At 41.9% G+C, this 70,294-nt stretch overlaps 2 protein-coding genes and 1 long non-coding RNA gene across 5 annotated transcripts; all 3 read right to left on the bottom strand.

Annotated features, from left to right (window-relative positions):
- Positions 1-12,815: 12,815 nt before the first annotated feature.
- On the bottom strand, positions 12,816-20,940 carry LOC148342111 (uncharacterized). The gene is made up of 4 exons (XM_088288063.1): positions 20,936-20,940; positions 19,245-20,061; positions 14,640-14,708; positions 12,816-12,914 (listed from the first exon to the last, which is right to left on the bottom strand). Exons 1-4 carry the CDS (start codon positions 20,938-20,940, stop codon positions 12,816-12,818), a joined length of 990 nt encoding a protein of 329 aa, XP_088144189.1.
- A 5,413-nt stretch (positions 20,941-26,353) lies between these two features.
- LOC148342110 (uncharacterized) lies at positions 26,354-30,220 on the bottom strand. 2 transcript variants are annotated; one of them, XR_015840222.1, is made up of 3 exons: positions 28,120-30,220; positions 27,905-28,034; positions 26,354-27,589 (listed from the first exon to the last, which is right to left on the bottom strand). It is a non-coding gene; the product is annotated as an uncharacterized LOC148342110 (long non-coding RNA). The 2 variants fall into 2 exon arrangements; XR_015840223.1 differs by having other exon boundaries at positions 28,148-30,220.
- Positions 30,221-32,361: 2,141 nt separating this feature from the next.
- On the bottom strand, positions 32,362-63,880 carry LOC148342109 (uncharacterized). Of its 2 annotated transcripts, XM_088286673.1 has the most exons (3): positions 63,755-63,880; positions 59,032-59,270; positions 32,362-32,450 (listed from the first exon to the last, which is right to left on the bottom strand). In XM_088286673.1, exons 1-3 carry the CDS (start codon positions 63,876-63,878, stop codon positions 32,421-32,423), a joined length of 393 nt encoding a protein of 130 aa, XP_088142799.1. In that variant the 5' UTR covers positions 63,879-63,880; the 3' UTR covers positions 32,362-32,420. The 2 variants fall into 2 exon arrangements, with proteins under 2 accessions (XP_088142799.1, XP_088142791.1); XM_088286665.1 differs by lacking the exon at positions 32,362-32,450 and having other exon boundaries at positions 58,149-59,270.
- Positions 63,881-70,294: the final 6,414 nt, after the last annotated feature.

The following is a 70,294-nucleotide window of genomic DNA, read 5'->3' as shown; positions in this document are numbered from 1 at the left end:
GAATGTGCCATCTCTGGTCCGGTGCCATTCCTGTCGCCCAGAGCTCAACCAGCACAGGGGGCGCCACCGTTACCCACTCCCAACGCACTCTTCACACCAACCCGCTGGTACCCCATTCCATGACAGGGGGCCGCGGAGCATATGTGGTGCTCTCCTCCATTCCACTGGCTGAACTGAAACATCTGAGGGCAGCTCCGAAACCTGGTTCTCCATCCTCCCGCGGTGGGTATGCCCTGTTCCTGATCCAACCTCCACCCATTCACCAATTGACCCAGTACATTGTACACTGTACATATGATCGCACACATGATTTGGTTTATCAAAATGCATTCATTCAAATTTAGTCAGGAGTTCATCTTACATTAGGATTATATATGTGTTATGTCTACCGGCGTTGCCTCGCATGCGTGCCTTGTCCCTGAGCAGCAGAAATGGTATGAATTGTTTACTTTCGCTGAGCCACAAATCACATTGACTATTGATGCGCGTCTTCATACTAAAGATCTAGGCCCCATGGTAAAGCGGTGTGTAGAGGCGGTTGGCTGGGTTCAGACGTCTATTACGGATGTTGAATACTCCGCGTCACTATCAGAATATCATATTTCAACACCCACTACAAATTCTTCGGTTTTGGGAACGTGACTTAATTTCAAAATTTCACGAGACGGGTCACTCGGGAGAGGTAGCTCTGTGTGCATCTCTGCCGGAGGGTTTGTGGACACGGGGCCCGACTGATTTTGGGCTCTGCTCCACAGCTCCCCCAATTGTTTTACTGTCTCTACACCCTCGCCCAGTTGACAGAATCAGAGTTGGCACAGCCTGGAGGTGGAGGGAGGCCTTCGGGAGACAATAGGAGGTGAAGACTGCAGCGGTCTTGGAGCTGTCTACGTCTTGGAGAGCACCTATTCTTCCCGTAAAAAATGGTTTAATTTGGTATCAGCGTAATTCTAGTTTGGGATTTTTATTTATTTATTTATTTTTTTTATCATAAATGGTTACTATTTCATTTGGTTTGCTTTGAAGATTTGCCAAAAAACTGTCAAAATTGGAGCATTAGCTCAGGGCTTAATTTATAATCTTTAAACAGTTAGATATTTGAACTCAGTGAACTACATTTTCTTTAATTCAGGAATAATTTGCCCATCTTGCAAACCCAAATTCTAACATTGTGCCATATTAGCTGGATATCATTCAGACATTATTGCGAACAAACACTGCTGGATTGTGGTGATTATCGGCACAACGAAATGTATACGTTGGAAAATTGTTTCTGGGGGCAATGCCTGTGAGGATGCCACTGTCTGGATTATATTCAAAGAAAGCTTTTACAACAGTCTGGGAATTGATATAGATATAGATATAAAATTTGGTGGGTCTACGTTAATTACAATATCTTATTCAAGTGCCTGATACAAGCTTCACAAACAAGTTTAAAAAGGTGATTGAGTGCAATTAATGGTTACCAGACGAACAAGTGTGTCTGCACATAGACGAGAATGCAAGTCAGTAAATAAAGACACACAAGCTTGAAGCATCACATTACCTGCGTGACTTCTTAGAAGACAGAACGTTACATGGTACCAGGTCGCGGGTCAAGAAAAGGACTGACGCGAGATGGACTCCGTAAGGCCACCAGAAGCGCTGAAAATGACGGTAAATGTGGACGCGAGTTCAAGCAACAATTCCTGCTCTACCTTGCCGACGTGGGAGTCGGAAACAGAGCGGACGAAAGAAAAATAGCCCTTTTGCGAACCAATGCCGGAGCCGAGGCCATCGAGGTATTCAATGAACCCGAAGATAAAGACAAGTTTGAAAAGGTCCTGTGGATTTAATTGCAGATCCACTTGCAAGGACATTTTCAAGTCGGACCTTTCAAGAGAAGCTATATCGTCCAACACTCACTCAGTGGTGCGGGAGTGTGTTTCTGGATATTATTTGTCCAGCCGTGGTGTCATAAATGATGGTATTTTAATGGGGATTTATTCAAGTAGGACGAAGTAGGACTTCTTTGAAGGCACAGGTATGAAATGCACTGAAGTAACTTAAAAAGTAAAAGTAAAAAAAATTACGATTGTTGAAGAATGTGCAAGAAAGAACTCAATCTGATCGAAATGTTGTGCTTTGACGAATGTTGATAAATAATATTTTCCAGGAGGTATTTATTTCTTTGTTGTTTATTCATTCAATTCTATACTTATTTCAATATTTGAGTATGGGTCCTTGCTGCCTTCCGGAGAGGCAGCCGAGCAAGGCTGGATTGGTGATGAAAAAGAACAAAAGAAAGAAGAAAGATTTTATTCTCGTCACATGCTGATGTCAAAAGAAGTCTCCCCAAAAACGTGCGAGCCCCCTCTCAGACATTCCCTTCTTATAGGGAATGCCCAAATAGGACATGAATATCTAATAATATCCTCTAATCTCGTTGCACACTTGAGTACAATGACAATAAAGGGATTTCTAATTTTCCCTTGTTGCATATGCATTCCCATCCCGCTCGTCTTCGGGATTTCCCTCCAAAAGTCCCCCAGAGGGAGAGCAGATGCGTCTCCCCGTTTGATACGACCAGTCTACTCGTGACCACCTTAAATTACTCTCATACCCTCAAAGGTCACTGACCTGGCGAGAGAATTGCCCCCACCATTCTCTCAGGGCAGTATCTGGTTACATCCGAACTTCAGAACCAAGACTGGTCACTTCTGTGAGCTCCAGTCCCTTCATAGTTTCATAAAGAGAATTACTTCCCATATCTATATTAGGCCATTTAAAAATACACATGAATTTTTTAAAAATGTATTTCAATGTATATTTAAGCTTGCTGATGTAATACTACAATATTTATTCAATTATTATAATATGCAACATTATATCAATATTAATTTAAACTTTTTCATTTCATTCTTGAATATTTCTTAACATATTTGTTCATTTGAATATGTATGCAATTTAAATTATTCCATCCATCCAGCCATTTTCTGCCGCTCATCCGGGGTCGGGTTCTTGAATTAATTTAATACATAAGTATTTTTTATATTTCAATATTTATTTCAATACTGGGACTCTTCTCAATGAGTTCAATATTTATGAAATGTTTCGATATTTCTTATTAATTGAATTAAGTCTGTATGTGGTTTCCAATTTTAATATTTCCCTATTTAATTATATAACTAATCCAATGTATAAAAAGCATAATATAGCATGAACAAAAATATTTGGTATATTTGACAAAATGATACGTTTTTCCAAAGTGAGATTCTGCTTAGAAGCACACCCCAAACGCTTGATAGAGCTCAACCTAGAAAGTGGTTTTAGCTAGTCAGAAATTTATTCAGAAAGCGAAATATTAAATGTATGTGAGGGGATATTTGAAGAGTTTGAGTTATGTTCAATGGACCATTCATATACGAGCCAGCCAAACACAGCGAGAAAACCAGCGCTGACTCCAGTCGCCATCAAGTTGCCAACTCCTGACATACCAAAACCTTTGAGAGAAACTGAGACTATTCGCGTTTCTCCTTCTGGCTCTTTTTATCGTTCAACTTCTCTATCTGTTTTTAACCTTTTCACACAGCGTAATGAAGGCCAGTTGAGCAAGTGGAACAAGTGATTTTATTGATGATTGTGGAAGGCACCGATTTCATAAGCACTGTTTCTTCTCACACCTTTTCCATTAGGTACGATTAAAAAGAAAACTGAAAAGCATAATGTTAACAAATGTTGTTCCAGGCAAAGGCAATTAATTTTATTTACATGTTTGATGTAAACACACAAAAAAATCATCACACAAACACATTGATAATTCTGGCTCTGACCCCATTGGCTTCGTGCCAATAAAAGAGCTTTGCAAAATTAAATTTTTCAGATTTTATTCAAAATCTAAATTTACATCTTACCACAAAGAGTCAGTTCCTTCATTTTTTTGTTGTCTTTTTTTAAGCTTCAAGGATTGCTGCAATTCTCACCAGCACAATCGTGTCTCTCAGCACTACGTTGAGTGAAGAATTTTTTTGCACAAACGCTGCAACTGAATGGCTTGTCTCCACTGTGTGCTCTTGTGTGGCGTCGTAAATGCGACTTTTGAGAGAAACTCTTGCCACAAATTGAGCAGAAAAAGGGTTTTCTCCAGTGTGTGTTCTTGTGTGACAAGTTAAATTTGACTTTACAGAGAAGCGTCTACCACAAACTGAGCAGGGAAAAGGGTTTTCTCCAGTGTGCTTTCTTGTGTGGCTTGTTAAACTTGACTTTTGTGAGAAGCATTTTCCACAAACTGAGCAAGAAAAAGGTTTTTCTCCACTGTGTGTTCTTGTGTGTTCTGTTAAACTTGACTTTTGAGAGAAGCACTTTCCACAAACTGAGCAAGAAAAAGGTTTTTCTCCACTGTGCTTTCTTGTGTGATATGTTAAATGTCCCTTTTCAGAGAATCCTTTGCCACAAACTGAGCAAGAAAAAGGTTTTTCTCCACTGTGCGTTCTTGTGTGCCTTACTAAATGAGACTTCCGAGAGAAGCTTTTGCCACAAACTGAGCAAGAAAAAGGTTTTTCTCCACTGTGCGTTCCTGTGTGCCTTACTAAATGAGACTTCCGAGAGAAGCTTTTGCCGCAAACTGAGCAAGAAAAAGGTTTTTCTCCACTGTGCGTTCTTGTGTGCCTTACTAAATGAGACTTTTGAGAGAAGCTTTTGCCACATACTGAGCAGGTAAAAGATGTTTCTCCACTGTGTGTTCTTGTGTGGATTGGTAAATGAAACTTTCGAGAGAAGCTTTTGCCACAAACCGAGCAAGAAAAAGGTTTTTCACCACTGTGAGTTTTTCCGTGCCCTTTTAAAGACAGCTTTGAAGTGAATGAGTCAGTGTGACATGCCCTTTCACCTTTGGCTTGCCCATCATCATCATCATCATCATCGTCATGAGCGTCTGATAATGTGTCCTTATTATGTACTTGTGATGGCCCCCAGTGGTCTTCATCACCTTCTGTTATCACGTGATGACTTGAGCTGCTGCTTGTAGGCTCCGCCCCTTTGTTGTCGTCACTCTCATCCTTGTTTTCATCTTCAGTCTTGATCGGGAGAACGTTCACTGGTGACTTGTTGATCTCCTCCTCCTCCTTCTTTTTGATGTGAGTCAAGTCTGGCTCCTCTTTCACAGAAAGAAAATCGTTTTCACTGACGTCTGCAGGACACAGAAAGACAAATTTGGTTTGGTCAAGTCAAACCTCATGCGTCGACTTTGTCTTATATTGTTTCTACCGTGCTACCTTTACTTGTGCCTGCCGCATACGGAGCAATGCGTGGTCCCCAACTTGGACCGGACCATGGGGGCATTTCACAAAATTACGTCCTACGATGTAAACCTCCCTTTCGCAGCACAACTGTGCTCAACGAGCATTTAAAAAGGAAGCACGTTGCAGCTGATGCCCGATTTCATTCCTGACATAGTCACAAACGTTTCTGGAATATGTATTATAATTCAACTAAGATACACCATAATATTTTAAGAGTTCACTGAATTATTTTGGAACTGCAATGATGCTTAACAGCCATAGGGTGTCAGTAATGAGTAATAAAGGAACACAAGACCTCCCACTGATACATCATCATTGACATTTGCATAAATTATCAAGAACTTTGACTTGTGGGGGAGATGCAAACCACCTGGGCCACAGGAACTTTATTACCAGGAAATAAATGTTCCTGGCCTTGTTGGTAGAAAAGGGGGTTGTGGCATACTCCCTTTTTAAGCCCATAGTAAGACAAAGATGCAGATGGATTCCTTGCAGCATGCGCTTGTTCACTGATAAGATCCGTGCAACCTTGGGTGGATGCATTCAATGTATTTTAATTGTTTGGATGAGGTGAAACTATGCACACGTGCACAGAACAGTGCAGGGCCACCCGAGGTTCATTGATCGAGCCAGTAAAAAGTTAATAAATAAATAATACCAATACGTACTTGATTTTTAAAAAAAAAACTTAATATTTTGTGTTTTATTCACTAAAATTGATCAACCGCCATTTACCTTTTCGCGGCAGTGTGCACATTTTTAGTAAGAAATTGCTTGAACAAAATATAAAAACCAGAAAATGTAAAATGTTAAATAATCAGTTCAAATTTTATACTGGGAAAAACATGGAGTTCACCCCCCACTATTGGTTATTCTTTGGCAAACGTTTTCCGCACTGATTTCATTTGGCATCAACAAATGTTCAGCAACCCGGCAAGTAAAAGGCAATATTTAAAAAAAAAAACGGCAATAACCTTGAACGATTTCCCCAAACAACTTAATGTTGTGATGCATATTTTTAACGATAGAAAGTCGTTCTTTACAAAGCAAATGACAGTAAAACGTGTACAAACCTGCTTCGTTCTCTTCTTTTATTCCACAAAGTTCCTCTTTGTCCTTGGGTGTCATTCTTTCGCACATTTTCAAATAATAATTCCAAAAAATCCGCACTTGATCTGTGCTTGGCGATGAGTCATGTGCCTCTTTTCGTCAGCGGCTAGCTAGCTAACAAGATAAGCTAAGAAGCTAAGCTAACTACGCCGAAAAGCATCAACGCGCGAAGATGAGGTTATCGGGACACAAAGACTTAATGAATTATGTCGTAGTCCTTTAGAGTAGCACTGGACATTCTGTGAGAAATTTACAGTCAGTTCTACACTAAATCAGAAGAATTTAGCGGTGGGTGTTTTTGTTTCGGTGTGGACGGGTCGGTGGATGTGGTCGAGGCCCTTTTTTTTTTTTTTTTTAACAAACTTTATTGAACATTTTGAATAGACAGTACAACAGTATCACAAGTTCACTTCAGGTATTAAACTAACATATACATTTTCATCCTTAAATAGAATTCACAACGAAGGGTAATGAATGTAGAAAAAAATGTATAATATAAAATAAAATAAAATAAAAATACACAGTAAAACAGGAACAATGTCTCTGGATATATGTAATTAAGGCTTTTAAAGGAAAAAGGCATTCAAAAATGTCAATATCTTGTTGCTTTTCTTGTTGTTAATTAATTTTGTGGTCGAGGCCCTTCGGAAGCTGCGCGCTTGCTAATGACGTCATGCTTCAAGTGCGTATTTTTCAAATATCTTTCTTTGCCTCTGTGTTTGGTTTTACCCATGGATGTTCTATTTTAATATATATTTTATATAATATTTAAATTCGGTTGATACAAAAAATAACAAAATAATTAAATTAACGCCACATTGGCGACTCAGCTCCTACGTCACTTCCGCCTCTGTCCCGAGAAGCCGCCGCTGCAACAGCAGTGGGACGTTTCCGTTTCTCCGACCGAACTTGCAACAATGCTGTGGTTCACTCGGGCTGCTAGATTGTATGAATATAAAGTCTGCATATACTAGCAGTGCTTCTCTATTATTTCACACCCGTCCCTACCAAGAAGAAAAAGATTTGCTCCCCCCCACCACCAATTTTTTTTCTGCCTTTGTAGATTGAGATTAGATTGTCAATAAAATATCCCTTAACTAAGATAAATTGATAAGAAATATAATTTTGAGAACTATTATAGTGAGGATCTCGAAACTCAGTACTCTGTTGTGCAAATATTGATGACAGTATGGCAGTTGAAATGAGTACACACGACTGACTACGAACACGTCTTTTTTCCAAGACTGCCAACAACAACTGAAGGACAATCAGAAATTGGCGCCCACAACATTCACATGAATACGCCCCCACCCGGGATGCCTACTGGGTCAGAGGCATGGTCGTAATGTCCGCCACAATAGGACAAATATTTGTCATGTCATGTCATTATCCACACTGCTTATCCTGTACAGGGTCGCGGGAGGGTGTGTTTGTTTTTTGTACTCAAGAAGAAAAGGGTCAAATAAAGACTCAACAACTGATTAGAGTTCCGATATTTAGTTTCTTCAATTTCTGGAGTTCAGGAAATAGTACAAAGACAGATATCTGGGCGGCTTTTTCTTAATCTCACGAGAAAACTGCACTCGGGCGAGCACAGTCGAAAAATGCGCGCCATCTTTCAGCCCAGCTTCAGTTTTTATAGGAGTTTTTTTATGTCAAGGGTCATGTAGGTTGAATCAGTCGGCCTCGCTCCCTCCCACCGCACGGGTCCACGTCCAAGGGAAGGTCCTCCCCAGGTTAGTCATCGTCTGTATAGTTGATTCCCGTCTGGTCCCCAAGACTGGCACGCCAAGGCTGGCCTTCTCCGGCAGGCAGTCTCTCCGTCTCTCTCCTCTCTGGCATTCCTCTGGAATCTTGTCGGTGTGCATGTGCACGTGTATATGCAGGTGTATGTAAGTGTCTGTGTGTGTCCATGCATATGTGCATGTGCTCTGATCTCCAATTCTTCAGTTTTTCGGAATGTGTTTTTCTTTTGATAGCGTCTATGTGAGTCCTCCAGTGCCCAATTTGGTATGTTTGCATCTCTACAGCCAATGTGGAGAATGTGCTTCGTCGTATTTGTCCGTGAAGTGCTGTCAGTGTGAGTGCAGGTCATGGAAATGCTATGTGTGCAAATTTGTTCTCACTACCCAAAATTTCAAAAAAGTTCACACATTTAAACTAAGTACTCTAAATTTAGCATGAGAAAAATATAATAAATCAGAAAACAGGACTACAATCCCAGTTATTCTTGTGACCCGTGCTTCTACTTTCATCTGATAAATGCTTTTTGTTTCATCAATGTTTAACATATTCCGTAAATATGAACCTGCTAAATTAAATAATTGACCTTCTGTCCCGTAAGTGGGCGCGGACAAGGGCATGAACGAGAGCAGAGAGCCGTCGTGACAGTCCGTAACGGAGCAATGCACCGCCAATGAGTTGTCGGAGTGAGGTGTTCAAATAGTCCAGTAATTAGGGGAGCAGATGGGCATCAGGTGTGTGAGGGTAACGGGGAACAGGTGCGTGGCTGGTGGGGAACGAGTGCTGGAGGGAACGTCCCACTCAGCTGACTAAATAAACAGAATGAGCACATGGCAGGAAGGTGAAGAAAATAATAACAAAAACACTGACATGACCGACACGGGTTATGACAGCAGTATTTTTTATCATTGCAGCATTTTATTAATTTTCCCTCTGTACCATAGACAGACATTCGGAGTGTTTCCTTACACTTGTAAATGTTGTGGGATGTAAGTGTGTATATACACATGGGGATTTGTGTGTTTACGTATATACTGTGTATATTCGCATAGGTTTGCTTTTTCTGAATGTCTGCTGCTAATGTTATACATTAACGGCCACATTGCACCGCCGCCTCGGTGTGATCTATATCTTTGCTGCTGTAACACTGCAAATTTCCCCATTGTGTGACTATTAAAGGACATCTTTATCGTTATCTTTAAAAACCTTGTGTTGGTGCTTGCTACATAATTTTCCATAAGATTAAGATTGAACAAAATGGTGAAACAAAATTTTAAAAAGTAAATACTGTAACGATTAAACATTGAATACTAAATTAATCCTAAAGCAGTTCAATGAATCTTGAAATTAATAGTGAATTATTGTAGTTTAATGAATACTGAAACGAATAATGAAATATTAAAGTACATAAAGAAATACCGAAATCATTTTCGAACACAATAACAGTTAAGTAATAAAACAGTGACATATTTTCATTTAAAATTCGCAACCACATCGCAACCTGTTGAAAAACCCTGCAAAGGTGCAAATATGTTGACATAAAGTATCACTTTATCATGTCAACTGTTAATAATAGGGAAATACATTTGGAATACTATCTGTTACTGCCGTTTCAATGATACGCTGGCGAAGGAAAGTTTTTAACGCGCACTCACTCACCATGGGTTGAAGTTGCGATGATGTTCGCTCGGCTTCACTGGTCTTGATGTTAATGTGCAGTTATGTATGCCACGTCAAACAGTCAAGGGTTAGTCTTAATCGTAGTCATTTCAGTCCAGATGTCATGCCGTGAAGTCAAGTAAATCAAATAAATAAATAAATAAATGGCTACGCTCTTCCAAACTTCAAATCAAAACCATACGCGCATATGCGGTAATCAATACAATATATTATCTTCTATCTTCCGGTTTGTACATAAATAATGCGTCTTGAGTAAGTGCGGTTGAAAACGGTATCCGACCAGCGTTCCCCACCTGTCCTGCATTCGTTATTGATGGATGAGCGCAACTGGCGCTGACGTCATCAATTGCCCGAGTGGTGGTGTTGCCATACTGCATTACTCAAAAGAAAACTGCTCCAACATACCGGCCCCTATTATTATGGGCAAAGCGAAATAATAATACTCAAAATTTGGAGCATCGTACAAATATAAATAAATACCAATTTGGCAAATCGCACTTTTGAGAAGGTGCGTCATTGACTAGCTGGAACCAGCAGACAGATCTTGGTTATCGGTCTCTCTATGGTACTGGTCGGCGTCTGAAGTTTCACACTTCTTACAGTTCCTCTTTGATCAGGGTTTGTATCTACCACTCTGGCAATAACCCAAGATCCTCTTGGGGAGTTGGCATCAGCAATCAGCACAACATCTCCTTTAACAAAGTTTCTTCTGCTTCTGCTCCATTTATGGCGTTCTTGCATAAGTGGAAGGTATTCCTTTACCCATCTGGACCAGAACAAATCTGATAAATACTGTACTTGTCGCCAGCGTTGTCTGGCATATGAATCGGTTTGCTTGAAGAGTCCAGGTGGCAGCAAAGGCTTTACCTTTAATAGCAGGAGGTGATTTGGGGTCAGCGGTTCTAAATCGTTAGGATCATCGGACAGGGTGGTCAATGGACGGCTATTAAGGATGGTTTCCACCTCACAGATGACAGTGACGAGGCTCTCATCGTCCAGAATTTGCTGCCTTGTAATGGAAAGCAAAGTCCTTTTCAATATCCTAATTAATCTTTCCCACACGCCTCCATGGTGGGCAGCGGCAGGGGGATTGAAGGTCCACCTTACGTCCTTCTGCTGCATGGCTTGGGTGATCTGATCCTGATTCCATTCCCCAATCGCTTCCTTCAATTCTCTTTCTGCAGAGACAAAATTAGTCCCGTTGTCGGATCGTAGTTCATTCACTTGACCTCGACGACAAATAAAGCTTCTGAGGGCGTTTATGCAAGAATCTGTATCAAGCGAATGGGCCACTTCAAGGTGTATTGCACGGCTGGTCAAACATGTGAAGAGGACTCCATACCGTTTCATTATGCTCCTCCCACGCTTGATTTCAATGGAGCCAAAATAATCAACTCCAACATTAGTAAATGGTGGCAGATCCGGAGTGATCCTGTCCGTTGGTAAGTCTGCCATCTTCTGCTCACCAGTACTGCCTCTTAGCCTCCTGCATACTACACAGTCGTTGATGACCTATCGGCAAAGAGTGTTGGCACAGGGGATCCAATATTTCTGTCTTAATACTGATAGCGTGTGGTTCCTCCCACTATGCCCCACTTGCCTGTGAGTATGTTCCATCAGGAGTCTTGACATGTGGTGTCCCTTTGGGAGAAGGATTGGGTGCTTCATGCCTTCTGGCATTGCTAGCCTATTTAGTCGTCCTCCGAATCTCTATATGCCTTTATCAAGCAATGGGTCAAGCTTGGAAATTGAGCTTTGACGTTTGATGCTCCTGACTTGATCCTTTAAGGCCTTGATTTCATCTGCATAGCTATGCGCTTGACAAAACTGCACAATAGCCCTCTCTGCTGACTTCAGGTCTTCCAAGTCAAGCTTCTATGCTCGGATGGGATCTTTCAATGCCTTCATCTCAAGTTCGATCATGAGCTTTTGCTTTACTTGGTTCTTCTCTTTTGTTTGAACAGCGATAGTTACTTCCTTCCTATGGATTTTCAAACTTTGTAAAAATGTCTTTAAACGCAGGTACCATGCAACTGTCCTTTGGAGTTTGGCCCACGTTGAAAAATGATGAATGAGCCTATCAGTCGCATTTGAGTCTGATGACAGTATCGCATTGGCTGTGGCCTTCCAGTCCCGGATTTCGGGGTCATCTTGAGGGATTGACCCAATGTCCGCAAGAGAGTGTGGCCAGTGTTCCTCGGCACGAAGTAGGAACAGAGGTCCTTTGGCCCAGTTATTTTGCTTCAAAAAGGCTTTGGCAGTCATACCACGGGAGGCACATTCTGCAGGGTTGGCTTTAGTGTTAATGTATCGCCACTGTGTCCACTCAGTTGACTCTCTGATGACTCCAACGCGATTGGCAACAAATGTATGGAATCTCTGCGTGTCATTCCTTATATATTTCAGAACAGAAGTGCTGTCTGTCCAAAATGTTGATGTTTTTAATGGGATCTGCATCTCATTTTTTAGCATTCTATCAATCCTGACAGCTAGCAAGGCTGCAGTCAACTCCAGTCGTGGTATTGTCATCCTCTTTAGGGGTGCTACTCTTGCTTTCCCGAAGAGGAATGCCGTGTGTATGATGCCATCAGGGGTGGTAAGTCGGAGATAAGTCACAACTCCATAACCTTTCTCACTTGCATCACAGAAGTTATGGAGCTGGGCCGTAGCAATTTTTGTGATGTTTCTTGCCTTAATGCACCTTTCTACCTTATAGTTCTCCATTAGCTGTAACCCGTCAAGCCACTGTTGCCATTTCAACTCATAGGCTTTGGGTATTGGGTCATCCCATCCACACTTCAGTTTGCACAGTTCCTGCAAAATGTACTTTGCGGTAAATGTAAATGGAGCAAGGAACCCTAAAGGATCGTAAACTGAGGATACAATGGAAAGGATAGCTCTTCTGGTGGATGAATTTGTCTTTAAGGAGACACAAAACACAAAAGAGTCGTCTTCAATGTTCCATCCCACCCCAAGAGCTCGTTCAACGGGTAAGCGTTCTTTGTCCTAATCAAAATCCTTTACTTCTGTGGCACGTTCCTCTTCTGGTAGGTGTGCCAGCACCTTCTTACTGTTACAGACCCATTTGGCAAGTCTAAATCCTCCCTGTGCACAGAGGGAGGCTAACTCCTCACATAATTTTGTAGCTTGAGCTTCAGTCGATACAGACTTTAAACAGTCATCCACATAAAAATTGTGCAGCACTGTTTCGACAGCTTCCTTAGAGAACTTCTCCTTGTTGTCCTCAGCAGTTCTTTTTAAGGCATAGCTGGCGCAGCTTGCGGAGGATGTCGCGCCAAACAAATGTACAGTCATCCTGTACTCTGTAATTGCTTTTGTGATGTCGCCACCTGGCCACCATAAAAATCGAAGAAAATATATGTCCTCTGGGCACACTCGGACTTGGTGGTACATCCCTTCTATGTCCGCCATCAATGCAAATGGCTCTAGCCGGAACCGAGTGAGTACTCCTAACAAAGTGTTAGTGAGATTCGGTCCTGGAATCAACTCGTCATTAAGTGAAACACCTTGGAACTGGGCAGAGCAATCAAAAACAACTCGAAGTTTGTGCTTCTTTGGGTGTCGCACACCATGATGAGGAAGATACCAAACCTTTCCCTCCTCCAGCACCAACTGCTCCTGTGGGACAAGTTCCGCGTGCCCTTTCTTGATGACTTCTTCCAAAAAATTTGTATATTCGTGGTGAAAATGCGAATCTTTCCGCAACTTGTTTTTTAAGCTCCGGGCACGGTATTCCGCCAGCTCTTTGTTGTTAGGCATAAAAATATTGGTTTTCTTGAAGGGGAGCTTCATCTGGTAATGTCCATTCTTCATTTCAACCAAGGAGGACATTATGTCCATGAACCTTTTGTCCTCCATGGACATTTCTGCCTTTTCTTCATATGATTTTTCTGGAAAGTCGTGATTAAAGTTCTGTTTCACGAGATCTTCTAAATTCATTACTGAAATACAATGACTGTGTATCTCTGGAGGCTGATCATCTGTGCCATTGCAAGTATTCAGAAGTCCATTAACCACCCATCCTAATCTAGTTCGAAGAGCATATGGACCGTTGTCTCTGCTGTTGATTACCTTCCATGGTTCCATGGTTTGAGGAGCGTTTGTTCCAATAAGAAGGTCCACATTTGAATCAATACGGGTCAATTTCACCTCCTTTAGGTAATCCCATTCCTTCAGTGATTCCGACGTTGGAATTTGTTCCTTTGTTACAGGTATCTCATCTTGGGTGTATACTGCCGGCAGCTTTATGAAGTCATTTTCCTCAAGATTAGAAACTTCAAGGCCTGAGATTTTTTCCACAGTTGTCGTCTTCTGGTGTCCAAGGGTTTTCACGAGAATTCTCGTTTTCCTTCCGCGGACATTTAGTCGTCTTTGCAAAGCAGTTGTTCAAAATGTTGCTGTGCCACCTGGATCTAGAAAGGCGTACGTTTGCACACAAGTATTGCTGTTTGCCATTTTCACCTGAACAGGAACTATGGCGAGTGTCTGAGTGTCACCGGCCCCGATATGAAGGTGCTTCTCTAAAGACACAAGAGCGCTGGCTACTGCTGGCGTCTTGTCTGTACCTGCGACTGGTGTCTCTTGCTTGTCGTCTGTCTTTGTCCTTTCAATGTGTAGCATTGTAGGATGCTTCAATGTGCAGATTTTGCAGGTATGTCTTTTTCTGTAGTCCTTGCTAATGTAAACTTTGTTCATGCAGCCAAAACAGATTCCATTTGATTTGAAGAACTCAACTTTCTCTTCCCTCTTTTTGTTACTCAGTTCTTTGCAGTCTTCAATAGCATGGTTCCTTTTACAGCACAGACATACCTTTCTGGATGCTAGGTCTGGGGCTTGACCTTGAGCCGATTCCTCGGTTGCCATGGCGGTGAAGCTGCTCTTGTATGCCGTTGAGACAGGTTTTATTTTAGGAGGGAAAGTCATTTTCCTTTCATCCTTTCGTTGTGGTATGGCAGTGTCTTGGATTGTCCCGAATGTTGGGTCACTTGCCATCTTTGCTTGTTTTTCAACAAAGTTTACCAGCTGCTTGAACTTGGCTCTGGCTTTGGTACGTTCCTGGTACTTGAAGGCTACACTTCTCCATCTATCCCTCAGCTTAAAGGGAAGCTTTGAAACTATGGTGCGTAGGTGAGTGGTGGTGTTTAAGTCATTGAGGGACTTTACAGCTACCATAGCATTTGCGCAACTGCGCAGGAATAAACCATATTCCTTCAGTCCCAAGGAGTCCTCTGATTTAAGGACCTGCCAGTTCAAGACCTTCCTTTGGTAGGCTGATGCAATGAGAATATCACTTCCATAGTGTCTCTGTAACAGTCTTTTTGCTTTTCCATATCCTTGTGCTGGTGGCATATGAATGCAGCTTCGCACAAGTATTCTCGGTTGACCTTCAGTGTATTGGTCCAAAAAGAATAATAGATCACGAGCATTGTCCGTTTTGCTTTCAATGCAGTGCTCAAAGGTGCGTATAAAAGTATGGTAATGCAGGGGGTCTCCCTTAAAAATTGTGAGCTCCTTCGCAGGTAAAGTGGAAAGTCTCTGCTCTTTAATTAGCATTTCGGTTATTTCGTTTTGCTTTTGCATTATTTTTAATAGCTCGGAACAGGAATCAGTTGGTTTCTGGGTCGGCTTGGCATTGGTGGTTTTGCTGTGTGTGGGCGATGGTGTTTGAGGCCTGGTCCCGTTAAAACAATCAAATGGTTGTGGTTGCCAACCTGTTTTTCCACTGCGCTCATCATTACCATCATCATCATCGTCACATTCATCATCAGCATCGTCAGTTTCCGTAGCACTGCCGTCATCAATATCCCATTCACCATTACCATAACCATAACGGAGTTCTAATCCTTTCTTTGGCCTTTATTTGTTGCCCTTTACACTTAAACTCATGTCCTCATAGGTTTTGAGTTTTGCATCTGCAGCAGCAAGTTGCATTTCAAGAACCAACATTTCTCTTTTCGCCTTTAATTTAGAAATAGAAATAGAAATAGAATAGAAATCCCTTTATTGTCATTGTACTCAAGTGTGCAACGAGATTAGAGGGCTCCCCTCTCCAGTGCAATACAACAATAATACAGACAAATATATAAATTAGATAAATAAATAATTTAGCTTCTTCTTGTTCAAGGGCCTGTGCTTTCTTTAGACCTTCGACCTGGACTAAAAGTGTAGCTCTCTCCACTTCAGCGTTGCATCTGGTTGAGGATGAGCGGCTGCTACATTTGCTCTCTTTGGTATCCCGCTCCAATTTGCTCATTATTCCCACTGACACACAAGAATCCTGACTTTCCCTTTCACAGTTGGTCTGCGTTCGTTGTCCTTTAGCTTTCAAATTCTTCCATTTCATGGGTGAGACACTTAACGATGTCATTTTTCGTTCTGCCTTTATTAATATCCTCAATTCCAATAGTTTGGTCGAGATTGCCATTATTATCATTGGTGCGAGACATCGTGTTAACTTCACGAATATGCGTACACGCAATCTACAGCGACAAGGCGGTGTTTGTTTTGACAGCGACTTGACTGACTCGTTCGTTGTTCAAAAAATAGTGTCTCTATCACGATATACAATCGGCAAAGTCAACACGGAAGTTTGGAATGTGTTCGTTCACTTGTGCTTCGTTTAACATTTGCAAGCGTTAAAAACAATACAAGTCATACCTCTATCTTTAAGCTGCATGCGTTTCAATAATGCTTCACGTCAATTCATTCCGCGTTGGCTGAACGATCACCATTAAACGATCCACTTTATTTATAAACGATCAATCATTCCAAACGGCCACGCCACTATCCACACGACAGCGCTCCGTCTTCAAACTTTTACTTCTTTCGTCAATTACTTTCCTTTCGGACGTTTTTCAACCTTTTGTTACTGCCATTTCAATGAGCTGGCGAAAGAAAGTTTTAACGCGCACTCACTCACCATGGGTTGAAGTTGCGATGACGTTCGCTCGGCTTCACTGGTCTTGATGTTGATGTGTAGTTATGTATGTCACGTCAAACAGTCAAGGGTTAGTCTTAATCGTAGTCATTTCAGTCCAGATGTCATGCCGTGAAGTCAAGTAAATCAAATAAATAAATCAATGGCTACGGTCTTCCAAACTTCAAATCAAATCCATACGCGCATATGCGGTAATCAATACAATATACTATCTTCTATCTTTCAGTTTGTACATAAATAATGCGTCTTGAGTAAGTGTTGAAAAACGGTATCCGACCAGCGTTCCCCCACTTGTCCTGCATTCGTTATTTATGGATGAACGCAACCAGTGCTGACGTCATCAATTGCCCTAGTGGTGGTGTTGCCATACTGCATTACTCAAAAGAAAACTGCTCCAACAGATAAAATGTTTTGCAAGTGAAATTAAATTGTTCCCAAAAAGTCCATGTCCTTCTCTCCACTAACTATACTTCAACTTTAATGGACGACATCCTCACATTGTTCTTTTTTTCTTCCTCTCCTAATTTTTGTTGTTCAACGATGCACTTTTTGTATTCAATATGTGCCAAAGTTGTTTGCGTATCGATATTTTCAAATTTATTTCAGAAAAAAAGTACCATGGCGCCATCTAACGACGAAGACGCAAATGCACAACTCCGAGTGGTGACGTTTGCTTATTAAAAATAAAACAAACAAACAAAAAAAATGTTTTCGAAGCATATAGAACTCAAGGGAAAATATTATTGAACCAAACAATGATATTTGGAAACAATTTTTTTTTAATTATTACAAAAACATTAAGAGCAGCAGTTAGAATGCAGAAGACCCTTCTTTCGACTGTGTTTTTGAGTCTTCCCGGATGTCGTACTGTTGTAAAATCCGATTGGACAGTAAACAGCCAATCAAAATCAGCCCGAGTGTCCGACTCCTGATTGGTTAATAATTGTGGCACAGTTTGCAACGTAGGCGTAAAATTGTGTTTTGTACCCAAGAGGAGAGAGAAGCCGGAAGAGTTGCTCATTTTTGTGGAACCCACAGAGAGACAGCCGTTTTGGATCGGCTCATACTCAAGGACATTTTGGGGGGACTTCAATAAATTTGTCAGTTTATTTCTTTATAAAGACTTTTCTTTAAAGTGGGAAAATGTTGTTTTCTGTTTCTTTTAGAAAAATGGTGCCGAAGATGCTTTTTTCATAATTTATTTGCTCATACTTAGGGCTAGGTTTTTATTCATAAATGTAAGTTTGGCAATCAGAAACCGACATTTTCACACTGACACTGTTTTCGATATTAGACTTTGAAATGACTCCACTAACACAAAGGCTCAGAAAAAAAGGTGTAAAAGTGATTTTATTGATGACTGTGGAAGGCACCGATTTCATAAGCACCGTTTCTTCTCACACCTTTTCCATTCGGTGCGATTAAAAAGACAACTAAAAAGAGGCTGCAGGGAGGAGCCAGGCAGAAGGTGAGCGGGATTGAACTGGCAAGACGCCTGTTTGCCGCTGGCCCTCTCCCATTCGCGAATGGTGCAAAACGAAAGCTTTACCTGGTTTGTTTTGGTTTTCAGCCGTCTTTAGTAAGTTATTTCAGTCTAAAAACGGCGTCAGGGCATTTTAAACCTGACATTATATAAACAATCCAACGTACAAAAAATATAATATAGCATGAAAAAAATATTTGGTATATTTGACAAAATTGATAGAGCTCAACCTAGAAAGTGTATTTAACCAGTCAGAAATTTATTCACAAAGCATAATATTCCATGCATGTGAGGGGATATTTGAAGAGTTTGAGTTTTGTTCAATGGACCATTCATACCCGAGCCAGCCAAACACAGCGAGAAAACCAGCGCTGACTCCAGTCGCCATCAAGTTGCCAACTCCTGACATTCCAAAACCTTTGAGAGAAACTGAGTCGATTTGCCTTTCTCGGTCTGGTTCTTTTTATAGTTCAACTTATCGATCAGTTTTTCACCTTTTCACACAGCGTAATGAAGGCCAGTTGAGCAAGTGGAACAAGTGATTTTATTGATGATTGTGGAAGGCAACGATTTCACACCTTTTCCATTAAGTACGTTTAAAAAGACAACTGAAAAGCATAATGTTAAAAAATGTTGTTCCAGGCAAAAGCAATTAATTTTATTTATAATGTTCGATGTAAACACACAAAAAAAATTCTCATCACTCAGACACAATGGTTCTTCTGGCACTGATCACATTGGCTTAATGTCAATAAAAGAGCTTTGCAAAATTCAATTCATCATATTTCATTCAAAATCACATTTACATCTTACCACAGAGAGTCGGTTCCTTCAGTTTTTTTTGTCATTTTTTTAATCTTCAAGCATCGCTGCTTTTGTCACCAACACAATTGTGTCTCTCAGCACTATGTTTCGTGGAAAATTTTTTCGCACAAACGCTGCAACAGAATGGCTTGTCTCCATTGTGCTTTCTTGTGTGGTTTGTTAAACTTGCCTTTATAGAAAAGCTTTTACCACAAACCAAGCAGGAAAAAGGTTTTTCTCCAGTGTGTGTTCTTCTATGTTTTCTTAAATTCGACTTTTGAGAGAAACTCTTGCCACAAACTGAGCAGGAAAAGGGTTTTTCTCCACTGTGTGTTTTTGTGTGGCTTTGTAAACTTGACTTTACAGAGAAGCTTTTGCCACAAACTGAGCAGGAAAAAGGTTTTTCTCCATTGTGTCTTCTTGTGTGGCTTTGTAAACTTGACTTTACAGAGAAGCTTTTGCCACAAACTGAGCAGGAAAAAGGTTTTTCTCCAGTGTGTGTTCTTCTATGTTTTCTTAAATTCGACTTTTGAGAGAAACTCTTGCCACAAACTGAGCATGAAAAAGGTTTTTCTCCACTATGTGTTCTTGTGTGTTTTGTTAAACTTGACTTATCAGAGAAACATTTGCCACAAACTGAGCAGGAAAATAGTTTTTCTCCACTATGTGTTCTTGTGTGTTTTGTGAAATTTGACTTAAAAGAAAAGCTTTTGCCACAAACTGAGCATGAAAAAGGTTTTTCGCCACTGTGTGTTCTTGTGTGGCTTGTTAAATTCAACTTTTGAGAGAAACTCGTGCCACAAACCGAGCATGAAAAGTTTTTTTCTCCAGTGTGTGTTTTTATGTGACTTGTCAAATGTGACTTTCCAGAAAAGCTTTTGCCACAAACTGAGCAGCAAAAAGGTTTTTCTCCACTGTGTGTTCTTGTGTGAATTGTCAAATGAAACTTTCGAGAGAAAGTTTTGCCACAAATTGAGCAAACGAGAGGTTTTTCTTTACTGTGGTTTCTTGTGTGCCGTTTTAAAGACAACTTTGAGGTTAATGAGTCAGTGTGACATGCCCTTTCACCTTTAGCTTGCCCATCATCATCATTGTCGTCTGATAATGTGTCCTCATTATGTACTTGTGATGGCCCCCAGTGGTCTTCATCACCTTCTGTTGTCACGTGATGACTTGAGCTGCTGCTTGGAGGCCCCGCCCCTCTTTTGTCCTCATTCTCATCCTTTTTTTCATCTTCAGTCTTTATCGGGACAAAGTTCACTGGTGACTGGTTAATCTCCTCCTCCTCCTCCTTTTTGATGTGAGTCAAGTCTGGCTCCTCTTTCACAGAACAGAAATATTTTTCACTAATGTCTGCAGGACACAAAAAGACGAACACACATTTAGTTTGGTCAAGTCATTCTGATTCAGATCAACCCACTCGTGTACAAACCTGCTTTGAGTGGCACAACACGAGGCTGATTGCAAACTTCGTCCAGCAGTTGAAGATGTTGCTCGTTCTCTTCTTTTATTCCACAAAGTTCCTCTTTGTACTTGGGTGTCGTTCTTGCACACATTTTCAAATGATAATTCCCAAAAATCCGCACTTGATCTCTGTTTGGCGATGAGTCATGTGCCTCTTTTCGTTAGCGGCTAGCTAGCTAACAAGCTAAGCTAACTACGCCGAAAAGCATCAACGCGTGACGAGATGAGGTTATCGGGACACAAAGACTTAATTAATTATGTCGACGTCCTTTAGAGTAGCACTGGACATCCTGTGTGAAAATTACAGTCAGTTCCACGCTAAATCAGAAGAATTTAGCGGCGGGTGTTTTTGTTCCCGTGCGGACGGGTCGGTGGATGTGGTCGAGGTCCATCGGAAGCTGCGCGCTTGCTAATGACGTCATGCTTCAAACACGCATTTTTCAAATATATTTCTTTGCCTCTGTGTTTGTTTTTACCCCCGGCTGTTCTATTTTAATATCTGTTAAATCATATTTTAATTTGGTTGATAAAAAAAATAAAACAAAATAACTGCATGACCGCCACGATGGCTGGTCAGCTCTACGTCACTTCCGCCTATGCCTCGAGAAGCTGCTGCTGCTCCAGCAGTGGGACGTTTACGTTTCTCCTGCCGAACTTGCAACAATGCTGTGTTTCACTCGGGCTGCAATATTGTATGAATACGTCTGCATATAGTGGGAAATATTTATCAATCTAGTATTTCCAAGTTTTCCCTCCGACAATTGACGTGACTTCTTCGACAGGCACGCAGTGGACACCGAAAGAAGAAGAAAAAAAGTATGATGTAAATGAACTTTATTATTTTGTAATTGTTTTTATTTAGTAACTCAGAACACACAAATGTAACACACAGGGGTGGCAAACATGCAGTCAAAGAAATATAATACATCAATATATTATAACGCCTGACGTCATCAACAGGCTTCCGAAGGACCCCGTCCACAACCCGAACACATCGAGCAACCCGTCCCCATCTGGTACCGACACCGGAGTGAAAACCGGAAGTCAGTCAGGACATTCCTCGCTGTGATGTGATTGGCTGCTGGAAACAACACACAATATAATAAACAACAAAAAAAGTATATTCAGAGAAACAAACCCAACATATTATCAAATTTCCCCATTGTGGGACTAATAAAGGACATATTTATCTTTATCTTTAGAACAGCACATTCTGTTTCTCATTTCTACAGTATCTTTTTAAAATTGTCCGTTTCTTCTGTATGAATGAAAAACAAAGGGCGACTCTTAATAAATCTGCACGAATTAACCGTTTCGCCATTGATAAAATCCACCGTTATGTGGCAAACTAGGATTATACCTTAATGCCAAGTCGCAGCAGAAGAATAATTCTGATATGCAGACAACTTCTCTCTTTTGCCAACTGGCGTAGTTTATTCCAGCAACGCACACGAACTGCTCCTCACAAGAGCCAAAAGCAGAGAGAGAGAAATAAGGCGTGAGCACCTGCCGAACATCGCGTGTTAACATCATCTGTCAGCGACAGCACCCCTTGTGACAAATAAGCACATTACAGAAATAAGCAGTCATACAATTACACTCAACATTCCCACTTATGAACTACTTGTAAACTGAACAACTTTCACAAAGACATAAAGAAATAACATGACATTTGATTGTCGAATATTTCTATGCCAAATATGACCCCTGTAAATTTTTTCAATTTAGATTTGGTCACATGCTTGGTCATAACATCTGCTGCCATGTCATTTGTGGAACAGGAAACAAGTATCATCTTCTCATCTTTTATGATGGATCTAATGAAATGATATTTGATGTCCACATGTTTACACCTCTGCCTGTACACAGGGTTCCTCGCAAGTGCGATAGCCCCTTGATTGTCCTCATGAATGATAGTTTTCGTGTACACATAGTCATCAATACCTTTTAACAGTTGTTCCAAATAAATACACTCCTGTATTGTTAGGGCTAAAGCCATGTATTCTGCCTCACAGGTAGATAGTGCTACTGTTTGTTGTTTCTTGGTCCTTCATGAGACTAGTGCACTGTCATCACACATACTCACACAATGCCCTGTGGTACTGGTCTGTCAGTGGCGTCCGACGCCCAATCTGCATCACTGTAAGCTCGAATACCAAGACCCTCGCTGCTCTTTCTAAAACAGAGCTGTCCGTCGGTTGTACCTCTGAGATAACGCAAGACATGTTTGACCGTGATCCAGTGCTCATCTGTGGGTTCAGAAAAAATGTTGCGATAGTCGGCTCACCACAAAACATAGATCAGGGCGTGTGCCGGTGACCAAATATATGAGACTGCCAACCGCTTCTCTGTACATTTTTACATCAGTCATTCTCGGCGCATCTTCAGTGTAGTAAAGGCATTATTAGTCTAGTTTTTGTTTGCAGGGTGTTTCCCTTGTTCTACACATTTACATGTCAAAATGGTTTAGGATATTTTCCACATACTTTGTGTCACATTTACACGGCCTTCCGAGTGGCTGAAGACCATGCCAAGGAAATGTTTTAACCTGCCTAGGTCCTTCATTTTAAACTTGGTGGATCCCATGCTCTTCACTTGCTCGAAGCCACTTTTGTGTTATTGGCAGCAATGATAAGGTCATCCGCCCAGATAACAATTATCACTTTCCCTTCTTCTTTAGACTCTTTCGTGTATACACAGTGGTCTGCTTGGTTCTGGATAAATTTGTTCCCGGTTAGGTATTTGTGAAGTAATAAATTCCAATTACGTCCAAATTGTTTTCGGCCGTAAATGGACTTCTCCAGCTTATTCACTAGCCCATCTCTTCCTTTCTCATAACCCTCAGGTTGTTCCATGTATATTTCTCTATCAATGGGTGCGTGCAAATAAGCTGTTTTTACGTCAGCCTTTTGTATCGCCACCCGTACACGAGTCAGATTTGCTGTTGGTGAGAATATTTCACCATAGTCTATTCCTGCTCTCTAGCTATAACCTTTCACTACAAACCTGGCCTTGTACACTTTCCTCCCACTGTCTCTCTGCCATCTGGCAATTTAGTCAAAGTGAAAGTGTGGATGTCCTCTAAGGACTTCATCTCCTTGTCCATTGCTTTCTTTCATTTTTTTGACTCAGTTGATGTTAAGGCCTCTTTAAAGTTTAGGGGAATATTGCACATTACTCTGTTGCAGTAGTCTGTGCTAACGAGTGTACTGTCATCCTCCTCACTGCTGTCTTGAGTATAATCTTTTAGATAACCCGGTGGTCTATGCTCTCGAGTAGGATATCTCCCACTGCTTGGGACCTGTGGTGTCCCTTTAGGGTGCTTGTCATCATCATCTTTTGGTTGTTTTGAACCACCAGTTTGTATGTCTGTGCTCGCACAAGGTTGTGGGGTGTCTTTGACTTCACAACTCACTCTAGGTTGCAGGTTTAACTCATAAGTCAGCGTTTCATTTTCACATGTCTTGGTGACAAACTTTACCAGTCTATGCTTTTGTACTTTTCTGTCGCTGGGATAATAAACTAGAAAGGCTGGACTGCCTTTGTCGTGCCCCACAAAATGTCCTTTTTCGCATCTAGAGTCTAGTTGATAGGCATAGCATATTGACCCGAATTTGTGCATCCTAGATAAGTTAGACATTTTCCCTGTCAGTGCTGTGTATGGTGTGGTGTCAGTATGCTTATTAAAACACCTATTTCTTGTATATGCTGCCTCCTGAACAGCATAGTGCCAGAGGCTCTTTGGTAAGTTGCAGTCAATAAGCTTACATCTGGCCATCTCAAAGAGAGTACGCCATTCCCTCTCTGCTACGCCATTCTGGTGTGGGGAATAAGGGCAGGAGGTTTCATGTCTAATCTTGTTCTTTCGTAGCAGTGTCTTAAAGTCTCCGTTTGTGAACTCTGTTCCATTGTCTGACCGTATGTATTTCGCAGTGCCATATGGTGCTACATCAGATAAGAACTTCTTGGTAGCTTGAAGAGCATCGCCATCATCCTTGCTTTCAAAAAATAAACAAACACCGCACCTGTATACACATCTGTAAAAGATTGCACATACTTAAAACCATCAATGGATTTGTTGCTAATCGGACCAGCTAAATCTGTGTTCACCAGTTTTAGCAATGTCTTTACCTTGTCAGTTGGATTTCGGTTTCTCGTTTGGGTGAACTTCCCTTTTATGCATACATCACATTCTTTATCAGGCTTGTGTTTCGCACCACTAATGTGCATGCCAACTGTTACATTTTGCAATTTCAATATATCCTCATAGTTGCAGTGCCCCATTATCTCGTGCCATGTCTGAATATCATGGCTGACTTTACAACACATCGTTTTCATCACACGCTGTTTTCAAGTAGTACATTCTGTTATGCACATAAATGTCAAATGTTGTCCCATCAGGTGCCGTAAGAACGTCTTCACCTTCCTTGAAGAACACTTCGGCACCGTTAGCCGTAGCTGACTTCACAGAAAACAGTTCTTGAGGGAAGGATGGGATGTATAGGGCGTTCTTTAACGCGACTTTACACCGACGCCCCTTACTGTCGATTAAACATACCTGTGCATCTCCCTTGCCTTGTGCCAGCCCAAAAACACGTTTTCCATCTGCTAGTTCCATGCTGTGTTTCTCCGGCCTGAAATGGCTCACAAAGTTCTTAAACCGTCTTTTGTCATTCATAATGTGGGACGATGCACCTGTGTCCACAATCAGTACCGTTCGTTGTAATTACTGTGTTGTCCAGCTGGTATCCTCAGTCTCCATCCTGAAGGAGTAATCCTCACCTCCAGTTGCTCTGCTGGCGTCATCATGTTGCATTTCATGGCTGCCACCGCCGTCATCTTCTCCGCCATCTTGGACGCACGCGTACCGAGCGCTTTGTCCGCGCTTCTTCCGGCATGCTTTGTCCGCGTGTCCCGTGTGTTTACAGAAACTACACCAAACAGTCTTTGAGCAGTCATCTTTACGGTGACCCCTTTCGCCGCATCGCCAACACGCCAGCCCCGTCGGCGGTCCGCTTTTCTTCTTTTGCGCCGCCCGTGCTTTCATCAATCTCTCTTCCGCCTCCTCGGCGAGCGATCCTGTGTCTTCCGCTGCCTCGAAGGTCCGTAATTTGGCCTTGAACTCCCCCAGCGAAACGTCCGTTGAGCCGTGTGTCACCATTAACGTGAACGGCTTATATTTTTCCGGTAGCCCTCTCATAATCATTGCCATCATCAACCCTTCGCTCGGCGCTTCACCCGCGCGTCTCAGCGCCGTGATAATCTGTTCAGCTCTGATGATATATTCAGTCACAGTCTCTGTGTCCGCTTTCTTCAGCGCCGTCATCGTAATGTATAGGGAGACGATGCGGGGCCTACCTTTGCCGATATAGTGTTCTCGCAACACTCTGAGACTTTCCCGGCCCTTGTCTTTTGTGTCTCTGAATATGAGTCCTAAACTTGTGTTGTCGAGAAGTGGTGCCAGCGCACAATATGCGTCGGCATTCAGCTTGTCGTCCTGGGCCCTGGCTTCCTCTGTCAGCGGGCCGGTCGGCTCTTTCAAAATCGTCTCTTTCAAAGCCACTCCGTGCATACAGCACAACATCCTCTCTTCCCAGAGCTCGTACTCATCTGCTCTCCCATCGAAGGTGGGCCACTTGCTTTTGCTTCTGTTCGCCATGGCTTGTGTGTTCGTAGCTCCGCTTTACTGTCCGTTAGCCTAGCTTTAGCTTCCCGCGGTACTCCCGCCGCTAAACTAGCTTTACCTTGCAGCTAACTCGCTACCGTTGCTTCACCGTGCTAACGTGCACTTCGTTACTGCATTCAGAATATATTCTCGCGACTCTGGGCCCATAACCTGATAAAATCCATGGTCATGTGGCATCATAGGATAATACCTTGATGCCCAGTCGCAGCAGAAGAATAATTGTGATATGTAGACAACTTCTCTCGTTAGCCAACTGGCGTAGTTTATTTCAGCAACACACACGAACTGCTCTTCTCCAGAGCCAAAAGCAGAGAGAGAGAAATAAGTCGATACAAGGGTCAACTGTATTCTAATATGCTGCTCTTATTGTTTTTGTAATGATTCAAAATATTTTTTTGTTTTCAAATATCATTGTTTGGTTCAATAACATTGTCCATTGAGTTCTATATGCTTCTATAAACGTTTTTTGTTTGTTTTATTTATTTATTTATTTTAATAAGCAAGCGCCACCACTCGGAGTTCTGCATTTGCGTCTTCGTCTTCGTCATGGTGCCATGGTAGTTTTTTTTCTAAAGATAAATTTCAAAATATCCATAAGCAAACAACTATGGCACATATTGGATACAAAATCTGCATAGTTGAACAAAAAAATTAGGAAAGGAAGAAAAAAAAGAACAATTTGAGGATGAATAATATATGAATATATGAATAATATATTTATTTATGAGTGAAGGTTTGTATTACGATTACTGGCATTATTTTAAACACATTCGGGACAGAATGTCGATTATTAAAGTTAGCAGGTTCATATTTACAGAGTATGTTAAACATTGATTAAACAAGAAGCAGTTATCAAATGAAGCTAGAGGCACCAGTCATGAGAATGACTGCGGTTGGAGTCCTGATGGTTACTGATCTATTATTATATTATCCTCATATGCTAAATTTAGAGTACTTAGTTTAAATGTGTGAACTTTATTGAAGTCTTCAGTAGTAAGAGAAACTTGCACATGTAGTAGCATTTCCATGACCTGCACTCACAGTCACAGCACTTCACGGACAAAGATGACGAAGCACATTCTCCACATTGGCTGTAGAGATGCAAACATATCAAATTGGGCACTGGAGGACGCACACAGACGCTATAAAAAAACACATTCCGAAAGACATAACAATTGGAGATCGGAGCACATGCACATACACACGCACACATGCACACCGACAAGATTACAGAAGAATGCCAGCGGAGAGACGGAGGGATGGCCCGCTGGAGAAGGCCGGCCTTGACGTGCCAGTCTACAGGACCAGACGGGAATCGACCATCATCAGCTATCCAGACGATGACTAACCTGGGGAGGACCTTCCCTTGGACGTGGACCCGTGCCCTGGGAGGGAGCGAGGACAACCGATTCAACCTACATTACCCTTGACATAAAAAACTCCTATAAAAACTGAAGCTGGGCTGAAAGATGGTGCACATTTTTCGACTGTGCTCGCCCGAGTGCAGTTTTCTCGTGAGATTAAGAAAAAGCCGCCCAGATATCTGTCTTTGTACTATTTCCTGAACTCCAGAAATTGAAGAAACTAAATATCGGAACTCTAATCAGTTGTTGAGTCTTTATTTGACCCTTTTCTTCTTGAGTACAAAAAAACGAACACGCATTGGAGTAAGTTTGGCTTTTAAAGGTTGATTTACTAACTAGTTCTCATTTCCACGGTGACTCAAGTCCAACATGACCCAAGGGATCTTTGGTAGACGAGTCGGCCTTGCAATGGCGTGGTGAGGGAGGCTGGAAAAGGAGCGCTTCCTGAATCTTCTGGAGGTCCGCACTGTGAGGGCGAAAGCAAAGGGAAGACAAGGGAAGTAGATATTCAAAATACTTAATAGTAAGGACTGTAGTGTAAGCCGAGGTACCACTTTGAGAGCGGGAATCATCTGGCACCTGCATGATGGTCTGACTGGCTCTTAAACAGTGTTGATTGAGGATCGCATGTAGGTGCGAATGTGTGGCCTCCGGAAAGAGCCACGCCCATCCGGAAATGTGAAGCCCTACAAGACAGACAAGGTGGAGCACAGGAAGCAGTCCCCCCCAAAATAAAACACCACAGGGGGGTGTAACCTACTCAAATAATCTACTTCCTGTTTGCCCAAACAGTGCCTAAACCCTAAATGGTTGCAAAATGTGTGTAGTAATTATTGTGGGGCTATATTTGCAAGATTCCAATATTAAAAAAAATAATATTGTGAGAGAAAATGTCTTAATATTACAATTCTCAAGTTCATTACAGATTAATTGTCATGTTCTGTATTGGTTGATTTTGGTTTAGTATTTAGTTTCATGTTTTGTCCTTTTGATCCTGTGTCTTCTGTCTGTCAAGTCTATTGTGTCCACCTGTGTTCGTTTACCCAAGCCCTTGTGTTAACCAATCAGGTCCTTCCAACCCTCCGTGTCTTGTCCAAGCGCTCCTCGTTGTCTTGTTACTTTGTCCTGTTGCTTTCATTTCTTGTTGGTCCATTGTCGCTTGTCGCTGTCGTTGTCGTTGTTGTCTGATGTTCATGTCCCTGGTTTCATACCTGTCTCGCCGTCAAGATTAGTTCAGCTCTAGCTGGTACCCCCCTCAGCCTGCCGACCAACCCCAAACCCTTCACGTGCTTTTTATTCCACGCCTGTTTCTCCCTCTTTGTCTAGTTTTGACTCACAGCACCCAGCCATTTCACCTCCCCACATTTTTGTAGATTCTGATTTTGAATACATTTACAACCTTCTAGATTCCCAGTGCGACACAGATTTTGTTAGGCCCAGTCAGTTTCCTACCCCCTATTAGTTTTTGTTACCTTTTTCTTTTGATTCCTTTGAGTGTATCCCATCAGACCTTTACTTGGGCACACGTTTGGCCATCTATCCCGGACCTCCGCGGGGTGGTCAACGACGGTTCCCAAGTAAAGGAACTGCCACCAGTCATCGGAACACCCGCTTTTCACACCCTGAGGCACATTCTTCACAGCCACTTTGTTCACCTCGTCCACTATCATTTTCTGCACCTTGTCCCGTTCCACCCACATTTTGTAGACCACGTTTATCAGCACCTGTAGTCTCGGTCCCTCGTTCCCCTAAATCCCTATGGCGGCAGACTGATAGGGATGAGGCCCCCAGTGCCGTCTCCTCGCCAGCTGCAGCTCCCAGACCCATCTCCTCGGCAGCTGCAGTCTCCCGTTCCGGCTCCTCGACAGCTGCAGTCTCCCGTTCCGGCTCCTCGACAGCTGCAGTCTCCCGTTCCGGCTCCTCGACAGCTGCAGTCTCCCGTTCCGGCCCCTCGCCTGCTGCCGCCCCGAGTGCCGGCCCCTTGCCAGTTCCTCAAGCTCCTACTCCGGCGGTGCACGTTCTGTGCCCCCCCCCTGAGTTGCCCAGGATCATTTATACATTTCAACAAACAAAGCAAAGACATCCTACTACTCTCCTATTTGCTATGTGTCATCTGCAGCTAACTTTACCTTTCTCTTATTGGTTGTCTTCCCCGCAGGATGGCGTGTCGGCTCTTCCCATGTGCGCGCCAAGGCAGTTGTTTGTGCTCAACTGCCAATGAGCCACTGGATCTGTTATTCTGCTTTTGCGGTCGCCATTTTACCAATCTCACACAACAGCGCCTTGATGTCTGGAACATTCTGCGTCAGCACACCCAGTTCTCAGCAGTGCAGCTCGTCCTGTACAAAACATCTGCCACCTATGCATTTCACACAGCCTGTCCTGACCTTTTATTGTACGTTGAATTAATGCCCAGTCAGTAAATATCTTTATTGCATTAAACTGAATACATTTAACTTGTAGTCAATCGTATAAAATCCTTTATAGTCAAATGTATCAAATCCTTTACTATGCTGGCAGTTTACCAGGAAGGCACAAAACAGATGCACGTCTTGATCCGTTTTCGACAGGAAACCGTTTAGCTCGCATTTAACAGAAGTGTGACCCAAACATGTCTTGTAAGCTGAAACCGTTCGAACAACTGGAAGCGAGTGGACGGGTGTGATAAAGTCAAAGTGTTCATGTTTTTCCATTCTTCATGAGTTTGCATATTCAAATTGCTTTTGTTCCAGGCCCCAGGTTGGCAGGCGTGTTGACAGATAATAATCCTGCAAATGCAGGTAAAATGATGAGAACGGAGATCATTGTTGCCTTTTAAACGGATCTTGTCAGAATCACGAACTCATAGAAACTACGACACAACGCCACTTTACTGCAGCCTGTTGTGAAGATACAATCACATCGCTGGTACTGTGCTGTTCCTTTACTGCCCTCCGCTGTCGAAACACGCACATGTTTCAAATCAACCTGGAAAATGGATTTCCCTTCACATCAACCATCCCAAATGAACCAAACTGTGACCACATATTTCGTGGGTCACACTTTGCTGTGCTTCAATAAAACGCCGCACAGGAGTGGGAAAGCTTTTCTCTGGACCTTCTCACTGAGAGGTTTGGCGGACCGCTCCTCGCAAGTGACAAAGACAATCTTGGCTGGTAGATTCAGTTGTACAGTCAGAAGGCTAGTCCGGTTGTTTTGCAGAAACTTCTTTGACAGTTCCCAAATATGAACTTGAAAAACATATTCAGCTTAACTGCCTTTGAGAGAAACTGAGACGATTTGCGTTTCTCTTTCTTGTTCTTTTTATAGTTCAACTTCTAGTTCAGTTTTTCACCTTTTCACACAGCGTAATGAAGGCCAGTTGAGCAAGTGGAACAAGTGATTTTATTGATGATTGTGGAAGGCACCGATTTCATAAGCACTGTTTCTTCTCACACCTTTTCCATTAAGTACGATGAAAAAGACAACTGAAAAGCATAATGTTAAAAAATGTTGTTCCAGGCAAAGGCAATTTTATTCATAATGTTTGATGTAAACACCAAAACAAATCATCATCACTCAGACGCTTCTTCTGACACTGATCACATTGGCTTAGTGTCAATAAAAGAGGTTTGCAAAATTAAATTTATATTTTATTCAAAATCACATTTACATCTTACCACAAAGAGTCAGTTCCTTCAGTTTTTTTGTCTTTTTTTTAAGCTTGAACGATCGCTGCAATTCTCACCAGCACAATTGTGTCTCTCAGCATTCTGTTTAGTGGAGAATTTTTTAGCACAAACGCTGCAACTGAATGGCTTTTCTCCACTGTGTGTTCTTGTGTGGATTGTTAAATTTTCCTTTCGAGAGAAACATTTACCACAAACCAAGCAGGAAAAAGGCTTTTCTCCACTGTGTGTTCTTGTGTGGCTTGTTAACTGTGAATTTTGAGAGAAGCTTTTACCACAAACTGAGCAAGTAAAAGGTTTTTCTCCAGTGTGTGTTCTTGCGTGTTCTGTTAAATTTGCCTTTTGAGAGAAGCATTTTCCACAAACTGAGCAAGAAAAAGGGTTTTCTCTATGTATTCTTGTGTGACTTGTTAAATTTGACTTAAAAGAGAAGCTTTTGCCACAAACTGAGCAGGAAAAAGGTTTTTCACCACTGTGTGCTCTTGTGTGAATTATTAAATGAGACCTTCGAGAGAAACTCTTGCCACAAACTGAGCAGGAAAAAGGTTTTTCACCACTGTGTGTTCTTGTGTGCCTTGTTAAATGACACTTTACAGAAAAGCTTTTGCCACAAACCGAGCAAGCAAAAGGTTTTTCACCACTGTGTGTTCTGGAGTGATTTACTAAATTAGACTTTTGAGAGAAACTTTTTCCGCAAACTGAGCAGGAAAAAGGTTTTTCACCACTGTGTATTCTTCTATGTGTTGTTAAATCTGGCTTTTGAGAGAAACTCTTGCCACAAACTGAGCAGGAAAAAGTTTTTTCTCCACTGTGTGTTCTTATGTGCCATTTTAAAGAGAATTTTGAAGTTAATGATTTCCCACAGTGAGAACATACCCAACTGTCAGTGTGACATGCCCTTTCACCTTTGGCTTGCCAATCATCAGCATCATCATCATTAGTATCATTATCGTCATGAGCATCTGATAATGTGTCCTCATTATGTGCTTGTGATGGCGCCCAGTGGTCGCCGTCACCTTCTGTTGTCACGTGATGACTTGAACTGCTGCTTGTAGGCTCCGCCCCTCTTTTGTCCTCACTCTCATCCTTGTTTTCATCTTCAGTCTTTATAGGGACAAAGTTCAGTGGTGACTTGTTGATCTCCTCCTCCTCCTTTTTGATGTGAGTCAAGTCTGGCTCCTCTTTCACAGAACGGAGATCGTTTTCACTGACGTCTGTAGGACACAGAAAGACAAATTTGGTTTGGTGAAGTTAAAGCTCATGCGGCGACTTTGTCTTATATTGTTTCTATCGTGCTACCTTGACTTGTGTCTGCTGCACACGGACCAATGCTTGGATGTGGTGAAACTATGCACATGTGCACAAAACTGTGCAGGGCCACCGGAGGTTCATTGACCGAGCCAGTACAAAGTTCATAAATAAGACGAATACGAACTTGATTTTTTAAAAAACTTAATAATTTGTGTTTTACTCACGAACATTGCTCAACCTATATTGATCTTATTGCCGCAGTGTGCAGTTTTTAGAGTCAGGTTGAATCATTCCATAAGGAATTGCTTGAACAAGATATGTCAGAGTGTTTGTCAAAAACGAGACAAGCCTTCATAAATGAATCACCCAGCCAAGATTGTCTTTGTCACTTGCAAGGAGCAGTCCGCCAAAGAGAAAAGCGTTCCCGCTCCTGTGCGGCGTTTAATTGAAGCACAGCAAAGCAATTTGAATATGCAAACTCATAAAGAATGGAAAAACATGAACACTTTGACTTCCGGTTCCGGCGCCGCGCGAGTGGCTGCCTGTTTACAGCAGCGTGGCTCACTATTGAGCCTTTTTCGTGTGTTTTTTCCCTTTACCCTTTTTTATTTTATTTTTACCTCACCTCAGCAATGGACATCCAACTTGCGGTGGTTTTACTGCTGTTGGGGGCTGTTTTTTGCGCGATCGTGTCCGGAGACGAAACTCTGAGCTACGGATCGATCGTGTACACAAGAGATCAGCTGTTAGCACTCCGTGCTAACCCCGCGTCGGCTCCCGGAGCGAGACCCGATATCCCCCGCGAGCTGAGGAGGAAGAGACGGGGATGTCGTGCGGGGGCTAAACGCCAGGCAAGGAGGAGACGATACCACCCCGTCCTCCCGTCCGTTATTATGGGGAATGTTCGATCCCTCCCCAACAAAATGGACGAGCTAACAGCGCGAACCCGGCACAAGAGGATTTTCCGGGAGGCTAGCTTGCTGGTGTTCACGGAGTCGTGGCTAACAGAGCTAACGCCGGACGCCGTCGTGGAATTGGACGGCTTCCAAATACTACGCGCGGACAGGACACTGGAGAGCGGTAAGAGGAAAGGGGGAGGGCTGGCTGTGTTTGTTAATGATATAGATGGTGTAACCCTGGGCACATAACTGTTAAGGATCAACTTTGCAGTCGGGACATTGAGCTGATAGCTGTTAGCATGCGTCCGGTCTACTTACCGCGAGAGTTCAGTCATGTGATCGCGGTGGCGGCGTTCGTGCCACCCTCCGCTAACGGTGAGACAGCCTGTAACGTACTGACTGCAGCTGTGAGCAGGCTACAAACACAGCACCCAAATGCCTTGCTCCTTATCTCTGGTGACTTCAATCATGCTTCTCCTTCCTCCTCTCTGCCTTCATTCACACAATATGTAACATGCCAAACCAGAGACAATAAAATATTGGACCTCTTCTATGCCAACACCAAGGAGGCGTACACATCACTGACCCTCCCCTCGCTGGGCACAGATGATCACAACTTGGTGGCTCTCCTGCCTGTGTACAAACCTCTCGTCCGCAGGCAGCCAGCTGTGACAGGCACAGTTCAGAGATGGTCCGGAGAAGCCGAGGAGCCCTTGAAGGACTGTTTCAACACAACTGTGTGGGAGGTATTCAGCGAAGCTCACGGTGAGGACATTAATGGTCTAACAGACACAGTTACAGACTATATTAACTTCTGCATGGAGAACACCATTCCCACCAGGACTGTAAGATGAACAAACCCTGGATCACACAGGACATTAAAGCTCTCCTGAAGGAGAAAAAGAGGGCTTTTGCGTCAGGTGACAAGGACGAGCTGAAGAGAGTGCAGCGTCAGCTGAGAAGGAGGATCCGAGAGGGGAAAAAGTCCTACAGGATGCGGATGGAAGAACAACTGCAGCGGAACAATGCCAGGGATGTCTGGAGGGGCCTGAAGACCATCTCAGGCCACGGACAACCAGGTCAGACCCAGAAGGGTGGGGGGGGCTTCAGTGGGCAAATGAGTTTAACCTATTTTTCAATAGGTTTGATCAAATGTCTGACCCCGCTCAGGCTTCCCTGATGCAGCCCCCACCCACCCCTCCTGCCACTGCGAACAAGACCCTCTCTCCCCCTCTCTCGCCCCTCTCTCTCTCCACAGGCTCCAGTTCCCAGCCTCATCAGACAACCACCACTTCCTCCTGCTCAGCCTTGTTCCTCACAACATCTCAGGTGAAGAACCAGCTGAGGAAGATGAAGGCGGCAGGCCCAGATGGGATCAGCTCCCAGCTCCTCAAATCCTGCGCAGACCAGCTGTGTGGAATCGTCCAGCACATGTTCAACCTGAGCTTGAAGCTGGGCAGAGTCCCCCAGCTGTGGAAAACATCCTGCCTGGTTCCGGTTCCAAAGACACCCCATCCGAAGGAGCTCAACAACTTCAGACCAGTGGCGCTGACGTCTCATCTGATCAAGACCCTGGAGAGACTGGTCCTCGTCCATCTGCGCCCCCTGGTCAGCTCCTCAATGGACCCACTCCAGTTTGCATACCAGCCTGGCATCAGTGTGGATGATGCTATCATCTACCTGCTCCACACTTCATTCTCCCACCTGGAGAAGGCGGGGGGCACGGTGAGGATCATGTTCTTTGATTTCTCAAGTGCTTTCAACACCATCCAGCCCGCCTTATTGGGAGACAAGCTGGAGCAGGCGGGAGTGGCCCACCACCTCATCACATGGATCCACGACTACCTCACAAACCGGCCACAGTACGTGAGGACACAGGGCTGTGTGTCTGACGTGCTCCTCTGCAGCACGGGAGCGCCGCAGGGAACTGTTCTGGCTCCCTTCCTGTTCACCCTCTACACCTCGGACTAGAAATACAATTCCACAACCTGTCACCTGCAGAAGTTCTCTGATGACTCCGCGATTGTCGGCCTCATCACGGACGGTGACGATCGGGAGTACAGAGGGGTTACGCAGGGGTTCGTGGACTGGTGTCAGCAGAACCGCCTCCAAATCAACGCTGGGAAATCCAAAGAGCTGGTGGTGGATTTCCGCAAGCGTCGGCACTCTCCACCTGCACCAGTGAATATCCAGGGAACAGACGTTGAGAGGGTCTCAACTTACAAGTACCTGGGTGTTCATCTGAACAATAAACTGGACTGGAGCGACAACACAGACGCTCTCTATAGGAAGGGTCAGAGCAGACTCTTCCTACTCAGGCGGCTGAGGTCCTTTGGCGTTCGGGGAACACTCCTCAGGAACTTCTATGACTCTGTGGTTTCATCAGTCATCTTCTATGGAGTGGTCTCCTGGGCAGGAGGCATCTCGGGCCGGGACAAAAAGAGACTGGACAAACTAGTGAGGAGGGCCAGCTCTGTCCTGGGCTGCTCCCTGGACTCTGTGGACTCAGTGGGGGGCAGAAGGATGACGGCAAAACTGTCATCAATGCTGGACAAACCAGCCCACCCACTCAATGACACTCTGAGAACACTTTACAGCTCCTTCAGTGACAGACTTTTACACCCTCGCTGTACCAAAGAGAGATTTCGCCGCTCCTTCCTGCCGACTGCTGTCAGACTTTTTAACAAGAACATTGGGTCAGGCCTACAAACAGGAGGGCATTAGTGCAATTGTGCAGTCCTAGGATGCAATATTAACTACTACTGTACTTTCAGCCAAGGGTGTACTTAAACAACGACCAATGATGTATTTTGTTTACCATTACAGTATTCTTATTACAATACTTCTATCACTGTAGTATTTCTACCACTGCAGGATGTTCACTATTACAGTACTTTTATCATTGCAGTACTTTTACTATTACAGTACTTTTATCATTGCAGTATTTTCTATCATTGCAGTACTTTCCTGTCATTTCAGTACTCTCACCATTACAGTACTTTTATCATTGTAATATCTTTATCATTGCAGTATTTTCAATCATTCAGTAGTTTTTATCATTACAGTGTTTCCCCCTCTGTATAATGGACAGGCATTAGGAGTGTTTCCTTACACTAGATACGTTTATACTGTGTATATTTGCATGCTTTTTATGAATGTCTGCTGCTAATGTTACACATTAACGGCTACATTACGCCGCCGACTCTGTGTGATCTATATCTTTGCTGCTGTAACACTTCAAATTTCCCCATTGTGGGACTAATAAAGGACATCTTTATCTTTATTTACTGAGTTCCTATTAGGGCTGGGCGATAAACCGAAAATTTACCGTTACCGAAATTTATTAGAATGACCGACATCATTTTGCCCATGTCGGTAAATTCGGTGTCTAAAAAAAAAAAAAAAAAAGTCTTTTCTGTCTGCGGCGATGCTCATGCCCCTTTAAGACGGCTCCAGCGCGTGTAGTCACGTGACTCCTCCCTTCTGAACAAGAATGTAAACAAGACGAGTTCGTAGCTGGCGATTCAAATCCTGAAGCGGCTGACACGGCTGCGGACGAAGGAACGTTAGTTGAAATTGTTCCTGTCGCGGTTGTCCCGAAAATAAAGTGGACATCTGTCGTTTGGAAATGTTTTGGGTTCCATTAAGACGATGTTTAAGCAAAAAAACATGAACTACAAAGTGCATCGTAAGCACCTGAAACAGCGCGTCCAACCTTTTCTTTTTCACCACCCACAACACAACCATGCTGTTGACTTGGAGCTTGTGCTAAAAGTTCAAAGTGAGGAGCAAGTTTGGACAAGTGACAACAGCCCATAACGGAGGCGACACCATACGAGAGAACGTCTCAGAGGTGGACGCGATAGCCGAGCACATAGCTAAAGATAGAGCTCCTCTAGTTACAGTGGAGCGGACAGGATTTAAACGCCTCATGAAAGTAGCCGACAAGAGGTACGAAAATATTTGTCGCAAACAGCACTTCCCGATATGGACAACATCGGGACGGGAGCGGAGACATGTCAAGCATTTTGCATCCACATCCGACTTGTGGTCGAGTCGCAACATGGATCCCTGTTTGAGCCCGACTGTGCATTACATAGACGACAAGTGGCGACTGCGCACCGGAGTACTCGAGACGGCACATTTTCCTAATGAAGCACACTTGTTTATTTGGCACTGGCATTCCATTGACATTTTTTTCCATTTTATTTAGCATTTTGTTTACAGGCGACTAGCGCCTTTGCACCTGGCATTATTTAGATTGTTTACACGATACCTTTACACAAATCTAGGCCTTTGCAAATGGAATTACAGCATCTCGGCACAATATATTTACATAAAAAGATTTTGTGAGAGGTACCCTTTTTCTCCTGTTCTTTGTGACATTGTTCAAGTCACGCAAAGCAAGCTAGTTTGAATGTTTATTCAAATGATTTTTGTACTTCTATTTTTCATTGAAAGTAATGCGCACCAGTTGGTCAATAAAAAAAGCAGTTAATATGCATTTCCTGCATTTATTTTGATTTTGGTCCTCAGGGGGAATTTATCGCGCATTTATCGTTATCGAGGTAAAACTGCCTAATTTATAGCGATATTGATTTTAGGTCATATCGCCCAGCCCTAGTTCCTATCATATTTTTTTCATTTATTTATTTTTTCTAAATACTTTTTCTAATGTTCTTTCATAGTGCGGTTACTTTGACACATTTTAATGTCTTAATCATTATAGAGGCCTCTTGTGAAAACAATAATTGAAACTAACACAGGGACATTTTCCATGACCAATCAGCCAGCAGACCCACATGCACAAGCTCTCTTTAACGACCCCAAAAGCCCCGACCGCTTGGACACAGGCGCACAACACCCATTGTGAGTAAAAGCATCTCACCGAAGGTTCAGCCGGCCGGCTGTTGAACGCCTGCGCCCCAGCACCCTGAGACCCTCAATGGAGCAAAATGCAAAAAATGTGGTATATTTTGTTGTTGATGTGTGGGTCTGGCTCAGCTTCCCTCCGGACAGGTCGCCGAGCATGGCAGAATTGGTGATGGAAAAAAATTCTCTAACACAGCCATTTTTGTGAGAAAGAGATTTTATTCTCGTCACATGCTGATGTCAAAAGAAGTCTCCCCAAAAAGAAAAAAGGGAAAGGTGTCCCCTCTCTCCGGCCTTCCCTTCTTATAGGGAATGGCCACACCAGACATGAATATGCAAGGTTTGTATTACAATTGCTGGCATTATTTTAAACACTTACGGGACAGAAGGTCAATTATTTAATTTAGCCGGTTCATATTTACTGAATATGTTAAACATTGATTAAACAAAAAGCATTTATCAAATGAATGTAGAAGTACAGTGCATCGATAAGATTGACTGGGATTGTAGTCATGGTGTTCACTGATGCATTCATATGCTACATTTATACGACTTAGTTAAAATGTAAGACCTCAAAATTGCACACATTGTATTTTCATGATCCACTCTCATTCAGAACAAACAGATTCAGTCTGCTCAGGTCAAACTGATGACAAACCAGATAGCACTTCATGGACAAATACGACAAAATACATTCTCCACATAGGCCATAGAAGATACAAACATATCAAGTTGGGCAGGGGAGGACGTCACAGGGACACTATCAAGAACACCCAAAAACACACAATTTGATCTGGGAAAACATACACCACACAATCTGTACACTGACGAGATTACAGGGGAATGAGAGACGGAGAGACGGAGAGACTGCCGCCTGCCTGAGAAGGTCAGCCTTGGACGTGGAAGGTGGACGGGGGAAGGAGCAAGGACGACCGATTCAACCTACATGTCCCTTGACAAAGAAAACCTCCTAGAAAATGTCAGACTGGGCTGAGATCAGCGCAACATTTTTCGATTGTGCTCGTCCGAGTACAGTTTCTCGTCAGATTAAGAAAAAGACGCCCAGATACTATTTCCTGAACTCCAGAAATCGAAGAAACTAAAATATCGCAACCCTAATCAGCTGTTGTTGAGTCTTTATTTGACCCTTTTCTTCTTGAGTACAAAAAACGAACACGCATTGGAGTAAGTTTGGCTTTGAAGATTCATTTACTAAATGTTTCTCATTTTCTCAGTGGCTCAACTCCAACAGTGGATATAAAAATACACTACATCTGTCAGCATAGTTTTGAAACATAATGACATGACAAACTTAATTTCTTTAGCAACATATAAATACCGGAATATGTAAAATGTTAAATAATCAGTTCGAATTTTAAAATGGGGAAAAAAAACACGGAGTTTACCCCCCACAAATGGTTATTCTTTGGCATATATTTTCGGCACTGATTTCATTTGGCATAAACAAATGTTAAGCAGACCTGCAAGTAAACGGCAATATTCAAAAATAAAACGGCAATAACCTTGAACGATTTCCCCAAACAACTTAATGTTGTGATGCATATTTTTAACGATAGAAAGTCGTTCTTTACAAAGCAAATGAGAGTAAAACGTGTACAAACCTGCTTCGTTCTCTTCTTTTATTCCACAAAGTTCCACTTTGTACTTGGGTGTCGTTCTTTCACACATTTTCAAACGTCAATCTCAACAAATCCGCACTTGGTCTCTGCTTGGCGATAACTCGTGTGCTTCTCTATGTTCGATGAGATGAAAGAAAGATGGCATCGTTTTTCAAAGTCCCACTGAAAGGATTTCCTGTTCGTCACGAAAGTGGAAGAACAGGACACACCCCGCTGTGATATGATTGGCTGCTGGCTTTGTGGAGCACTGTCACCAACTCACCGACAGATGTCGCCATTTGCGATGCAAATCATTGTTATCTTCTTCTAAACATAGAGAAAAACCTAAGATGCACATGAACAAACATTTTAGTTCCCAAATATGAACTTGAGAGATGTATTGAATTTTACTTTTGTTGCTGGTTTTGTTTTCACATCTGACACCATGTTGTTGGTTGGATAGTATTCCAAATGTATTTCTCTATTATTAACAGTTGACATGATAAAGTGAAACTTTATGTCAACATATTTGCCTTTTTACAGGGTTTTTCGCCAGCGACGTGGTTGTGAATATTAAATTAAAATACATCACTGTTTTATTCTCTAAATGTTAGAGTCTTAAAAAATGGTTTCAGTGTTTATAACTTAACTAACTTAAATATTTCATTATTCGTTTCAGTATTCATTAAACTACGGTGATTCATTATTTATTTCAAGATTCATTGAACTGTTTTGGTAATAATTTAGTATTCAATGTTTACTCGTTACTGTAGTTACTTTTTCAATATTTGTGTCACTATTTTGTTCAATCTTAATATTAATATTAATAAGGCTTTGGCCTGTGAGAGTATGTAAATAGTTTGTGTATTTTTAATCATGTTTTTTATACACTATTTGTAACAATGATAATTACACACACACTCACAGACACGCACATCATTGCTTCAGCACACATGCGCACACCCACACGCTTGTTTGGGTTTCACTTTCCATAGGTTTCGTTTTTCTTTGAATAAAGTCCAGAGGGATGGGCGAAGAAGCCAGTGAGAGTGCGGGAGATAGAACTGGCAAGACGTCTACTTCACTTCCTGGCTTCTCCTCCCATCGCGATGGAGAAAAGACAAAACCTTCCCTGGTTATTCCTCTGGTTCTCTGCATTTAATTCAGTCTAATGAAGGCGTCAGGACCTTTTAAACCTGACATTTATTGGTGCCGGTCAACCCGGGAGCCACACCCGGACGGACGAACGTCGCTGGATATTTTGGGGGCTAACGAATCTGACGTCAGCGCTTCACCATTTGAAAGCGGGTCTCTGAACTCCGGCGCGACCGTCCGCCCGGATGTCGGTTCCCTGTCGGACCAGGCGGATCCGGAGGAAGCCAGGTATTGTTTCTCAAATTATTTTGTGCCACCATTTCAAATTTTAAAATATTAAAATAATTGGAAGGGGAGTGAAAGAGGTGAGAGGGAGACAAGCGCGCGCAGAGGCCGGGCCTCGACCGTTTAGTCAGTACGGTAACAAAAACTGCATCGTGCTAGTCCAAGGAGTTATGTAAAAATAATCGGTAGCGAATTAGGCCATAACTCATCGGTAGCGAATTGACCATTGCTCGTTGAAACTGAGCAAATTTTAGAGATACGGATAGCACGGTGAACAAATTGAGTAGAGTTTCCTCGGCGTCGATGGTAGCGAATTGGCCATAGCTCGTTGAAACTGAGCAAATTTTAGAGATAATCCGCCAGAGAAGGGAAACAAGGTTTCCGCGAAAATTAGAAGGTTCCCTCCGGTGTCGATAAACAGAGAGAAGGTTCCCTCCGGTGTCGATCAATAGAAATCGGCCTGGAGAAGATCAAACTGGGGAAGGTCGCCTCACAATTTCACATTTAAAATTTAGGGAATAATAAGGCATTATTTTTGGTGGTTTTTATTATTTTTATTAGAATTTCTTTATAGCTGCGCAGCTGCGTGTGTGTGTGTGTATGAGTACAAAAAACAGGGTTGAGTCAGTGAGAAAGAGCGTACGTGCGTGAGTGTGCGTGCGTGCGTGTGTGTGTGTGTGTGGGTTTGGAGAAGTAGCGGACCAGACAATAGCAAAAGAAGAGGTCTGGCTGGGCCAAGCCTGAAGGATCAGGTTTCAGGGTAGTGAGAGAAGAATTTGCAGAGAAGCTGAAGAAAAAAAAAATAAACCCGCACACACAACACCAGATGTGGAATGATCATTTTGCTGTATGCAAAGTGAGTGAATGGTGTGATTGGGGATTACAAATACCATTTGGTATTTTATCCCGTATAATGCAATAAGGGTTATAAACAGGAATAGTATTTGAGGATGACAGAGAGGGTTGTTGAAGAAGGTAAAGAAGGGGGGGGGGTTGCAACTGCCCCCTGCATCCTGAATTACCCCCCCACCACCCACATTATCAGGTAACGCCACATAGAATGAGAACTAGATCAGACAGAACTGCATCGATAAGACAAAAAACCCCAATAAAAGATAGATAAACCAAAAAAGCGCTCACCTCAATGTGTTGCGTGTATAAGTGACAGTGTGCATTTGTGGCAGAGGCTGCATTGGCCCTATAGGGCTGCACACACATAATTATGAGCGATATTAGTTGAATTAAAGGACTTATTATGGGCAAAAGATAAAGATGGATTGTGTTGCTGTTATGACTAACATGTTATTCTTGTTTGAAGTTGATCAGTGTTGAGAACTGTGTGTGTCGTTTTGTGGGCCCGTGTATATGTCTGTGTGTCTGTCTGAGTGTCTGTCTGTGTGTCTAAATGTCAGAGAGAGTGATCAAAGTGGTTGGAATTATGCAAAAAGGATTGATGAAGTAGAGATAAAATGGAATCAAGGATTAGTAACCAACAAAAGGCTACTTATGAGTGACGAGATCTTATTGAGAAAAATAATTCCCAAATTTACAAAAGAAATTAATAAAGAAGATGATTTGAGGAGATAAATTCATTTAAATTTGAAATTAAATAAAATAACTTATACAACGGGATAGGCTTAAAAGAAAAGAGAGAAATAGCCTGATGTGCGTTTTCTGAAAAATATAGAAATTGAACCCAGACGCCTAGGCTGGTTTAAAAAGATGAGTGAAGATAAGGAAGTTCATCGAAAAACAGGATCTTGATAAAATTCAGTATTTAGACGCATGGAAAGCTGCACATGGTTTTAATGGTCAGTTAAAAACACGAAAAATAGCCGCATTGCAGAAATCAATCATAGCAAAGACAAAGAAAAACCCCAAAAAGATGAAGAAAAATGGCTTTGAGGAAACAGAATATTGGATGAGGGTAGCCTTAAAAAGAGAAGAGGGTGACAAGAAACAGAAAAGATGAGACATTTGGGCAATACAAAGTGAGAATGACAGCTGTGTTTCAAAACCACAGCGGGCTGCAGGAAGATGGTGATGTGGATGGGGCATTTCAACAGCAGTTGAAGAATGCTTTACATGCAGGATCAAGAGAGGAAATGCATAAGTGGGTAAATAAACATTACATTTGCCTGCCAACAGGTACCCTGGAGGAGTATGTAAATCACGCCCTCCATGCTGAGAAGATAGAAAATAAAAAGAAACAGAGGTCTATAGACACTTTTTTTTTCAGAATAAAGGTCAGAAAGTCTTTTATCAAGGTGGAAGAGGCTGAGACAAGGACGCCTTCCCACCGGAGATGATATTTTTTACAGTTGTGGCAGATCAGGACACTTTGCCAGAAACTGCCGTCAACCACACAGGAAGACCACACTAAAAGAAGGCCAGATAGCAAGAAATTGCCTTGAGAAGAAGCAGCCTTCAGCATGACTAAGTTTTTAATAAATCAATTTCAAATGATAGGGCAAGTGAGAAAGGGGCCATAGTCAGATTTGCAAGTGGAAAAATGGAACAGAGTAACAGAATTAGAACCTGTGTGGTTGAGGGACCCAGAAGGACACTGAGTTGGTTGCATGAATTGAAATTAGTTTTATTTTTACAGAATAATGAGAGCCCAAGTTGTGGGGATGTGATTAATTTACAGAAAAAGTTTAGTGATGAGATAATTTATATTTACATGATTCAATAGACAAGATATATCATTTTGATGATGGTTTTTACTTAATTGTATACTTGCGTCACCTTCAGAAAGGGAGAAGTAGGTGTTATGAAATTTTAACAATTGGATGAAGCTTTTGAAAGTGAACATGAGGAATCTTTGCAAAAACATAGGTGTTTCTTGATTTTTTAAATTTTGATTCGAGACATTGGTAGGTTTGAGTGGTTGTGGAAAAACGACAGTGAATTTGGAAATTAGGAGCAGACTGTGGAGAGGCTCCTGTGAGGAGGAGGATAGAAATTAGATTTTGCTTTTTGGTGAATTGAAGAAATAAATATTTTAGATTTCATATTCCAGTTGATGATGTTTATATTAAAGTAGGCCAGAGATGCAATGAAATGCAGAAATATAAATGATACAGGAAAAATTTGGCAAGGGATATAATTTTCATTAAAGCAGAGAAGAAATTAGAAATTGCAAATAACATTGATGTGTACTTGTCCACTTTGAAGTAGAATTGGTCAAAGTGAAATGAGGAAAAAAAATAAAAAATAAAATAGAATTAACATGTTCATTTTGTGATAAGAAATTTGTGATTATTTGAAAAAGGAAAAAGAGAATTACAGGCTTTTCAAATAAAACCTAATTTAAATTGGCCAATTTGTAAAATGGAAAAGAAGATTCTTAATTATGCACAAAAAGCTTGAACGTGTTGAGCAGAAGGAAGAAAAAGAGAAAACATTTTAAAAAAAGAAGGAAGCAGAGAGTCTTGTGATAAACAATAACTTTTCAGGACAAAGAGAGAAGCAACAGAGGATCACATGGCGAAAGAAAAAAACTAACATAAAAAGTGTGTGTAGAAGGACTTCTACATCAACATGCGTTTTGCTTATTAAGCCGTGATACACTGACAATTGGACTTTAATATCAGAATCAATAAGCAAGGGCGAATTTAAACAAGAGTCAAAAGTTTAAAAGGACGCATTGTCAGTGATAAGCGGGAAGAAAAATAGTAATAAAACTTTGCCAGACCACTTTTGTGTAGACACCTTCCTTGGGACTTTCATGACCTCCATTAAGTCCCTGACCTTTCATAGATAAAGTTGGAGCCCAAAGTCTCTCAGGGCTGTAATTTATGCGGCAGAGAAAGAGCCCAACAGGCTTGGGGTGAGTTTAAAACAACAGTATCATGGCCATAAAATGGGTTGTGTATGTTGGAACTTGTGGAGATACACTGCAAGATTGGATTTACAAAGCATCTTAATGCACTACCAAATTATTATTATAAGCCATTTGGGCAAACAGTGACTACAAAAAATGGCTTCATGGACTTGTGTTGCTGCAGAAACACAGGAAAGTGAATCCATTTGCATATTAGTCACAACAATTTGGATTTCGTGGCAGAGAACCACTTAAGAGTGTGATCAAGAGCTTTCACTGCTGTTTTAAGGAATGAAAAAATGACATTCCATCACACAACATTCACATTGCACGGCGATTTAATTGTAACAGGGACATTAATAAGGTGCGATGCATTTAAGCCCAGCGTCATTCTTTTTCCACGCACCATTTAGAAGGCGCCACACGACTGTGGAGCCATCCAAATTTTCACCAAACCCAGGACTTGACTTTTTGACATTTTTTCCTCCCGACTGGAGGAGTTAAGACGTGTAAGACATGAAGACCAGGTGCACCTTCCAGACTGATAAGAAAGTGTCTGAGAACCAAGGTTGTAGGAAGAAATCACGCTGACTTTTATGCGATGGGAGTATTAGTAGTGTGATACCAACAGATAACTTGTAAAAGAGAAATTGTTAGGATAAGCAGGAAGAGCGTAGGCGGTTGTGAGCTAATTAAAATTTGGGGTTTTCCATTTTCTATGAGCTGTATGGTTACAATGTGAACTGACAAATGTTTATGTGTTCTGTCGACATTGGGCAAACGGCGTTTTAAAAAAATCACAGAAGATGAAAGAAAAATTGTGCATAAAGCACGTCTAAATAAGTATTTGTAAATAATAAAAAAAAAAATTTCTGGACAGAAAATGACACGATTACGATTGAATAAAGGCTGGAGCCAAGCCATAACCCCAAAGTCAACATAGCACAAGAGGTTTAATGAAAGCACACACACACACACACACACACACACACCCACGCACCCCCCCCCACACACAGTAAATCAACTTGACAAGTTGATCTCAGGCCAGGGAAAAAGGCATCACTAATTGAACATGCACATGTGAGAACAAAGGTGCAAACATTGCTGAGGACAGGATCAGCAAATTGGCAGATGGCAAATCCTGGCTGCCTAATTCATTGATTAGAGGAATGAGATGATTGACACACGAGCAGATAGTCGTGTGTCAACAGGGGGAAGTATGATATGAAATTGTTCCCATATATAGACTTTTCAACAAAAAACTTTTTTTTAGACAAAGTGTTATTTGTTTGGGTTGCAATATTGTTTGGTTATAATTAAAATGTTTTCAAAATGGATTAAGTTGTTTCCATCAACACATGCTGATGCTAAAAACGATTGGGAAAAGTGTTGTGTAATCGAATTATCCTGACATTTGGAATTTCCAGAAGTGATTTGAAGTGAAAATGATGCATTTTGTGAATGATGTTGTAACAAGTGGGACAGTTGTTAAAAAATGGACTCAAAGCGTCACTGTGCATACAGTCTGCAGGACTTGTGGAACGCACTAATTGAACTGTTATGGCCAGACTTATCAAGACAATGAAAAAAAAGAGACAATGGCCAGACTGTGTTTCAATCACAGCAATGAGGACAATGCCAGCCGAAGGAAGGACACTATCCCCTATAGACTCTCAGGTTCATCAGAACCACCAACGAAAAATATGTTGGACCGAAAAAGATCCAAAAGACGCCAATACTGGTCAAGTGCTGTTCTGATTTACAGAAATTACGTCCGTGTGGGAGACCAACTCTTCTTCAAGGTGTTGAAACGACTTCGTTGGGGGGGAAGTGAATGCTGAGATGGCCCTCGCCAGATGATGGCGGTGACCCCAACGCAGCAAAGGTCGCGGGGCGTGGCAGCTGGATCCACCAGTTGCAGTACAAGCTTCACCGGTTTCCAGCTAAAGGCCTAGCAACGCGAATCCCTCGAACAGGACCACACCTGAGTCACAATCTCGGACCACGCGCACATCAGAACCACACCACCAGCCACAGATACGAATGTTGAAGCCACAGAATAAAAAGATTAGATATGGTTTGGAAATTAATGACGTACATAAAGAAATTTTAGCCTTGATTGAAGAACATAATTGCATTTAAAGTTTTAAAAATGAAACAATTATTGATGTTATGACCACTATGAAGAATTTGAAAGACAATATATCGGGATAATTATGGTTTTCATTTTTGTTATGTGTAGACTGTTTTTGTTGCATTATTTTTATGACAAAAATGATGATTAATTGCATGTTTGTTGCCCAAAAGTAACATTACAATCTGATTGATGTTGAGTATGACAAACTCGAACTGGACAATGACGGACTCGAACTGGACACTGAAACGTAAAAAGAATATGGACTTGTCGCCCAAGCCCCACACGTGCATACACATACACCACACACGAAGATCCGGGAGGTAAAGACGGCTGTCTCCTCCTACAGCGAGGCAAGGGGCCTGCATCGAGTCCCCCAGAGACAAGCTCTGCGTGGAGACAGTTTTGTTATTTTTCACTAGGCACATTGAAATGTATTTTTATATGTTTTATTCCCTGATGGTCATCAAATGATGAAGATCTCGTTCCACGTCGGAAGAGAGGAGAGGAATTTTTGTCCCTACTGAGGGTTTTTCGCCTCGCCACGGATGACCACACTGTTGTATGATTTCATAATGATGATCTGTCCTAAAGCCGTCGGGACATGATTTTGAATTCACAACAGGGGGGAATGTTAGGATATGTCACCAATTTTGTGTATTCATAATCATGTTTCATACACTATTTGTATCACTAATAACTGTATACACACAGACACTCATTTAGCACACATGAGCACAGCTTGAACACACACACACACACACACATTCGGTTTCAAGTTTCTGAATCTTCGAGCTGAAGTTTTAAACTGACTGTTGTGATTGGTTGTTTCCTGCCTGCCTGCTAGAATTCCAGAAGACAGCCCCCCTCTTTGTCTCTTTATGTCCGGAGGAGAGTCAGAGGAGGGGGTCAGATGAAGGGAGTGTGGGAGGCCGAACAGGCCTGTTCGGCCTCCGGCTCTCTCTCTCTCACCAACTCGCAAATTGGAAAATAAAACTTTGCTTGATTGACTTTGGACATTCAGCCATCATTATTTAAATAATTCCCAGTGTAAAAAAGGCGTCAGGGCCGTTTTAAACCTGACAAGCGACAACTATATCTTAATCTGTTTTTGTGGACCCTAAATTACAATATCTTATATCTCCTTCCTTGTTGAGGAGAACCTCCGGGATGGGCGTGATGCGGCGCTTTTTGAAGCGTTCTCTGGCCTTCTGGTCACACAGGTCACATGTCACCTCAAACCTGTGGAGAGAACTGGAGGAGTGGCACTTGCCAGTGAGAAGGGGTAAATTACCTCCATTCTGACACTTTCAGTTTTGCATAAATTTTGTGTATTAACGTCAATCAATCATTCACTTGATGCATGAATTTAATTAGTCCAATCTGCCTCCAATAGCAATTTGAAAATCAGTACTTGGGAGTGCAATAGGGATTCAGGTTGATCAGGCCTGTCCGTCCATTGCATCCTACGTGCTGTTAGGGCTTGCCGGTGCCCTCAATCAGGTTTCTTTCCTGAGGCCCGTCCCTTAAACATTCTCTCAAACCTCATAGACATGCAAACCCTTTTTCTTTCACTTTCATTCACCAAAAATGTACTTTCCAATTCCACACAAAGACCCCTCCCTCAGCGCGTCCGCCTTGATTACACTGAGATTTGTGCTGGCAGAACCTTAATTTTGCCTCAATTTAGCCAGCGTATGCCAAAATTTACAACTGTGGGTCTGTTGATTTTCCCATTCAGTCCCCGCGATGTAGTTTCTCCTGTTCCTCCTGGACGTGGCTGACGATCCTGCACCTGTGACGTCAAACAGCTCATAGATGTGGACGTTAGCATTCTGGTATTTCTGGAATGCTGTCTTGGCCCTTAAAAGTTGTCATGTCAGGGCTGGTGTCGCAAAGTCATAAAACATCTGTCGTCCACCTTTGTTACATTTGATACACATCAGTTAATAAATCAGCTGCCGAACTATTTAATCCAACTTTATACCTGGTAAACCTCTCATCAATTGCGAGACATCTCCTGTTCTAAAGACTTTCTTTAAACATGATCAGAAAATGTTTCAATTAAAACCTGTCCCAAAAACCTAATCCCTTTGTGTCATGGTCCGTTTTGTCCTGTCATGTTTTTGTTTTGTGTTTGCCCAGCTGGAGTGGGGGCATTTCCTTCCAGCACTTGTTCCTGTTCATGTCATCATGGCTGGAGAGATGCGCCCACCAGCCACGCACCTGTCACTCGTCAAGTCATTGATTACTGCACTATTTAAACACTCCACGCTGACTACTCAGCGTCGGAATATTCCTCTTGCTCATGTCCCAAGTTGTGAATTCTAGACACCTCGTTATTGCATTCCGTGTAACTTGTTCCCGTTCATTGTTAGTGTTTCCGTTTTCTTTTATTGATTTTCTCGGTTGAGCTCGCTCATCAATTGGTTTTCCTTGCCCTTCTGTGGTAAGCGATTTTTGTTCATTTTGTTCCTTGCCTTTTGCAAGCCTTTTTCGTTCCCGTCGCTATTCCCCTGGTGTCAGTTTTTCCACTCGCGTCTTTAGTTGCACTTTGTCGGTATTGCGTATGATTTTATATATATATAGTGTTCCTGTTTTTGTAAAAATAAATATCTTTGTTAAAATTCATCTCTCTGTGTCTGCGCTTGAAGAGTCCTGATCCTATTTTCCAGCTGTGATGGAAAATACCATAACAAAATATTCCGACCATGGACTCTGCGGACACAGAGAAGATTTACAAGGCTCTGGCCAGCCAAGGACGATTGGTGGGACAGCAGGAGACTGAGCTTGCGGACCCCCGCAACGCAGTTGGCCAGCTGGCCCACCGTTTTGAGAATTTCGATGCCCGCATAGGTAGCCTGCTGTCACGCACTGTCTCGGGTTCCGACCCAATTGCCTTTGCGACCGGAGCTCTCCCGCCCGGCTACCACAGTCGCGAGCCAAATTTACCTCACCCCTCCCATTATGGGGGGGAACCTGGCCTTTTTGGGGAGTTTATTCATTAATGTAGGTTAAATTTCGATCAAGAGCCCCTCACGAATGTTCATGACAGCACCAAGGTAGCATTTATGATGAGTCTCTTGACTGGCCAAGCTAGTGCTTGGGCCATGGCTGTGAGCAATGCCCGACCAGACCTCCGGTCTTCTTTCCCTGCTTTCCTGGCTGAGTTTCAGCGGGCATTCCATCACACAGTTGAGGGAAAGGAGGCTGGAGGTGAACTGTTAGATTGCACTCAGGGCAGCCGATCGGTGGCTGACTATTCCATTTCTTTACGCATTTGCACGGCGGAAAGTGGTTTTGATGACTGTGCCTTAGGAATAAACTCGGCTTTAAAGGATGAGCTCGCCGTCCGCGAGGTTACGGCATCACTGGAGGAGCTCATCAGCCTGGCGATCCGTCTGGACAAACGCCTGAGAGAGAGAACCGAGAGAGAGGAGCAGAGCAGCTTCACACTGAGCCAGCGCACCCCCGGGTCCTAGTGCCTCTTCCTTCTGATGAACCTATGCAGCTGGGAGGAGGTCGGCTGGATGCGGTGGAACGACAGCGATGGCTCAGGTCGGGGTCTTGCTTCTACTGCGGCTTACTGGGCCACCGGGTGTCTTCATGTCCGACACGACCCTCACGCCGGGCACCACCACAGAAGCAAGGATAATTCTGTAAGTCGGCTATCCGCCACCTCGAGCACCCCGACTCCGGGGAAGAGAACTCAAGCCTCGAGGTCAGAGGACAAATGGACATACGACCTGGGGACACTAAAAGACTTGAGATGGACGGGGAAATTATTGGACTAAGTGCTAGTATCCACATTCGTGCCCTCGTTGATTCGGGAGCGGATGATTGTTTCATTGACCCCGGGTTGGTCGCTAAATTAGGTTGCTCGGTCAGAGAATTAGGAAAACCCGAGAGAGTTTGCGATCTCGACGGGCGACTCCTGGCGGATATTAAACGGGTAACGCAACCGTTAACCTTAAAATTATCAAGTAACCACGTAGAGAAATGGTCCTTTTTTTGTCATGCCCTCCAGAGCAGCCCCGATTGTTCTTGGGTTACCCTGGTTGAGGTCTCACAAACCGGTAATAGATTGGGGTAGGCTGTCTTTTGAAAATTGGAGCCCTTATTGTTATGCCCATTGTTTACGCTCAGTGGAAGAAGGACTTAGTACCCGTGCCACGCCACTTGAGATGATTTGCTTAGGTAATGTTCCTGAAGTTTATCATGACCTCCGCTCCGTTTTTAGCAAAGATAGGGCTCAATCCTTACCCCCGCACCTTCCATATGATTGCGCCATCGAGCTCCTTCCGAACTCGACCCTTCCTTCTGCTCGCCTGTATAAGTATCCCAGCCCGAGCAAACAGCAATGAAAGAATATATCACCAACTCCCTTGCGGCGGGATTGATTCAGCCTTCAAAATCCCCGGTGGGATATGGATTTTTCTTTGTAGAAAAGAAGGATAAGACATTACGCCCTTGTGTGGACTACAAGAGTCTTAACGATATCACATCGCGGTTAAAAATCGCTATCCACTTGCGTTGCTGGACTCCGCTTTTGCTCCGTTGCAATCAGCAACAGTGTTTTCCAAATTAGATTTACGAAGTGCTTACCATTTGGTGAGAATACGCGAGGGGGATAAATGGAAGACAGCCTTCAAGACGTCCTTTAGGCATTTTGAATATTTGGTAATGCCTTTCGGATTGACCAATGCCCCCGCAGTTTTTCAGAGCCTAATCAATGACGTCTTAAGAGATATGTTGAACGTCTGTTGTTTTGTTTCTCTTGATGACATTTTAATCTTCTTGAATTCCGTGGAGAACACCAACGACACGTCCGGGCCATCTTGCAACGTTTACTTGAAAACAAGTTGTGCGTCAAGGCGGAGAAGTGTGAGTTCCACAAGAATTCAGTTCAGTTCTTAGGCTTTATTATCAAGAAAGGGCAGATTTAGGCCGATCCGGCCAAGACCCGCGCTGTGGTAGATTGGCCGACACCCACTAACCCTAAACAGCTGCAGCGTTTCCTGGGTTTCGCGAATTTTTACCGCCGCTTTATTTAGAATTACAGTCACCAAGCATTACCCCTCACTCGTCTCACATCCGTCAAGACAATCTTTATCTGGGATCAAAGGGCTGAAACCGCGTTCCGTGGCCTCAAACGAGCCTTCACCAACCCACCTATATTGCGTCACCCTAACCCTGAGTTTCCTTTTGTTGTAGAGGTGGACGCTTCTGATTCAGGAGTGGGGGCGGTGCTATCTCAGCGTTCTCCAGTCGACCAGAGACTCCATCCCTGCGCCTTCTTATCCCGCCGGCTCAGTGAGGCCACTACGATGTGGAGAATCGGGAACTGTTGGCGGTGGTCCTCGCGCTTCAAGAATGGAGACACTGGCTAGAAGGCTCCATAGAACCGTTCACCGTGTACACTGACCATAAGAATCTCTCATACATCCGGACTGTAAAAAGACTTAATCCTCGCCTAGCACGTTGGTCCTTGCTCCTCAGCCGATACAATTACACCTTAACATATCTCCCTGGGTCCAAAAACACCAAGCCGGACGCCCTGTCACGCATCCATGATCCAGTGGAGGAAAGGCCGGGACCTGACAGCGTGGTGCCAGACCATTGCTTGGTGGGATCCTTGCAGTGGGAGATAAAGCAACAAATCCAAGGGGCACAGGACGATGCCAACAACCCATCTGGGTGCCCAGTGGGCCGGTTATTTGTGCCGGCCCAACTTCGCACAGAAGTACTAAAGTGGGGCCAATCCTCCAAGGTGGCATGCCATCCCGGGGTTCGTCGTACCCTCGGGCTCATCTGTGCATCGAGTAAAGCATCGCATCAGCCTCCAGCGGGGCTTCTGCGCCCCTTGCCAATACCTCCACGACCTTGGTCACACATAGCCTTGGACTTTGTCACGGGTCTGCCTGCCTCTCGGGGCAACTCCGTCATACTCACCATTGTGGATCGCTTCTCCAAGTCTGCTCACTTCGTCGCCTTGCCTAAGCTTCCATCTGCCCTAGAGACGGCCAACCTGCTTGTGCTTCATGTTTTTAGGCTTCACGGAATCCCGACGGATTTGGTGTCCGACCGAGGCCCACAATTCGTGTCCCGGGTGTGGAAGCGATTCTGCCTGTCCCTGGGGGCTACGTCAAGCCTGTCATCCGGGTACCACCCTTAGTCCAATGGACAGTCTGAAAGGACAAATCAGGACCTGGAAGCTGCTCTGCGGTGGATGTGTCTCGATCGGCCATCCTTGTGGGCCGACCATCTGCCATGGGTGGAGTATGCGCACAACACGCTGGTCTCGTCTGCCACGGAGCGCTCCCCCTTCATGACCGCCTATGGCTACCAGCCTCCGCTGTTTCCATCCCAGGAGGGGGTGGTGGAGGTTCCGTCCATCCAGTTCCATCTTAAGCGGGCGCATTGCGTCTGGAGGGAGGCCAGGGCGGCCCTGTCCTGCACCGCCGAGCGCAATCGGCGGATCGCTGACCGCCGTCTGCGTCCCGCCCCGGTCTACAAAGTGTTCTGTTCTGCTTCAGGGTTGCATTCACTCACACGATCGCTTGAACTTTCACACGATATATTGTATGCACCACACGTAACTTTAAGCATGTTTTGTTGTGAGTGTGGGACGCAAACCCCACTCTCTCCTTTTTATCATCACTCACCAGACATTAACACTCTACTTTCTCCTACACACCCTAACATTAAACCAATTGAGCATCATAAGACATAGACCCGGGAATTATAAACATGGGACACAACAACCCAGTAGAACGCAGCACAGCAAGGGCCACAAATTGCCACGGGACACACACAACGTATAGACAATTGCACAACAAATACATGTCACAATTAACATTCAGACAACAGCACAAATACACAACAGAGCAAGTGAACCACATTGGAACACCCTGAAATCAAGAAACTGTCAACAATATCGGAACACCTTAAAATCTATTCTATATTCCAGCAACCGGAACGCTCCACGCCTCGGTCAACCACGTATACCGTGACTGCCCGCTCTTTTACCGTGACTGCGCACTCTTTTTTGAGGTTGCAGTGCGACCATCAGCTCGTCAGCTGTGCACTTCCCTCCACCGTGTATGCCTCTGCAGCGACAGATAATGGCGGTCCGAAAGATCCAATCTTTCCCAGCCTCAGGCCACTTATATACTATACTATACTAACTATACTGAGCGTCACTTTATTGGGATCGCCGTGCACACGTTCTGCTAGTCAGCTGTGCATCCCCTTCTTCGACTGCCAGAGCAGGAGTCCCCCTTTTTGACTCCGGGTGCTAATTTCTGTTGCCGGCCAACAACAGTAGCCCCCTCCTTATTTCACCTGCGTACGCTTCCAATATTACTAGTAATCCAGGCGCAATCTACATTCTATACAAAGCATTCCTGAAGTCCAGAAACAATATATCCAGAAACACTGACAAAATTTAACGGTCTAATAATCGGCCACGTCTTTCCACTCTACAAAATAACAAATCAGGAGACTTTGAATAAACAGGCTCTCCCCTACCTTTGTTCTGATTGTCCAGGCCTGGAATATTGTAGAGTGTGAAGAACAAGCCGCAAGGACTCCCTTTTTGAGAAAATCACGTCGGGGTCACCAAAAATGTTGGAGTTGAGCCACCGAGAAAACGAGAAATATTTCGTAAATGAACCTGAAAAGCCAAACTTACTCCAAATGCGTGTTCGTTTTTTGTACTCAAAAAGAAAAGGGTCAAATAAAGACTCAACAACAGCTGATTAGGGTTGCGATATTTTAGTTTCTTCGATTTCTTGAGTTCAGGAAATAGTATCTGGGCGGCTTTTTCTTAATCTGACGAGAAACTGTACTCGGACGAGCACAATCGAAAAATTTTGCGCTGATCTCAGCCCAGCCTCACATTTTCTAGGAGGTTTTCTTTGTCAAGAGTCATGTAGGTTGAATCGGTCGTCCTTGCTCCTTCCCACGTTCCACGTCCAAGACTCACCTTCTCAGGCAGGCGGCAGTCTCTCCGTCTCTCCTGCTCACATTCCCCTGTAATCTCGTCAGTGTACAGATTGTGTGTTCTATGTTTTCCCAGATCAAATTGTTATGTTTTTGGTGTTCCTGATCGCGTCCCTATGACGTCCTCCCCTGCCCAACTTGATATGTTTGTATCTTCTATGGCCTATGTGGAGAATGTGTTTTGTCGTATTTTCCATGAAGTGCTATCTGGTTTGTCATCAGTTTGAGCTGAGCAGACTGAATCTGTCTGTTCTGAATGAGAGTGTGGGTCATAAAATTCTACGTGTGCAAGTTTGAGGTCTTACATTTAAACTAAGTCATATCAATTTAACATATGAATGCATCAGTAAACACCATGACTACAATCCCAGTCAATCTTATCGATGCACTGTACTTCTATTTTCATTTGATGAATGCTTTTTGTTTAATCAATGTTGAACATATTCAATAAATGTGAACCTGCTAAATTAAATAATTGACCTTCTGTCCCATAAGTGTTTAAAATAATGGCAGCAATCGTAATACAATCCTTCACTATTAATTACATAACGCCTACAATAAAGCATAACTTTAACTCTATTGATGAAAGTAAAGTTTAATTTAGGCTATCAAGTAACTCGGTGGTGGGCCTTCAAGGTCTTCTCAGCTGGCCAAACATAACCAATAGAAAAAAAAAATGATCATCATCGTTGCATTGATGTCATATTATAGCTGAGCGTTGTACCAATCAGAATTCCGCTCGCTCGTGTTGCCAGGCAGGTTTCACAATAGCAGGAGTGGGCATTATGCATTCCGAGGCCTTAAGATGCAATTGTGCGAGCATCTCTTCTGTCAAAGTCAATGAGCTTTCAAATTTGTTAGACGGTTGCGATAGCCAATCAGATCACGAGTTGGTTACAGTGAGCCTTCTCGCTGGCCTTATGCTGAGGGTGATGAACGCGTTTTGTGATTGGATACTCACTCGTGAGGGGGCGGCGCGATGCTGAATCAACACACCCAAAAGTCGTAATTGGCGACCGTTCGGAAATCTAAAATATATTCTTGCTTTTTTTAAACCACAATGGCCGAAGGAGGGAAAAGCATGGATTTAATTGCAGATACACTTGCAAGGACATTTTCAAGTCGGACCTTTCAAGAGAAGCTATATCGTCCAACACTCACTCAGTGGTGCGTGAGTGTGTTTCTGGATATTATTTGGTGTCATAAATGATGGTATTTTGATGTGGATTCATTCAAGTAGGACAAAGTAGGACTTCACTGAAGACACCTTAAATTACTTCCATACCCTGGAAGGTCACTGACCTGGCGAGAGAATTGCACCCACCATAAACAATGCTCAGGCCTATTTTCTCTCAGGGCAGTATCTGGTTACATCGGAACTTCAGAACCAAGACTGGTCACTTCTGTGAGCTCCAGTCCCTTCATAGTTTCAGAAAGAGAATTACTTCCCAGATCTAAATTAGGCCATTTAAAAATACACAACTTATTTTTTCATTTATTTCAATTTATATTGAAGCTTGCTTATGTAATAATACAATACTTATTCAATTATTTTAATGTAAAATTATATCAATATTAATTTAAACCGTTTTATTTCACTCTTGAATATTTCTGAACAAATTTGTTCTTTTGAATATGTGTGCAATTTAAATTATTCCATCCATCCAGCCATTTTCTGCCGCTCATCCAGGGTCGGGTTATTGAATTTATTTAATAGATAAGTATTTTTTCTAATTCAATATTTATTTCACGATTAGGACTCTTTTGAATTAGTTCAATATTTATAAAATGTTTCTATATATCTTATTAATTGAATTAAGTCTGTATGTGGTTGCCAATTTTAAATTTTAATATTTCCCTATATCAATATATAAATAATCCAATGTATAAAAAATATAATATAGCATGAAAAAAAATATTTGGTAGATTTGACAAAATGAGTTTTTCCAAAGTGAGATTCTGCTTAGCAACAAACCCCAAACGATTGATAGAGCTCAACCTAGAAAGTGGTTTTAGCTCGTCAGAAATTTATTCAGAAAGCGAAATATTAAATGTATGTGAGGGGATATTGGAAGAGTTTGAGTTATGTTCAATGGACCACTCATATACGAGCCAGCTTAACACAGCGAGAAAACCAGCGCTGACTCCAGTCGCTATCAGATTGCCAACTCTTGACATTCCAAAACCTTTAAGAGAAACTGAGACTATTTGCGTTTCTCTTTCTGGTTCTTTTTATAGTTCAACTTCTAGTTCAGTTTTTCACCTTTTCACGGCGTAATGAAGGCCAGTTGAGCAAGTGGAACAAGTGATTTCATTGATGATTGTGGAAGGCACTGATTGCATAAGCACCGTTTCTTCTCACACCTTTTCCATTAAGTACGATTAAAAAAAAGCATAACGTTAACAAATGTTGTTCCAGGCAAAGACAATTAATTGCATTTACATGTTTGATGTAAACACACAAAAAAATCATCATCACTCAGACACATTGCTTCTTCTGGCAATGATCACATTGGCTTAGTGTCAATAAAAGAGCTTTGCAAAATTCTTTTTTTCATATTTTATTCAAAATCAAAATTTACATCTTACCACTAAGAGTCAGTTCCTTCAGTTTTTTGTTGTCTTTTTTTTAAGCTTCAAGGATCGCTGCTATTCTCACCAGCACAATTGTGACTCTCCGCATGCTGTTTAGTGGAGAATTTTTTAGCACAAACGCTGCAACTGAATGGCTTGTCTCCACTGTGTGTTCTTGTGTGGCGTCGTAAATGCGACTTTCGAGAGAAGCTCTTGGCACAAACTGAGCAGGAAAAAGGTTTTTCTCCACCGTGTGTTCTTCTATGTTTTGTTAAAGTTGACCTATCAGAGAAGCTTTTGCCACAAACTGAGCATGAAAAAGGTTTTTCACCACTGTGTATTCTTGTGTGGATTGTTAAATTTGGCTTTTGAGAGAAACTCTTGCCACAAACTGAGCAGGAAAAAAGTTTTTCTCCACCGTGTGTTCTTCTATGTTTTGTTAAAGTTGACCTATCAGAGAAGCTTCTGCCACAAACTGAGCAGGAAAAAGGTTTTTCACCACTGTGTTCTTGTGTGGATTGTCAAATTTATCTTTTGAGAGAAACTCTTGCCACAAACTGAGCAGGAAAAAGGTTTTTCTCCACCGTGTGTTCTTCTATGTTTTGTTAAAGTTGACCTATCAGAGAAGCTTTTGCCACAAACTGAGCATGAAAAAGGTTTTTCACCACTGTGTATTCTTGTGTGGATTGTTAAATTTGGCTTTTGAGAGAAACTCTTGCCACAAACTGAGCAGGAAAAAGGTTTTTCTCCACCGTGTGTTCTTCTATGTTTTGTTAAAGTTGACCTATCAGAGAAGCTTTTGCCACAAACTGAGCATGAAAAAGGTTTTTCACCACTGTGTATTCTTGTGTGGATTGTTAAATTTGGCTTTTGAGAGAAACTCTTGCCACAAACTGAGCAGGAAAAAGGTTTTTCTCCACTGTGTGTTCTTCTATGTTTTGTTAAAGTTGACCTATCAGAGAAGCTTCTGCCACAAACTGAGCAGGAAAAAGGTTTTTCACCACTGTGTGTTCTTGTGTGGATTGTCAAATTTATCTTTTGAGAGAAACTCTTGCCACTAACTGAGCAGGAAAAAGGTTTTTCACCACTGTGTGTTTTTCTGTGTCCATTTAAAGACAGCTTTGAAGTGAATGAGTCAGCATCACATGCCCTTTCACCTTTAGCTTGCCCATTATCATCATCATTAGTATCATCATCATCGTCATGAGTGTCTGATAATGTGTCCTCATTATGTACTTGTGATGGTCCCCAGTGGTCTTCATCACCTTCTGTCACGTGATGACTTGAGCTGCTGCTTGGAGGCTCCGCCCCTCTGTTGTCCTCACTCTCATCCTTGTTTTCATCTTCAGTCTTGATAGGGACAACGTTCAGTGGTGACTTGTTGATCTCCTCCTCCTCCTCCTCCTCCTCCTCCTTTTTGATGTGAGCCAAGTCTGGCTCCTCTTTCACAGAACAGAGATCATATTCACTGACGTCTGCAGGACACAAAAAGACGAACACACATTTGGTTTGGTCAAGTCAAAGCTCATGCGGCGACTTTGTCTTATATTGTTTCTACAGTGCGGCACGGTGGCCGACTGGTTAGCATGATGGCCTCACAGTGAGAGACATCATCGGTTGTGGGTTCAATGTCCTCCCCGTGCCTGCGTGGGTTTCCTCCGGGTACTCCGGTTTTCTCCCACATTCCAAAAACATGCATGGGAGGCCGATTGAACACTCTAAATTGCCCCTAGGTATGAATGTGAGCGCGGATGGTTGTTCGTGTCTGTGTGCCCTGCAATTGGCTGGCAACCAGTTCAGGGTGTCCCCCGCCTACTGCCCGAAGATAGCTGGGATAGGCTCCAGCGACTCAAAGTGAGCAGAAGCGGTACAGAAGATGGGGATATATATATATATATATATATATACACATACATACAGTGGAACCTCGGTTCTCGACCATAATCCGTTCCTGAACCCTGTTCGAAAAGCGAATTGTTCGAACACCGAAACCATTCCTTTGCTGCTTGCACTGACTTTCTTTGGAGGCATGATTAGGGGCTAAAACACTTCGTACACCTATATAAAACGCGAGAGCAAAACGCAGCACGTCCGCACGCGACAACAGTTGGTCACGAAGAGAGCAAGAGAGCGATCTACACCCGCACGCCGCTCAGCATCCCACCCTCGCGTTGGCACTCACGCGTCGTACCGGCGTTCGAACTCCGATGTTTGTTCGAACTGCGAACACTTTATATATATCAGGGTTCGCGGTTAACCACTTCCCGATTGCCCGGGGCAAGTGAAATTTGGCCACGGGCAAGGTAAAATTATGGGCAACTTGCCCGACCGGGCAAGCATTTTTTAAAGCAGCCAAATATCTTTAATTTCGCCGAAAACTGCGATGTTATCTGTTTGTGTGCACTGTATGGTGATGGTTTAACCCAGACACCCCCTTATGTTATGGTTTGGTCCATTGGCCTTATCGGGGGCAATGGGCGGGCGCTACGGGGATCAGTTAGTTCAGTGAATGTCGAGTTAAAGTGGACGACAATAAATCCCGCAGTATTGGAACTCGCTGTAGTTGCATCCTCATTTGAAGTTTGAAAAACACAACAAAAACCTACGATATTTCGGCCGAAAATTGACAGTCGGAAGTTTTCTTCCCTTCTGCGCATGTTTACAAGTGGCGACGAGTTCGTCCGAACATTTCGGATTCCTCTGACATGACTAAAATAGCTCAAATATTTTTAAGTAGACAATTCAGTTGTGAGTAAGGAAGGGAGTAATATTTGATTATTGGCTGTTAATTCATTAGCTCCATGATGTGACCTGACATGTGTTCTGTTTATGCTATGAAACTTATGGAGGCAGCGCCACAGGCACTGGTCCTAAAGGAATACACAAATTTCCCACACTCACAATTTACTCATGTGATTCCTCAATTAATAGGCTCTCCTGGATTTAAAATTGATAATCTGGATTGCTGTAATATCGTTTTCCCAATTTATTTTAATTATTAAAACTACAATTAACATTTTCAATAACTGCACAGGATGATACATGCTGTTGTGAGCAGGGTTTCATGGTTGATGATGAAAACAAGATTAATTTATGTTTATCAGATTATATGTTTATTTACATTTGTGGCGGACATTTTACAACCATAAACATTTTATTCTTAGAGAAAAAAAATTGTCACTTGCCCAAGTCGGGCAAGTAATTTGGCCACTCGGGCAAGGCAAATTTTAGTGGCACTTGCCCTATGGGCAAGCAGTTTTTAAAGTTAACCGCGAACCCTGCATATATACACTTTACGCAAGTGTCCAAATTCACGTGGCCTCCGAGAACTAGCCTTATAATCTGTCCTCGTTTCCTTGGAGTTTCCATGGAGACGGGCCCTGAGTGAAGGCTACGAGAATGCAACCTTCGCAGCCTTAAAATCCTCGCTCTTCCTCTACGCCGTTCTACACTCGCAAGATGCAAACTACCGAAGCCACGTGTTCCGCCTCATCGGAGTGCACTTTCAGGTGTAAGTATAAGTTATTTATATGCAATATTAAAACATCACTCATGAGAAATATTGGGCAGCATTGTTTGGATATTTAGCTCCAGATTAAGATAATTTTATTAGTTGCGATATCGGCCAAATGTAACTAAGGTAGCTCTAAGAACTATTGCATAGGAGGTAGGGCTGGGCGATAAACCGAAAATTTACCGTTACCGAAATTTAGTACAATGACCGAAATCATTTTGCCCATGTCGGTAAATTCAGTGTTTAAAAAAAAGAAAAAAGAAAAGCCTTTTCTGTCTGCGGCAATGTTCATGCCCCTTTAAGACCGCAACAGCGCCTCTAGTCACGTGACTCCAACAGTCTGCTCGAGAAAGAAAACAGACGTCGCTGTCGTAGCTGGGATTCAAATCCAGAAGCTTTTTCACCACCCACAACACAACCATGTTGTGCTGAAAGTTCAAAGTGAGAAGCAAGGTTCGACAAGTGACAACAGCCCATTAACGGAGGCGACACCATACGAGAGAACGTCTCAGAGGAGGACGCAATAGCCTAGCACATAGCTAAAGATAAAGCTCCTCTAGTTCCAGTGGCGCGCACAGGATTTAAACGCTCCATGGAAGCCATATTTCCCGATATGGACTACATCGGGCCGGGAGCTTAGACATGTCAAGCATTTTGCATCCTCATCCGACTTGTGGTCGGGTCGCAACATGGATCCCTGATTGAGCCTGACTGGGCATTACATAGATGACAAGTGGCGACTGCGCACCAGAGTACTCGAGACGGCACATTTTCCCGATGATGCCCACTTGTTTATTTGGCTTGCATTGACATTTTCTTTCATTTTCTTTAGCATTTTTTTATTTGACATTATTTACATCATGAGAGCATCTTGGCGCAATCTATTTGCAGAAAAAGATTTTGCAAGAGGTACCCTTTTTTTTGTGACATTGTTCAAGTCATGCAAAGCAAGCTATTTTGGAATTTATACAAATGATTTTTGTACTTTTATTTTTCATTGAAAGTAATGTGTACCAGTTGGTCAATAATAAAAACAGTCAATATGCATTTCCTGCATTTATTTAGATTTTTTTTAGTCCACGGGGGGAATTTATCGTGCATTTATCGTTATCGAGGTAAAATTGGTCAATTTCTCGCGATATTGATTTGAGGTCATATCGCCCAGCCCTAATAGGAGGTACGGCTGAAACATTTGAATTGCCTTATTTCTGCATGTTAGCATTATTTTATTTAATCTTTTCCTTACGTTTTAGGGAGCAAGGAGATGACCGCGCTGATCAAGCTGTGCGGGGAGTACGACAGCCTCTTTACAGGGGCCAAGTTCTCCGCAGCCACAGCATGGAGGCAAAAATACAATTTCTAGCGGGAAAAATATTTGACGGGTTATTGTCTTATTTCCATCCATTTAAACTCAAAATATCAAAAAGAAAACGCATAAGAATGGTGAGACCCACTATAGCAATTTTATTCCATTCATCAGCCATTTGTGTTTGAATTAGATTTGCGCTAACACGCAGCTGTTTATTCTAGCACAGAATGTGCCCTGTATAAATTCCATGTACCCCCGACAATGTGCTCCCCAATTACTGATATTAATGAATGATATAATCTGCATGTTACCCATAACACCAGGATTTCTGACTAATATTTGCATCTTTTTTACCCGTTTTTTCTTCCTTTATTTTTGCATGTATTTTTATTTATTTAATACAGGACCATCGTGGAAAAACTTGAGCTGCAAGGCAAAGTTACGCCCCTGCAGGCAAAAAAAAAAATGGGATAATTTAAAAATGAAGTATAAAGTATGGAAGTCCACATTTTTTTTCTTGTGTGTGAAAATGAAGATATAATTGTTTTATCTTTTTGCTTCTTTTCAGATAAAGGATTGCGAGCGAGCGAGCCTGCGCATGTATTTTAAATGTTTGGATGAGGTGAACTACGCACATGTGCACAAAACTGTGCAGGGCCACCCGAGGTTCATTGACACTCACCCGACTACGCCAGTACAAAGTTCATAAATAATTAAGACCAATACGTACTTTTTTTTTTTAACTTATTGTGTTTTATCCACTAAAATTGATCAACCGCCATTAATGTTTTCGCCGCAGTGTGCACATATTTTAGATTCAAGCAGAATTCCTTCCATAAGGAATTGCTTGAACAAGATATAAAAAACAGAAAATGCAAAATGTTAAATTTTCAGTTCAAAATTTATACTGGGAAAAACACGGAGTTTACCCCCCACTATTGGTTATTCTTTGGCATATATTTTCTGCACTGATGATTTGGCATAAACAAATGTTCAGCAGACCTGCAAGTAAAAGGCAATATTTAAAAATAAAACGGCAATAACCTTGAACGCATTTCCCCAAACAACTTAATGTTGTGATGCATATTTTTAACGTTGTTCTTTACAAAGCAAATGAGAGTAAAACGTATACAAACCTGCTTTGTGTAGCACAACACGAGGCTGGTTCCAACCTTCGCCCAGCAGTTGAAGATGTTGCTCGTTCTCTTCTTTTTTTCCACAAAGTTCCTCTTTGTACTTGGGTGTCGTTCTTGCGCACATTTTCAAACGCCAATCTCAACAAATCCGCACTTGATCTCTGCTTGGCGATAACTCGTGTGCTTCTCTTTGTTCGACGAGACGAATGAAAGATGGCGTCGTTTTTTTTTTTTGTTTTTTTTTAATAACAAACTTTATTGAACATTTTAAATAGACAGTACAACACAACAGTATCACAAGTTCACTTCAGGTATTAAACTAACATATACATTTTCATCTTTAAATATAATTTACAACGAAGGGTAATGAATGTAGAAAAACATGTATATTATAAAATAAAATAAAAATACACAGTAAAACAGGAACAATGTCTCTGGATATATGTAATTAAGGCTTTTAAAGGAAAAAGGCATTCAAAAATGTCAATATCTTGTTGCTTTTCTTGTTGTTAATTAATTTAATCGAGTTAAATATGGATTTCAATTCGATCAGGAAAGGGGTAAATCTGGGAGAGGATCTTGAGAATTTCTGTTTGTGGATAAAAAATTTTGCATAAAGAATGATGAAATTAATTAAGTATGCAAAATTGTTATCGTTTGGGTTACTATAATAGCAAACAATATCCTTCAGATTAAGAACACAGGGGGTTTCAGATGGTTTAAAGAAATGAAACGTTAAATCATACAGTCAAAGAATAAATGAGATATTGTCTCAGTTTCATTCCCACAGAAAGAACAAATATTGCTAATATCAATGAATTTGGAAATTAAGGAATTAACCGGATATATATTATGTAAGATATTAAAATGTATCACCTTGGCTTTATTAGTAATACAGTATTTATAAGGTAAAAGCCATGCTTTTTTCCAATTTACGTCCATAATCTGAGAATTCCAAAAAGATATCCCTCTGGGCACAATTTTCTTATTTTTTAATAGAATTCGACGTATATGCTGATTATTACATTTTATGTCTATTAATTCAATTCCGTCTAGTGTTAAAATAGAATCTGGAGGAGCAGCTTTACTATATTTTAAGTGGTTTGCCATAAGATGAATCAGACCATTAGGAATGGCACGTATTACTAAATTAAAGATTTTAAAAGGAATTGGAAAGTTGTGTACAGACATGAATTGCTCATAAGATAGCATATTACCCAATTCATCAAATAAATTTAGGAGGTGATTAATTCCTTTTTCGTGCCATTTGGGAAGAAATAGAGACTTGTTTCGAACAAGTATATTGGAGTTGTTCTAAAGGAGAGTTTTGTGAGGTGAGAAATTGTGGACAAAGGCCAATACCCACGCAAGCAGGGCCTGTTGATAAAATTTGGAGAGTTTGATAGGTAATTTGGTGTCAGGTTTAAATGCCCATTTTGGGAGGGCTTACTGAAATAATTTACTAAATGTAACGGCCGAAATAAAACGCTAGCTGAACGGCCAGGAGGAACCAGACACCGTTGTTCATTTTCACCGCCGGCGGGGGAAAAGAGTGGGACAGAGAGGCCGCCTGCTCGCGGCCGCCCCATGCAACTCCTCTTCCTCCTCTTCTCACCGGCTCGGCTTTTATTAGTTTGACTCAAGAATCACATGAAATTAGAATACAATGAAGGTCTGTTTAGCCTAAACTAAATCACCAGAATACAGGAGATTAATTAACAATGGTGGTCTGTTTTAGACTAAACTAATCAGCAGAAGACAGAAAACATCAATAACTAATCATCAGTAACTCTAGCAGGCAGAGAATCACAACTCACAGTGTAAAGGTCAATTTAACTATACACATCATCAGGATACAGTGTCTGTGTGCGTGTGTGCTAAAATAACAAGTAAGTGTATAAAAATATGATTATAAATACACAAACTGATTAACTATCCTCAGCCCATCTTACATTTGGTTGGCACAAAATTACACTGAAGAAGAAAGCGAAGTCCTCCAATTTTGCTGAAGATGTAATTATGAATAAAATACCAGATTGAATTTGGATTTGAGAGACACTTCCTTATGTGTTAAGAACATCACAGAAATTCAGGACTTCAAGACCCCCCTCCGCTTTGCAATTAGCTAGTACTCTATTCTTGAGTTTGTGGGATTTATTTTTCCAAATGAAATCTAAAAATATCTTATTTATTTCAGTGACTGTTGACTCTTTCACAAAAAGAGACAAAGATGGATAAGCAAGACGAGACAAACCTTCTGCTTTTGAGAGGAGGACCCTTCCTATTATAGATAAGTCCCTTTGGAGCCATAAACCAAATATCTGTCGAGATTTTTTAAGTCTGTCTGAAAAGTTTAAATGCTGTCTAACTATAAGATTTTTAGATATGAAAATTCCTAAATACTTAACTGACGATTTCAAAGGGATATCATCCAATACAGAATCTTCGTAGTCATGTAAGGGTAGAATTTCACATTTGGTTTTATTTAGTTTTAATCCCAAAGCCTTGGAAAAGTCATCAATCAATGCTATAGAATGAGCTATCTGGTTTTTATCTTTTAGGAATAAGGCGGTGTCATCTGCAAGTTGAGAGATTCTAAGTTCCCTGCCAAAAATGGTGATCCCTTCCAGTATTCTGTCATTACGAATATAAATAGATAATAGCTCTGTAACAATAATAAACAAGAAGGGGGAAATTGGTCAGCCCTGCCTGACCCCTCTGTTGACAGAGAATCTATTAGATGTTTTCTGATTTACTATCACAGAGCTATTGATATCTTTGTAAAACATACGGACAACGTTAACAAAGTTATTCCCAAAACCAAAAGCCCGAAGAGATTGGAAAAGAAATGCGTGTTCAACCGTGTCAAAGGCTTTATAAAAGTCCAGGAACAAAATTAGAGCCTTAGATTTGACATCATCGGCGTCATCTAGCAAATCCAAGACTAGTCTTATATTACAGCTGATGTGGCGATTTTTCATAAATCCTGTTTGTGTTTCTGCAATGATGGAGTTCAGGTCTTTCTTCAGCCTGTTTGCATAAACTAAAGCCAAGATCTTATAATCTATTGTTAATAGTGTAATGGGGCGCCAATTTTCTATTAATAAAGGATCTTTATTAGGTTTGGGAAGAAGCGATATAACTCCTTGCTTCATTGTAGTTGTCATCTCTCCCCGACTGACGCACTCGCTGTACATTAAATTTAAAGGAATATTGATATGATCCCAGAAATGGACGTAGAATTCAACAGAGAGTCCGTCAATTCCGGGGGATCTCCCCTTTTTCATGGATACGAGAGCATCTTGAATTTCTGCCATGGACAAATTTGAGTCACAAGATAATCTAAAATCCTCTTTGATCATAGGAATACTGTGGACTTTCTTCATAAACCTCTCACAGTCGTTTTCGTTAAATTTTGTCTCATATAAATTTTTGTAAAATTTACTGATAAAATCAGATATCAACTTTTGATCTTGGGAGGGAGTTCCATCAATATTAAGAGCAGTAACTGAGTTTCTTTTAATGTTTCTTTTCTCAAGAGCAAAGAAATAACTCGTATTTCTTTCCCCATCCTCTAACCACCGGGCCCAAAATGCTCCTTCTGCCATATCTAAATACACTTGGTCCAATTGTAGTTGAATCTTTTTCAATTCAAGTTGTTCTTCTTCGGTTAGATCGTTATTTTTTAATAAATAGTCAAGCTTATCCAGCAGATCAGATTCATGGAGGTTTTTCTCTTTCTTTAATTCTTTACTTCTTTTTATAGAAACACAGCGGACCTTAAATTTGAAAAACTCCCATTTCCTACTAAAGTTGTTGTCCGCCCGATCATTTAGAATGTCATTTATTAAGGATTTGATGGAGTTATTGAATGAATCGTCACTAAGTAAAGAGTTGTTAAATTTCCAGTATCCTCTTAAACCAGGGTTTTCTTGGGTTTTACCCAATTTTAAAATTATTTGCATGTGATCTGTTAATGGGGCATATTTATGATAAACTTCTTTTACAAATTGAAGAATAGATGATATTAAAAATAAATCTATTCTAGATTTCAGTGTTGCATTTCTATTACACCAAGTGAATTCCACCACATTGGGGTTAAAAAATCGCCAAGCATCAGTCAGGGAGAGATTAGAGCAAAGTAATGACAGAAGGTTATTTGTTGATCTCTGGGATAATCTAGGAGGATATCGATCCTTTGTGTCGTCTGGGCACTCGTTAAAATCTCCACAGAGAATAGTGACAGCTCCTTGATATTTTTTGTTGAGGTCCTTTAATTTTGAATTTATTAATTCAAATAATCTTTTATTAAGAGTGTGAGAGTTATATGTTGCAAATGATAAATTTAGCGTTGTCTTGTTTAACTATCAACAGAATCCATCTACCATCACTAGCAGATATTGTCTCAAGAACTTATCCCTTGAATTTATGCAAGAAAATCAAGACCCCTGCAGAATGATTCGTGCCATGGCTAAAATAAGATAGATTCCCCCATTGTGTTTTCCAAAAATTAACGTCTGACTCGCCAGAATGTGTTTCCTGAAGCAAAATTAAGTCAGCTTCTGATTTTTTACAAAACAAAAAAATTGCCTTACGCTTAGTAATATCCCTCAGACCTTTAACATTCAAGGACACAACATTAAGAGACTTAAACAAATGATCCATGAAAACAGAGTAGAACACTTGAAATTTTGAAATACCAGACAAGAAATGCGCTTTTAGAAAATAAAGATCTTAAGAGGTGGCGATTAACAACCATTTAAATTATCTAAGCATTTAGTAAAAGAACATGTTGCTCTCACAGCACAATCGTGAGTTAAACAAATTTGAAGAATAAAGGATCTAAAGTATGTGTAGACTATTTAGTGATTGAAGATGTCAGACAGTTGTAGGACGAGTGATTAGTGCAACAAAGTATAGGAATGGTTTGTAGAAAAAAAAGAGTTTCGTAATAATAAATAAATATATAAAAAGAAAATAAATAAATAATAAATAAATGAATAATAATTAAATAAAATGTGTTTATTAATATATATAAATAAGACAGAAGATATATAAAAAAACAACAACAACAAACAAACACACATACACGCACACACACACGCACATAAATATAAGGAACCTTTTGTAATCAAAACGAATCTTTTCTATAAAATTCAAAACAACCTTGTATTCGAAATATACTAGTGTAGAAATTAAATAAATTATAAACTATAAAACAACCAAATAATTAAAATAACAAATTATTTAAAATCAAGTTCACATTAAATAATAATTGTCTCCAAAAGGGGTCCCATGAAAGTCTGCACAGTCTCAAACATTCTACAGTTTTGTTCCGGATTAGCCCACTTTAGTCAAAAAGATCAATTTATTTTAAGTTACCTGTGGAAAGTCCATCTTCTTCCCATTTATGAAGACGAAAGGACCACGGAAAACAGCTTTTTCCCCTCTTTCTCTTGCTTTCTGAACCAAAGGCCAAAGCTTTATCCTCTGGGGACAAAGCTTCGGTGATCCTCAGCTTGTTGTCAAGAAGAAACTTGGAACCTCTCGCCTCCTTCCAAACAGCATCCCGGTGTCGTCGCAAAGCAAACAGGACTATAGTTGAGCGAGTCGAGCCGTCTGGACGTCTCTGTCCAATGCGGTGAACGATGTCAATCCCCTCCTTCAAGCAACCTCGGGTGGATGGTGCAGTTCCCCCCAGGATGGTGATAACTTTGGACCTGATATTCTCGTTGTCTTCTTCCTTTATTCCGTGAATCTTCAATGACCAGCGACGGCTGTAGCGATGGCTCTCTGCAATACTTGCTTTCAGGAGTTTATTTTCAGCCTGGAGCTTTTTAATTTCCTTCTCCATTTGTACTGCTTTTTCTTTTTGTTGTCCAACATCTAACGTTAGTTGTTGGACTGTCGCATTTAGTTTTGCAAGCTCTTGTGAAGTGGCCACCGTTGTTTTCTCAATGGTTGAAATTTTCTGAAAATTCTCATCGTGTTTAGCAGATAGAGCCTTAATTGCCGCGAGTATACCACCTTCATCTTCGCTTTGCTCTTTTCGGTGCCGGTTTCTTTGGAGTACCGTTCTGGGGCATTTTAAAGCTTGAAAGTTCCATATTTCCATCAACTTCTTCCATTGTTACCGCGGCAGTTGTGTCGTCGCTGGGCATGACTGAGGACTCCGCTGTCGACAAGTTATTGCTTTTCTTCCTTTTCTTCCCTTTAACTCCCTTTCCCATCCAAAGAAAACGTGTCTCACTTCAAAATACAAGGTTGGATGCGTGAAAGCTGAAAAAAAATCAACTTGTACTTATATAACTTGGTGTTAATCACAAAACCCCTTGACTATCTGAACAACATACGTTCTCTTACGTCGCAGCCATCTTGGCTCCGAAACCGCAAAGAAAGATATTTGAAAAATACGTGCTTAAAGCATGACGTCATTAGCAAGCGCGCAGCTTCCGAAGGACCTTGACCACATCCACCGACTCGTCTACACCGAAATAAAAACAGCCACCGCTAAATTCTTCTGATTTAGTGTGGAACTGA

The sequence above is a fragment of the Idiotropiscis lumnitzeri genome, chromosome 2 (genome assembly GCF_059441095.1).
Source record: "Idiotropiscis lumnitzeri isolate Australia: NSW breed Sydney's pygmy pipehorse chromosome 2, RoL_Ilum_1.0, whole genome shotgun sequence".
NCBI lineage: Eukaryota > Metazoa > Chordata > Actinopteri > Syngnathiformes > Syngnathidae > Idiotropiscis > Idiotropiscis lumnitzeri.
This window is presented reverse-complemented; position numbering and strand designations above follow the sequence as displayed.

Bases quoted from the DNA above. Each gene is read 5' to 3' on its own strand.
- LOC148342109 (XM_088286665.1), bottom strand. From the start codon at position 63,878: ATGTGCGCAAGAACGACACCCAAGTACAAAGAGGAACTTTGTGGAAAA. The intron at 59,271-63,754 runs GTTTGTATACGT...TGTGTCCTGCAG, and splicing joins TGTTGTGCTACACAAAGCAG to ACGTCAGTGAATATGATCTC.
- LOC148342111 (XM_088288063.1), bottom strand. The intron at 14,709-19,244 runs GCAAGTTTAACA...ACGGCATACAAG, and splicing joins GTAAAAGCTTTTCTATAAAG to AGCAGCTTCACCGCCATGGC. The intron at 12,915-14,639 runs GTATGTCTGTGC...CTCTGTGCACAG, and splicing joins CAGACCTAGCATCCAGAAAG to GGAGGATTTAGACTTGCCAA.